Here is a 72,089-nt window from a genome sequence, read left to right as displayed (position 1 = left end):
TACCCTTTTTTCATAGTAAATACATCATTTGTTTCTTAAAAAGTTAATTTCTCAAAAGATATTAATGGAAGAGAGTGAAAGGAAAAATATTCTATAAATGAAAGTTGTAAAATATATTAGGAAATCTATTTTTTTATCAAATTTATCGAGACAGGGGGAATATTAAGCAGCACAGAAACGAAAAAATAGAACATGTAGAGAATTACTTAATAAACATTTAAAATTATGTCAATATTTTTTAATTAAGATTATACCCCCTCCTTCCCAAATTGATAGACTTGTTTTTATTATGAATGTCTCAAATTATAGAATAATTTCCATCTTTTGAAGTTGATTAACTAGATAAACATTTAAGATATCAGTCACGTGCAACTGATATCTTCGGTTCTTCGCAGGTCAGTGGGTTTCATTTGAATGATTAGAACAACTGAAGAATATTGGATTGATATAATGAGCAAATCTTTAATGATTATAACTTTTCCTGTAGTTAAGCAAATCCTTCATATTACGTTCCTTTTTCAATGTACGTAGTTCATTAATATTTACTTCAGACATGCAATTACTTGCTTAATATTTACTTAAAACATGCATGGAGTAATAAGTTTATTTTATTTTATTTGTTTTTTTATTGGAATCAATATGATACTTTATTAATAATCCAAAGAAATTATATTTGTGAGAAATTCAGATAAGTGAAAGAACCACTCCTGATGACCTGAAATGGAACGGGCGTTTTGCGCTAACAAGTGCGCAGCCTGATTCGCAGATCGTCTCACGAACAAAAAAACAACGTTACTAAACTGCTTCGCAATCACCAACAACGGGATCCATATCCGCCAAACTTGGATTCCTAATCTCCAGAACTAACTCCATCGCGTCAAACTCAATGACTAAGTTGCTGCAATCCTTTAGCCAACTTAGAATTTCTCTGACCCCGACTGCTTCCGCCAACCTTGGGGAAATGTTGCCAAAAAATCTGGAAGTTCTAGCTTGAACTATGGCACCAGATTCATCCCTAACGACAATCCCAATTGTCACGACCCAAATTATTGAGCCGAGACCGGCGCTAGGGAATGGGAGTGGTAGCTCCGAAACCCGTAGCAAGCCTAAAACCACTCTAACTTTTTTCGCGGAAACGCAAACACAACTATCCTATAGACATATAATAAGAAAGACACGTTTACAATCATAACATAACATCATCGATACAATCATAGTGGGCATTTCACTTCCGTAACTGGTACGTACTAGCCCATCTATCGATCAATACAAAAACTGACAACCAAAAGATGTCACATCAAACAAACATTAAACACGTACACAACCTATAAGACCTAACTATACTAGGCTAAGACTCGTCACACGTATACTACTGCAGCACCAAGGGGACTTGTACCCAGCACACCAAAGACGGTATGTCTGATCCGACTTATACACCTGAAAAACATCAATGTGAGGGGTCAGTATTTGGGGAAATACTGAGTGAGATAACACATTACTAAGGTATTATAGAAAATAACATCGCATTTAAAACAAAACACATATATACAAACATATTATACTTCAAACATTTGATCCGATCGAAACCCTAATATCTTAGTATGCATAATGAACATTATCACAACATCTAACGATCGATCGATATGAGTCCGGGATAGTTCAACCAGCCGACTCGCAGATACAGGCCCCGGGATAGTTCAACCAGATAGGCTCTGTATCGCATGCACAAACAAGTATGATAGACGACCCATGAAATCTCTATCTATGACTTACCCGGACGCTGGTGATCACACAGCCTATTGACACCCAATAGGTAGCTTGTTTCCCACGGATCATATACTAGTTTTAAAAACTATAGTAATTCGATAAACTATTTAACGATCGATAAAAACAATGCGATAAGCGATATTTCAAACTATATATTAAACGATGCGTTTTAAGTAATAATCCACAAAAGTAAAGTGCCACTCACAACGATCGCTATTCCTTATATCCAAACGTAAGCTCCACACGTCATTCACTCTTTTAACTATTCCAGCTCGTTGATCTCGTACCTCGTTGATGTATCCACTTCCTATTCACATCATACGTACGTTTAATTCATAAACGTAGGCTTAATATCAAAACCCTACGTTATAAAGTTAGGTTAATACAATCGTATCTCTAATACGATTCTTAACTTTAGTAATCTCTTAATCATATGTTTCTTTTAAACGTCCTAGTTTACGTTTTGATATTCAATCGAATCACGATTGATTACACGACTTGAAATTGTCTGAAATCGAGTTTCTGCATCGCGTCAGGGCTCTGGAAGCCAAAATCGTCGATTCCCGCTAACGAGGGACTGCACGCTCGTGCAGCAGTGTATTGCACGTTCGTGCAGTACGCTGCACGATCGTGCAGTTGCTGTGCTGCACGATCGTGTAGCACTAGCTACACGTCCGTGCAGCAGTCTGCACGAACGTGCAGTCTGCTGCACGTTCGTGCAGCCTTTAGCTGCACGATGTGCAGCCCCGGGGTTCATTCCCCGGGCCATTTCCGACGTGCTACGACATACTAAATCGATCCGTAACGCTTAATAACATCAAAAACTCAAGATTCAAGCTTAAAACGTCGAATTCAAACTCAAAATCATTAAAACGGTAAAACCGCTCGAAACCCTAAACCAAAACGTCAAGCTTACCTCGATTTGAAGCTTAAAGATGATAGAGAATCGAATTCTTAATCCAATGGCGCGAGAATCACTCGATTCGGACGAGAAACGGCGAAACGGCGACGGATCGAAGTTATCGCCGATTTTTCCTTCGCTCATCTCCTTTCTTCTCTGATCTTCTTCTTCTTCTTTCTTAATATATGTATTGGCTAAAGGTTCACTTTGATCCCTCATTTCTTTTACTCAAACCATTTTTCTTTTAAACTTTCAATTTTAACCGAACGGTTAATTATTCACTTAAACTCGAATATCTACGTATTATTTATATCCAAATAAATAATACTACTCCAAATATAACTATTCTCGTCGATAATCTTCCGATTGCTATTCTCGAGGCTAAATTGGCTAATTTGCACTTTGGTCCTTGAATTCTTCAAAATTGACAATTTAGCCCAAAATGAATCCGCGTCCAAATTTTAAAAGGTCTCCGATTGACCTGAAACTTTTACCACCAATACTATAAAATATTTCGCGGACCTTGGCGAAACAATTCCATTTTCGGACTTAACTGGTTAAATTACCACTTTAGTCCCTGATCTATAGTTTGTGACTTTTCTTAGCATTTTTCCTTATTTTCTTATTCTAATCCTCAAACATATACGTCTTACTCCATATTATCCTTTTCTTTAATATCCAATATCTTTATCTCTGCAACTCCGGTCCTTCTCTGCCGGACACGTTGCACTAAACGGCACCTGAACTTACAGGGTATTACATTCTTCCCCCCTTATAAAAATTCGTCCTCGAATTTTCATACAACCTTTTTACTTATCTTAAACCCTTAACCTTTTTCATTTGTTCCTTGTTTAACATTCAATACTATATACTTTGTATTCCATCACACGCTTTCTTGACTTGTCGCTCCTATCCTTGTACATCTATCGTCGATATCCTTATTAAATCCGACGTCTTTCTAATATCACACAATATCCACCTCATCTTATCATAAGGGCAATCTTCTATCTTCAAAGCATAAACTATAAATCGATTCCTATACTCAACTATCCTCTTTTCATACTCCTATCATACAATATGAACGTCCTAGTTCACCGTCCAATCATTTTCATTCCGCTATTCACGCACATCTATTATTCACTTCTTCTCTTATATCGTCATTTAAGATCTTTGAAATCCCGTCAAAGAGATACTTACTTTCTAACTTACCACTAATCGGATACATATCACTGTCCAACGTATTCACGGTCTTTGCTATATTCTAGCGCGTTGTTTCGAAACTAAGTTCATATCCTAGAAGCATAACGTCTATGTTTTCGCAACTATACGTATTCGTTCACCTCTTGGTATTGACCGCAGCTTGCTCGCGAGCACTTCACTTCCGTCACAGAGTTCTGGTCTAGGTATACTTACATGAAAACAAAACTCTTTCAAAACTCTTTCGATAAAACGATTCATCTTGAACTTTAAATCAAATTTCATTTTCATTTTAACAAAATTGTGCACTAGGGTGATGACGTCTCTCATCCCCAAAGAGTTGCCACATCTCACCTTTTCGTCCGAACATAATGCATATGATGCATGTCCTATTGATGTATGTACAGATATATGTAGTGATGCACTTCTATCAATGTCGTGGCACTTATCGATGACTATCGCGGGTCTAGGCACAACTATGTTTTCAAAATCGTTTACACAAACAACTTTCAAAAAGTTTTAAACTTCGAGTTTTGTAAGTTCTCTAAACCTTTAAACTCTGTACACGGTAGGTTCTTCCACTTCTGTAACTTCATACTTCTTCTTCATGCACATCTCGACATTTCGATAATTCGATTTCGATACCATCTATACGTCATATACGTATTTCGCAAAGAAACAAACAAGAATTTCACAATCCATCGATCATACTTATCATAGTGAAACAAACAAGAATTTCACAATCCATCGATCATACTTATCATAATGAAACAAACAAGAATTTCACAATCAATCAAAAATTCACAATCAATCAGCTCGATCTTAAAACAAATAATACAAACGACTTGGATCAGACATGGCTCAATTCTATAGCTGCAGTAGTTCCTAGCTTAGTCTAATGACCTAATACCTAGGAACAAACAAACATCAATCACAGACTTGCAGTGGTATCATGGACTAACTGCACTCAAATCATATATTAGCAGAGGTAACTGGACCAACTGCTCTGATACCAACTTTGTAACGACCCAAATTATTGAGCCGAGACCGGCGCTAGGGAATGGGAGTGGTAGCTCCGAAACCCGTAGCAAGCCTAAAACCACTCTAACTTTTTTCGCGGAAACGCAAACACAACTATCCTATAGACATATAATAAGAAAGACACGTTTACAATCATAACATAACATCATCGATACAATCATAGTGGGCATTTCACTTCCGAAACTGGTACGTACTAGCCCATCTATCGATCAATACAAAAACTGACAACCAAAAGATGTCACATCAAACAAACATTAAACACGTACACAACCTATAAGACCTAACTATACTAGGCTAAGACTCGTCACACGTATACTACTGCAGCACCAAGGGGACTTGTACCCAGCACACCAAAGACGGTATGTCTGATCCGACTTATACACCTGAAAAACATCAATGTGAGGGGTCAGTATTTGGGGAAATACTGAGTGAGATAACACATTACTAAGGTATTATAGAAAATAACATCGCATTTAAAACAAAACACATATATACAAACATATTATACTTCAAACATTTGATCCGATCGAAACCCTAATATCTTAGTATGCATAATGAACATTATCACAACATCTAACGATCGATCGATATGAGTCCGGGATAGTTCAACCAGCCGACTCGCAGATACAGGCCCCGGGATAGTTCAACCAGATAGGCTCTGTATCGCATGCACAAACAAGTATGATAGACGACCCATGAAATCTCTATCTATGACTTACCCGGACGCTGGTGATCACACAGCCTATTGACACCCAATAGGTAGCTTGTTTCCCACGGATCATATACTAGTTTTAAAAACTATAGTAATTCGATAAACTATTTAACGATCGATAAAAACAATGCGATAAGCGATATTTCAAACTATATATTAAACGATGCGTTTTAAGTAATAATCCACAAAAGTAAAGTGCCACTCACAACGATCGCTATTCCTTATATCCAAACGTAAGCTCCACACGTCATTCACTCTTTTAACTATTCCAGCTCGTTGATCTCGTACCTCGTTGATGTATCCACTTCCTATTCACATCATACGTACGTTTAATTCATAAACGTAGGCTTAATATCAAAACCCTACGTTATAAAGTTAGGTTAATACAATCGTATCTCTAATACGATTCTTAACTTTAGTAATCTCTTAATCATATGTTTCTTTTAAACGTCCTAGTTTACGTTTTGATATTCAATCGAATCACGATTGATTACACGACTTGAAATTGTCTGAAATCGAGTTTCTGCGTCGCGTCAGGGCTCTGGAAGCCAAAATCGTCGATTCCCGCTAACGAGGGACTGCACGCTCGTGCAGCAGTGTATTGCACGTTCGTGCAGTACGCTGCACGATCGTGCAGTTGCTGTGCTGCACGATCGTGTAGCACTAGCTACACGTTCGTGCAGCAGTCTGCACGAACGTGCAGTCTGCTGCACGTTCGTGCAGCCTTTAGCTGCACGATGTGCAGCCCCGGGGTTCATTCCCCGGGCCATTTCCGACGTGCTACGACATACTAAATCGATCCGTAACGCTTAATAACATCAAAAACTCAAGATTCAAGCTTAAAACGTCGAATTCAAACTCAAAATCATTAAAACGGTAAAACCGCTCGAAACCCTAAACCAAAACGTCAAGCTTACCTCGATTTGAAGCTTAAAGATGATAGAGAATCGAATTCTTAATCCAACGGCGCGAGAATCACTCGATTCGGACGAGAAACGGCGAAGCGGCGACGGATCGAAGTTATCGCCGATTTTTCCTTCGCTCATCTCCTTTCTTCTCTGATCTTCTTCTTCTTCTTTCTTAATATATGTATTGGCTAAAGGTTCACTTTGATCCCTCATTTCTTTTACTCAAACCATTTTTCTTTTAAACTTTCAATTTTAACCGAACGGTTAATTATTCACTTAAACTCGAATATCTACGTATTATTTATATCCAAATAAATAATACTACTCCAAATATAACTATTCTCGTCGATAATCTTCCGATTGCTATTCTCGAGGCTAAATTGGCTAATTTGCACTTTGGTCCTTGAATTCTTCAAAATTGACAATTTAGCCCAAAATGAATCCGCGTCCAAATTTTAAAAGGTCTCCGATTGACCTGAAACTTTTACCACCAATACTATAAAATATTTCGCGGACCTTGGCGAAACAATTCCATTTTCGGACTTAACTGGTTAAATTACCACTTTAGTCCCTGATCTATAGTTTGTGACTTTTCTTAGCATTTTTCCTTATTTTCTTATTCTAATCCTCAAACATATACGTCTTACTCCATATTATCCTTTTCTTTAATATCCAATATCTTTATCTCTGCAACTCCGGTCCTTCTCTGCCGGACACGTTGCACTAAACGGCACCTGAACTTACAGGGTATTACACCAATACCATACCCTCTACCACCGGAAAAGATTGCAGCGTCGACGTTTGCTTTCAACCATCCATGCTTGGGAGGAAACCACCTGATACTACCATCACCTTCTAAAAGGTCAACCGACCTCAACTGCACCTGAGAAAAATGAGCAACCTTCCACGCCATTAACTGAGAACTAGCTGCTGCTAAGATACTCTCCACTGTACCCGGTTTATTTTTCCAAACAACATTATTCCTATTCTGCCATAAGTTCCAGCAAATTAAAGCTATTAAATTCTTCTCATCCTCTCCCGAAAAAGACAGCCACCTCAATGTCCATTCTTGCACTGACCCATCTTCTTCCAGACGCGGGATTTTTACCATTCTTCAACAAGTTGCTGCCAACGGACAGAAATATGACAAATGCATTGCATTATCAATACCTACTGAACAAACTGAGCATTGGTCAAAAATAAAAACTTTCCTGCTGGCCAACGCTTCCGCCGTAGGGAGAAAGCCTTTACACAAGCGCCACAGGAAATTACAAACTTGTAACGGGATTGATAATTTCCAGATCTTGCTCCACAAAATATCGGGCTGATAGTTCTCCTCTCCACAAATTGCTCGATAACAACTCTTTACTGTAAACATCCCTTTTGAGTCATACTTCCAAAACCAGCTATCTTCCACACCTCTGATACTAATAGGAATAACTAGGATCTGATCAACATCTCCACTATCAAACACATCCATAACAAGTCCTACATCCCATTCTTTCCCATCCATCACAAAGAGATTGTCAACTCTTGCATTGCTAAGGCTCTCTGGCATAGGCGTTGTAATGAGGCCACTCTCTTCTCCTGTAACCCAAGGGCTACCCCATATAGTCGTCTTCTTCCCGTTACCGATTCTCACTCCGGCTCCCTTACGCATAACCGGTTGAGTTTCGAAAATGCTCCTCCAAACATAGCTTGGGTTTGACCCCAACTTTGCTTCAGGAAAATTTGAATTAGGAAAATACTTTGCCTTAAACACTTTAACCATTAAATTCTCTTCCACATTGATAAGGCGCCAAGCTTGACGGGCTAGCATAGCGATATTAAATTCTCGAAATTTTTTGAAACCCATACCTCCAAATTTCTTAGGCAAACAAAGCTTATCCCAACTCGCCCAACTAATGCCCTTCTTTTTCATTTGATCTCTACCCCACCAAAACGAGTTTAACATTCTTTCTAACTCCTCACAAAGCCGAAGAGGGATCAAAAAGACGTTCATAACGTAATTAGGCATTTATTGAGCTACCGTTTTAATCAACACTTCCTTACCCCCTATAGACAAATACTTCGAATTCCACCCCCGCACCTTGTTCCACACTCTATCTTTTATAAAACCGAAGATAGCTGATTTGTTTCTTCCCACCAACGATGGGAGACCCAAATATTTCCCACTATTGCTCACTTCCTCCACACCCATAACCGAAGTAACAATCTCTTTGTCCTCTAACGAAACATTTGCACTGAATGTAATGTTTGATTTTTGGACGTTAACCTCTTGGCCTGACAGATTTTCGTACTCGTCTAGAACACCCTTTACTACGTTCATCTCTTCCAAAGTGGCATGGAAGAAAAGAAAGCAGTTGTTCGCGAAGAAAAGGTGACTGATGGACGGGGCTCCTCTAAACACTGTCACCCCATGAATTCTCCCCCGAGCCTCCTCTTGAGCTAGTAAAAGGCTTAATCCCTCCGCACAAATGATAAAAATGTACGGTGATAGAGGATCACCCTGTCTCAGTCCTCTACTCGGGATAATCGGCTCCATGCTCCTACACTCTCCAATACTCATGTATTTTACAGAGGACAAACAATACATAATCAAATTAATCCATTTGGCACAAAAACCCAACCTCTGAAGCATCACTTTTACAAAATACCACCTAACCTTATCGTACGCCTTGCTCACATCGATTTTGAGAGCTGCCATATCCATTTTCCCCCTTTGTTTGCATCTTAAATAATGACCTATCTCATAAGCAATAAGAAAATTATCAGTAATCAGTCTGTTTTCCACAAACGCACTCTGATTCTCAGCTATAATCTTGGGCATCATTTTCTTCATCCTGTTTGCCATTACCTTAGAAATGATTTTGTATGCCACATTACATAATGAAATTGGTCTAAGGTCTGTAACATATCCTGGTTTGTTCGTTTTGGGAATCAAAACTAGTGCTGTATCATTTAAGCCTTCTTTAAACACCCCTTTAACAGAAAAACTACTTGCACAATTTAATTAAATCACCACCAACAACACTCCAATAAGATTTAAAAAATGCAGGATTAAAACCATCGGGCCCTGGGGACTTGTCATTTTGCATACAAAAAGCCGCCTTTCAAACCTCTAAATCCGAAATAGGACTTAAGAAAATCATCATCAACACTAGTCACACGAGAAGATCATGAAACTCCCCAACCAGCCTAATGTACTCTTCATAGCCCACTGCATCAGTTCTCCTTTGAAACAAACTCAGCCTCCTCCGCATTTTCTCTGCTCGAGCTTTAAAATTTGGCCCTTTTTCTCCAGCCCAACCTTTCAATTCTTCTTCTGTAACCTTAAGTTTTTCAAAAAAATCAGCAGCGATATTATTTCTCCAAGCAGCATCAATGACCTCTACACACTCCTTCTTTTCCAACCAGACGTTACTGAACCTGAATTGCTTTTGTACCGGACCCTCAACTACACGGTTTAAGACAAGCAATATAGGCAAGTGATCTGAAGTTGTCACTTCCTGATTGATAACTCCCGCCTCTGAAAACAGATCCATCCACTAATCCGAGAAAAGTGCTCGGTCTAGCCTTTCCTCAACTCTGCCCGCTTCACTACGACCACGAGACCAAGTATACTGATATCCTGGAAACCCAATATCCTTCAACCCACAACTTAAGACTGTCTCACGAAACCCATCAATAAGCCAGTTGGGATGAACAGCTCCACCATGTTTTTCTTCTACTAACAGAATATCATTGAAATCCCCTATGACACACCAAGGGAGAGAGCTACAATCACGTAGATTCTGAATGAGACTCCAAGATTCTCTCCTCCTACTTCTTTCAGGACAACCGTAGAATCCAGTAAGCCTCAAAATCTTCCCATCGATTGACTTAACTTGAAGGTCGATATAATTACTGCAAGAGTCTAGTACAATAACTTCGACTTCATTCTTCCAAAAGAACGACAGCCCTCCTCTTTTACCCACACTGTCGACAGAAAAAGAGTAATCATACCCCATAGCATTTTTTAAAACTTCTATTCGAACTCCAGACACCGTAGTTTCACACAAGAAAATAAAAGAAGGCCCGAGCCTTCTAGCCATATCTCGAAGGAACCGAATTGCACGAGGACTGGCCATTACTCTGCAGTTCCAACCCAAACAAATCATTGTGATGGGCCGACCTTATTAATAAGGCCCGCCGGACTGTAACTGATTGGATCAATAATCATATTTGATTCATGAAAATTTGACCCAATATTTTTACTCCCTCCAAATCCCTCCAAATCTATTCTTTTCCTTTATACTTCAACTTCACCTCATCAACCGCCTCACTCAACAAGCTGACTTTGTTATGTTTTAAAATAGTATGACTAGATCTTCTATCTCCTCCAACCAAAAAATCAGCTAAATTACCAGCCCCAGCCCCCTTATCACCTCGCTTACCATTTTCAAATTCAACAACCGATTTTGAATTTGCAAGAGTAAGATTCTCCTCCAATCCCTCATTCAAATTTGCCACGTCATCGTCTTCTTCGTCGCCATTAACTTTGGTCGACCCAGTATTCCTTAGCCACTTTCCTTCCACCTTGACTGGCAATTTCTTCACATTGTATCTCATATCTGAATCATATGGTAACATCTCCTTCGGGATCAGATTGTCGAAATATTTAGAACAGAATATCTCGGAATGGCCCATGATACCACAGTAAAAACAAAACATTGGAATCCTCTCAAATTGGAAATTAATCCAACTCCAAGAAGCATCACTCCTTTTTAGCCTCATCCTTCTCTTTAAGGGCTTACGAACATCAATACTAACCCTGATACGCATCGAACTACCTTCTCTTGGCTCAATTGAACGACTGTCGTGGCGTACAAACTGCCCCAAGAAATTACCGACTTCAACACCGAGCCTCATAGAGACCAGCCCTAGTGGAATATCCAAAACATGCACCCAAAACTCAGCATTCCATAGCTTAACCTCCTCCACCACTTCCCCAATCACCATTTGGCGACAAATAAATAAGTGAAACTCAAACGTCCATGGCCCGTCATCCAGGACTCTCCTCATATCTATCTCATGAAAAAATTGAAAAAGAAACAAATTAGGAGCAGCCTCTGTAATACAAACACCTCTAACCGGCTTCTAGATGGGTGGTAAAACTCTTTTCACCGCCGCACAATGCACCGCTTTCTCCGTCAAGAACCTCCCCACAAGACACCACTTAAAATCCTCATTGCTTTCTGTATCAACCACTCCTGAGATATCAATACCCCCTTCCTTCTCCTCGCCAATAGGTAACCGAGACTCATAATCCACAACACCATGAAGCTCAGCCATTGAAAGGAAAAAAAAAGAAACCAGTGCCTTCTATAAACAAACTAGAAAGAAGCAGCAACAAAGAACAGCAAAAAAAAAACAAAAGAAACCCTAACTTCACTTCTAGGGTTTATTAACTCTGCATGAAAAGAAAGACTTGTAATTGGTTGAAAGGAACGACCAATCAATAAACCATTAAGTGGGAACAACAATTGTCAAAGAAATAATTTAACCAGGAAAGGACTGCAAACAAAATCGTATCTCTGAACCCAATGATTGGGATGAAAGGAACTCCACTGAAAAACTAAACGTCGTCACTTGTCGCTAAAAGTTAGCACAAGACACTGCACTTGTCGCTAAGGATAGCACAAGACTTTGCCTTATAATAGTTAATCTAACCACCAATTTGTAGGTCTACAAAAACTAAAGGTCTTTTATTTTATCAGTTATTATTAGTTAATTGTAGCTTTTCTTTCCTGGTCTCATGAGCACACATTTCTTACAATATGTCGAAAAGCGCTAACATTTAACAAACCCATGAGGTAATAAAAGTTAAATTATTAATTATACCTTTAAATTTTTCATCTTCATGCATTATTATCAATTCGTTTTGTTTTCAATTCCTTTTTCATTTGCACCAACTTTCTTAAACTATTTATTTTAGATCAATTATTATTCATTAATAGAGCTATATATTTTTTTGTCAGTTACACCAACTTTTTCGTATACTATTTTGTTTTAGTTTTTTGTTGTGATAATAATTGTTTGTTTTTGGGTTTAATTTATATTTTTGTAAGAAGTAATAGGTTCTCAAGAAATAATGTTTTAATAATTGTTCGTATCCATTTTTTATGATGTAAGTTGTAATGATTTTCTGATAATATAAATTGTACATTTTACTCTATAAATAATTAGAATATCTTGTGTATCGCATATTCTTTGACATTTTACATTGTTTTTATTTTATTTTATTTATTTACGCTCAAAGGCTACGGTTCTGAAAAAAGAGAAACAATCGCTACAAAATACAATAAGAATTTTTGAAAAAATCAAGTACCGAATAAGCAAAAGTTGGAGAAGTACATTTATGATAATATGAATTATTATACAACTTGCATTTTGTCGGTCATCATTATGTAGCCCAAAAAAATATAAAAATTATTTCATTTTGATTTGAGTATTTTTTTTAGTTTTTGTTATTCATTTGATTTAACATAAATTGTTACTTTATTGCAACCCAAATAGGAGAGTATTATGTATTTGTTTGCTATATTTATATTCAGACCGGTTCCTCTTTTTTTTTTTATCTCAAATTAGTTTCCTTATAAAGAATAAATTTTAAATTCATTTTACATGAAATGTGATGTTAATTATTTGTACTGTTAATTTATTTTCATATAAATAAATTTATAGTATAATTAAAATTTTAAAATAACAAGTTATGTCTTTTGCACAAGGTCTAATATCTTATAAAAAACTCGACCTCCTAATCCCTTTTTTGATCCTATTCTGACGTTGAAAACCTGTCAATTTTATCCTATTTCGCATTTTATTGTTTCAATTATACCTTAAAATATTAAATTAATGTCTTTTTTATTTGGAAAAAATTCAAAAACGTTCTCCATGTATATCATATATTAATTGTACATTTTTAAAGTTTATTTAGATTTAGTTAAATTAATTAAGAATTTAAATTAGTTTTAATTTGATTATGATTTGTTGTTAGTTTTCAAAAATAAAGAATTTATTTATACTTTTTTGAATGGAAATGAATTTAATTTTACCTTTAAACATGATTAATTGAATGATTTCATCACTTAAGTAAAAACATTGACAGAAATTAAAAAATTGGGGTACAATTAAAATAATGAAATGAAAAATAAGGTAAAATTGACAAATTTTTAACTTCGGGTTGGATCAAAAAGAGGCTAGAAGGTCGGGTTTTTTTTTTTAAACATTAGGCCTTTGCACAATGTAAATTTAAGGAATCTTTTTTAATTATATTTTGCACAAATATTTATCTAGAGAGAGGGTATAATTTTTATTTATAATATTCTTTTCATAAATTACATCTTATATTATTTAACTATTTTTTTAATAAAACAGCATTAAATTATTGAACTGAAATAAATTACATGTTATACTAATACTGGATTATTAAAGATAATAAATTTTATCCGCGCAACGCACGAGCATCGACCTAATATGTTGACATTATTAAATCTTAATTCTTTAAAAACGTTGAAAACATAATCTTATCATTTTGCACTATGCAGCCCTGCAAAGGGAACATGATTGCCAAAATGGATTTGACGAACAAAATGCATAAACAGAAAAAGTTAAAATTTGTTTTATAAAGTTAAGATTTATTTTGCAATAAAGTTGTAACGTTAGGATTTATTTTACCAATACACTTTTTTATTTCTCAAATGTTTTACATTTACGTAACATTTTATTCATAGAAAATGCAATCTCTTGATTTTCTCTCCACTTTTTCTATATGTAGTAATGTATTTAATTATGTTTATTTTTGAAAACTGATTTACTACTATTTTTTCATTATTAACATTATTGTTCTATTTTCTATAACGGATAATGTTAAATAAATCCATAAACTATACCTATTTTTTTTAATTTAATCACGAACTTTAAAACGTCTCAATTGTATGCATAAAGTTTCATTTTTTTCTCAATTTGATGCATATGTTGACGTGGCACTCATTCATTGGTGTGGTTTTGCTGAGGTGGACGTCATTTTTAGCAGCCATATCATCATATTATGACTTCGTGTATCAAATTGAGGAAAAAATGAAACTTCATGCATACAATTGAGACGTTTAAAATTCGTGATTAAATTTAAAAACAGGTATAGTTTATGAATTTTTATAACATTACCCCTTTCTATAAACTACCATTGTCTTCCTCATATGAAAGATATGTATCTACAAATCCTAGAGCAAGAGCCGTTATACATTATTTTTTAAACAAACGAAGTGAATTTTTGAGTGATATAGAAGACCGTACATGACCGATTGACACAGTGCATTGTTCTTCGAAGGTAGCGGTTGTTTTATCATGGGAACGACGTGGTGGTATGACTGCTTGCACCAGAGAGGTAGAAGCGCGAAACGTCTTAAAGAAAGCGATCTAATTCACGATTCAGCCAGTAACATCGTTTGGTAATTTCATTCTTTTTGTATATATATATAGTAAGTAATTTTTTTTATAATAATAAATAGTTTATTTATTTAATTTCTTGATTTAGAATAATATTTAGAAACTACAGGAACAAGACTAAATGGAGTAAAGATTTTACTATTCTCAAAAAAACATTAGCATCCTGATCTAAATTTATTATTTATGACAATTAATTATTCCGGTAAAAATAGATTTTTAAAATAAATTGTTTTTGAAGTTAAGGTGCCATATATGCTAAGAAATGTTTTAACAAAAAGAAGAAGCAACGAAATAAAGAATTATTTACATATAAAATTACTATCTTTACATTAAATTTTAATTTTATTCAACTCAAAAATTATTTTTGGAAAATAGCGTCATTGTCCTTGTATAAAAAATCGATACAAAACTTCTCTAGAGACTTGTCGGTTCAAGTCTCAAAATGTTTTGTATCGCGTTATACTATTCGTCGTCCTATAAACACATATCCTTATGTAGGCCTAATAAGGTGTTTTCCTTTTCTTATGCCTTAATTTACAGAGTCTGTCTAAGCTTACTTACGTTTAAAACTCAACGTTTAAATCACGTTACTTTTTATATATCAAATCATGTCATATTTGTGTACCGGTGTGATGACTTCTCTCATCACAAGAGTTGCAATGACACTCCTCTTTTTCATTCCATACATACACAATACATATAATCCATGTTCTAATAGTGAACATAATATGAATATAATGATACAATTCTATTCGTGCCAATCCGATGCCTTTATGATTCGTGTCAGGGCCAATTATATATTTCAAAACATCTTGTTCCATTAAACACATTTCTTTATATAAAACGGTATTTACGTTAGTTTCTTTCGGCATAAGACTCTGCAAAATTGTTTTTTATAATGATTGATGTTCTATCATTCACAAACTATATACATCTATTACATATGAAAAGATGTAATTCTATTCGTCTGGTTCAGGCGTCGTTTGAAGAACACATCTTAAACTTTTTTATCTGTACTAGATTAGCTCAAGAGGTTTGATCACTGTTGAGCCTCTCGCATTCGAATTTCACGATCTCCACTTCTCCTATATGGTCTATCTGGTTGTATCTAACCAGAAGCCGTCACAACAAAACTTTGTTATTAAGAAAGTGTTCGATTCGCACTACTCGTGGTCCTACTAAATGGAATGCAGGCATTCTCTCGCGTAGTGACCTTGGTGCCTACACTGAAAACATACATCTGTCATAGCTTGACATCTACCCAAGTTTCTTCTATCACATTGTGGACACATGGGATTTGTAAATCTAGAACTTCCTTGTTCCGAATTTAAACTAATAGTTCTAGCCTTCTTGACTACTTTCTCTTGCCTACCCTTCTGATGAGTCCGACCATGTCGTCGTTTGATTCTTTCACTCACTTTCCCAAACGTGTTATGTTTGTAATTCAAGCATTCACTCTTTATCTGACCTGAGTGTGAAGATTTAGAAATCTTGTCGAAATGGATTAATGCACTTTCCATTTGTCTTGCACTATCGACAAGCTGAAAAAATTGGTGCAGACTGCCGTCTATAATAGGGGGCGACTGCCGTCGGTCATTGATTATTTTCAATTGTATTTTTATTATTCAGCATTATTTGTATTATTCTTTTAGCCGGTTCAAACACGAAAATGAAATAAATATTTGTTCGAACATCAAATTGTCATTTTCCAACAAATTTAAACGCCAAATTTATAACCCAAAAATCTACCCTTGTCAAAACATTAGAGAAAACTCTCTCTAATGTTCATAGTTACTTCTACTTGCAATGTCTTTGTTGCATCATAAGAAACATGCAGCGCCACAAGAAGATAATAGATGAGCAGTATCTCTGACCAGATGAAAAATTTGATGAACGATGTTTCGTGAATGGACCATATGATAAACATATTTATAGCCATTGAAGCAGATTGGAAACCATGACATCAATAGTTCTCTCCACATTTTAGGCTTCATTGCTTTCTTTAGAGTAAGCCGTAGTGTTAATGTGAAGAAAAAACAAACTGGTGCAGTTTTTACGAAACCGATCAAACCGTTTTTCAAAACTGACTAGCAAATAGAAAAGCATACGCGATTGAGGATGTTATGATCAGCCCCAACAATACGAGGGGCTTCTTTCGGTCAACATTCGATGTCTCATTAGTAACTGTTTGGTTCATGGTTAAAGAGGGTAGCTAAATGCGAAGTCCAAGACCGGGCCACGCCTGCACTGGAAATAATATACTCAAACAAAATGTTCCCAACAGCAATGAAAGCTACAAAATAACCCGGCTCCACTCTAAGATACAAAAATAAACCTTCGGCTACCGGCAATTTTGTCGCAAATTAACTATAACATAACACTGATAACAATGCAGATATGCCCTATATTAGGTATGAAATTATAACCGCATGGCAAGCATCATTCCGAGCAGCTTCGCCGATAAGTACAATTACCCCTGCACCTATTATAGCTCCAATCCCAAACCAAAAAAATCCAACCAATTCATAGTTTTTTTTCATCTCATTGTGGCTTTAGCCACGATTTCTTGCAACTCGAGATTATCTAGTGAGCATGCCACAACCTGATCCTTGAACCGGGTTTTTATGCTGGAAAATGCATTAATATAGGAGTTCCAGCTCTGGAATGACTCTTTTGGGAAGAAATATTCTTTTCTACAGACACATCCTATGTTTTGAAGGCCACTGCTAACACCAGCAATCCCACTAGTTTCTTACCCTGCAAGGAAAGAACTAATTGTCACGACCCGATTTCCGCCTAGAAACTCGTGCCGAGACCGGCGCTAGGGAATGAGAATGGTTGTTCCGAAACCCGTAGCAAGCCTAGAAAAAACAGTAAAAACTTTTCGCGTTTTGAAAACATAAAAGGTCTCAATCTCTTTTCGCAAGTATTTGAAAACCTTCAGATAAACGTGTAATCAAAACCATGCAATTGCATTTCTGGACTCAGGGTAATACGTGTACACTGCACACACCTTGACACAACCCTATCCGAAAATAATGCCAGCGGTGCAAACCAGTTATCACATAAAGTAACTGGTTTAAGCATGCTAATTAATTAATCACAAAGCTTTTATCAAAACCAGATTTCTTATAAACAACTGGCAAAAGCCCTTTTTAAAAAAAAAAACATGCTTTTGTCCCAAAATGATACTGACAGTAGTTTCGTATCAGAGTTTAAGCATTTACAATTGAACTACTGTTCGGAGCTAGAACTACTCTGCAGCTCTAGAGTGACCTTTATTTAGTTACAACTTCCAGAGAAAGAATTGGAATTCTTGTCACGTTAAATTATCATTTACCTGTGAAAAGGGAAATCAACGGGGGTCAAATATGAGTGAATTCACATAGTTACTCAAGCATATTAATAAAAGCAGAAATCACATGTAAACGCACTTTGTGCAGCCAAATAACCGATCCAAATGAAACCCTAAGAGAAACCCCATTTGGTTAATTGTGATTAATGTCACAGTTCATGCTATCTTGTTTAACACATGATGAAATGTGAACTCACGTTATCACAATCATCTTATCTCTGTGTAAGGTTTGCTGGGCCGTAAATTGAATTACTGGCTCCCCAGGATAACCTGTTAGGTCTAGGCCGCTTTGCAAGCATCTGGCCAAAGAACCCAACTAATATGCAATGCAATGTTTTATTAATACCGGTGATCACACAGTTCTATTGTTGCCCAATAGATAGCACGTTCCAGTGGATCTATATATTGGTTTCAAATCGACTCTATGCAATGGAATTTCAAACACATTTTTTAGTTATAAATGTTTTGGCATCAATATTCAAAAGTAAATATGCGAACTCACAAAACCGTTATCCACAAAACAGGTCTCGGTCACCCTCTACTCTCCTGGTCCGGTAACTTGCTTGCTGGTCGGATCTAGTTAGAAAATAATTATTAAACACAATTGCAATATGAATTCTAACTCTAAAGAATAGACTATACTAACATTACTAGATATATAATACATATCCAGTCTATATTCAATCTTAATCTCAACTCATAATCCTCTAACTATTAATCACTTTAATTAATAGGGAAACTAATTAAAACGTCTCTAAGTTTTAATTAATCGAACTTCCTTAAACATCCAAGTTCTTTTTAGTCCTTATTGAACGTACCGTTCAAAATTATTCAAAACCTATCGGTTCGGAACCCGACGTGCGAAAGCACGTCAGAAACGCGCGCTGGCGCGAGGCCCTGTGCGCCCGCACAGTGTCCCTGTGCGTCCGCACACGTGACTGTGCGTCCGCACAGTGTCCCTGTGCGTCCGCACACGTGACTGTGCGTCCGCACAGTCACTGTGCGACGCACAGTGGCTGTGCCGCACAGCCACGGGAACTCCGTTCCCGGGTCGATTTCCGTCGAGCTAAACCCATTTTTCGATCCAAAACGCATATACAAATACTAATATATCCATTTTAACTATCGGAACGTAAAATCATTACGTATACGTTCGATTCGATACGGTAACCGTTATATATTCGAATATAATCCATTTTCTATATATCCAAATTCAAAATAACGGTTATAACTCCGATTATTAATGGATTACCGAAGAAATTTGAGTTAGAAACGAGAAATTGGATCGAAATCGGCGAACCTACCGTCGATCGCGTCGTCGCCGTTCTCTCTGTGCCTAAACCTAATATTTTAGGTTCTGTGGATAATGAATTCTTTTGAATTCAAATTGATATATATATAGTTTGGCAAAATGTCAAACTAATCCCTAGGTATTCACGCGTTACTTTAACCCAAATTCTTAAATACTCGTCCGTAACTAAAACGGACAACGAACTCCAAATTTTATGAAATTTTAACCACGAATTCCATAATTCGTAATTAGAATAAAAATACGGGACTTATATTTTATCTTTAATAAATCATTACAGATTTATTAGGGCTAAATTAGACCCACTTAATAAAATTTCTATTTCCAAATTCTATAAAATTTTAGGGGTAACTTTCTAAAAATATTTTGTGAATATTGACTCCAAAATATTCACACGGGACTTATAAATTATCCTATTTTAATTTATAAGTATTTCTTAATTCCCGTTAGTTAAAATATAAATATCCAAATTTTATATTTTAACTTCTATAACTATTTTATATTTCCGGAGATACTATAAATTAAATTTATCCTTAAATTTAATTTATGTTCTCCCGGTCCTATAAATTATTCCTTACGTGGAATAATTTAATCCTTTAATTTTACGGGGTATTACATTAATCAAAATGAATTGTGGAAAAAATGACTAATTTGGTTTACAAGAAAAGAACTTATTAGAACAAATGGTGAAAAAGATGATAGAACTTAGAATGCCAATGTAGATGTATAAAAAAGATTGTAACAAATATATACAAAAAAATTGATGATAGAGATTTTTAAGTACCTAAACACTATCAATTTCTAATGGAACGGAATTCTTTTTAATTCTTGCGGATCAATAAAATGTGGAGTTTGACTAATGTAACAATATTTTTATAGCAGGTATAAAAAATATCGGTAGATACATGTATAAAAAAAATCGGTAGATAGAGAGTTAAGAATCTAAACACTATCAATTTCTAATAAAAAGTACAATCAATTTTTAAATAAAAAGAGATTCTCATTGATTCTTACGGATCAATGACTAAAATAATATGTAATAATATTTTTGTAGCTGTTAACTTCCTAATGAAATTCTTTAAACTTCTTTTTCAATCCTAGAGCATACTCCAGTAGTAAATTTTTCATGTGAATAAGATTTTAGATTTAGAAGATCTTTTTTCTGGTGAAATATATTTTAGATTTTTAGATCTTTCAGCTTAAATGATGATAAACAATATATTAATAAAGTTAAAGTTACTGAGAAAAAAACAATAGCAAAGAAATTGTTGTTCTATAGATTTATGTTAACATTGGTTGAAAAATTTGAAAAGTTTAATTTTCTTCCAGTATTTTTTTAAGTTAATTTGTTAAAACCAATAATAATAATAATAATAATAATAATAATAATAATAATAATAATAATAAATCAAGTTATTATTTTACGTAATGATATTCGCCTTAGAATACCACTACAAATGTATAAAAAAAGATTGTACAAAAGTAAAAAAAATGATAATAGATATTTTTAAGTATTTAAATCAATTTCTAATAAAACGAGATTCTTTTTTATTCTTGCATATCAATAAAACGTGGAATTTGACTAATGTAACAATATTGTTTTAACTAAAAAAAATTGTAACAAATGTATAAAAAATATCGATGATAGAGAGTATTAAAATGTAAACACTATTCATTTCTAATAAAAAAAGATTCTCATTGATTCTCGCGGATCTAAAAAATGTAGAGTTTGACTAACGTAATACGTAACAATATTTTTGTAGCACCATCCAATAATCGAAACAAAAAAATCATATTATATATAATAAAAATATATTTGCGTGATAATTATTTATTTTAAATATCAAATCTTATGATTAGTTATCTCTAAAAAAAGTTGTATTATATAAAAGCAATTACTCATCCGATTTTTTTTATACAATTAAGTCGATTATTAATTTGCAATTTCTTTTTACCTATTTTGTTTACTAGATTTTTAAAAATTGAATTCTTTCATATGTCTTCTTTAACTTGTGGTGTAATTCTTTCTTATATGGGGCATCTACCTTCTCTAATAGGAGGCGGTTGTCGTCGGACAATGATTATTTTCGATTGTATTTTTATTATTCAGTATTATTTGTATTATTTTTTCTCTATCACCATCAGCCGTTTTTTTTTTCATTCTCTTCTCTTTATTTTATGATCTCGTTGTTGCCGTTGCTTTTATTTTCATTCATCTTCACTACAATAGTTCGATTTTAAGATATTGCATTATATTGAAAACTAGTTTTTAGGTTATCCTTTTTTCAGTTGACTATCAATTGGTATATATTTGTAGGTTTGATCGAGTTAATTTGCATATATATTATGTCAAAATCCAAAATAATAATAAATAATTCCTATAAAAATAAGTAATAAGAAATTATTAAATAACAGTTTTATTGTTATTACTCACTACCTTAAAACACATATATATATTAAATAACAATTTTATGTTTTTTTGTTAATATTTATTAAAAATATGTACTAAGATATTATTAAAATAAATGCGATTTTTTTTACATTAATTCTATTTAGATGACTAAAAAGAAAATGTAAGATCTCTAAAAAAAATATAACAATTTTATTGATAAACAAAAATAAAAGAATTAAAGTAAATATTGTTTTAGAATACATTTACGCCATCACCACCTTCTCTAACAAAAAAACTCACGTTGAAGAAAAATGAAAGTGTGGAGATTCAATCTCTATATTTTAGAAGTGCAGGGATCTAAAATAAAAAAAAAATATAGGTATTTGAAAATGAGTTATGCCTATCAAATATACGGGTGTAAACGGGCTGAACCGATCTCAAGCTAGGCCAGGCTCGAACTCGAGTGTGTTATACAAGATTGACCTCGAATAAGCCAAAATTTTGAAGTTTGAGCTCGAGCTCGAACAACATTCGAGAAACTCGAGCTCGAACTCGACTCAAATTCAATGACAACACAAATACTTTTCAAAATTATTATATTTGATGTATTTAATTTTTTTACTGTAAAATATACTAATATTTAATCAATTAAAATAGTAAACACTTAAATTTAAAGATTTAAAACAAATATAATAAAAAAATATGTTTTTTTAAAATGTGTATGAGGCTCGTTTAGGTCCTTTTAGGTTCACTAGCCTTTTAATTTATACTCGAGCTCGACTCAGCTTGAAATACTTGCGCTGATTTTGAATTTTTTTTTTCGGATCAATTTCGAGTAACTCGTAAGTAATCCAACTCGTTTACATCCCTAATCAAATAAAACATTAATGATTTCAAGGCTAAATAATGACCTCAATGTTGCCAAAAATGTTAAATTCGTGCCCCTCTCAAGACGGGTTTAAATTGAAAACGTTAGTCATGTAACGTGGAATTTAAATGACCCTCTCACTATCTATGCTGACATAGCAAGAAACAGTCATCTTTCCTCTACCATTAAACATACCCCCTCACTGCAATTCTTTTTTGGTAGAAACAACCAAAAAAGCTCAATTGATAAACAACAACTGAGATTACAACTAAGCTATCCCTGTTACAGCAATCAGGGACAACTAACAAAAGCCCAAGGCAAGAAAGAACAAAGTAGGCTATGTTACAAAATTTTTAGGGTTAGCCAGCAAAAAAGAACCTACACAACCAACTCCTAAAAAGCAACCCTCATAAGAATAACAAACAAGAAAAATAAAAAACCAAGCAAACTGCAGCAAGATCTGTTACAAAAGCCTCAGATCGAATACCACAGCTCAACAAGGCTTCCTTCAAAGACTAAGCTCAGAGACACCAAGCAACATCACCTCAGAAACTGCAGCTCGACCTGTTACAAAAGCCTTAGGTCTAAAGACACTGCTCAGTGACAACATCCCAAAGAAACAAAGCTCAGCACCTGTAATACCCCAAAGTATTTAATTATCTAATTGGACCACGTGTCCAGTCTGGATTTGCCAGAGTGGCAAAATCGGAAAGTTTCCGATAAATAAATTTTAGTAGGTCGGTTTTGGAAAGGATTATATGCGAGGAATTTAATATTATAAGTCAATTCTAAAGTTAGAATTGGAATTAAAAGGAAAAATGTTAAGAAAAGCTCGAAATATAGTATAAGGACCAAAGTGGTAATTTAGCCACTTTGTGTTGAAAACGGAAATTTTAGATTTTGACGGGAAAGTATTAATATCGAGTTTCGTATTATTTATCAGATATAAATAATACGTAAAAATAAAAATTTAAGAGTTTATCGATTTAGTTATGGACTAAATCGTACGAAAGAAAGGTTTAAAAGATAAATGATAATAAATAAAAAGAACAAGTACCAAAGTGGTATATTTTCCAAAATATATATAAAGAAGGTTGGATCAGAGAAGGGAGAAGAATGATCGAGAGAGTTTGAGAGTTAACGAGCGATACCGTCGTTTCGCCGCCGTTTCTCCGTTCGACGTCCTATTCCAGCGATTTTCGCGGCGATTTCTTCAGAATCGAATCCTCTATCGATCCTAAGCTTCATTCCAAGGTAAATATTCGAGAATCTTGGTTAAAAATTGATATATTTGGCTGTTTCGGGATAAGATCGAATTTGGATTGAAATTTAACATTTTTGACGGTTTTTAATATGGATTTTGCGTAAAAATGATGTTGGGTATGTGCGGGAATGTCTCAAGCAAGTCGGAATGGGTTTTTGATCGATTTTATGGAGATTTAGGCTTGCTGTCATGGTCAGCACGACGGCCGCACGACGTGCCAAAAATTAGCACGACGTGCAGCTTGGCACGACGCGCTAATGGTTGGCACGACACGCCAATGGTTGGCACGACGCGCCAACACCAAGACAAGGCTGCCTTGGTCGTTTTCGGCCCAGTTGCTTCATGGGAGTTATACGTATCATATCTTGAGTCCATAAGAGCTTACGGACTCTGAAAATGTGCATTTCGGACATAGAACATGGAGGATATGATTAGGGTTTTGTAATAAATATAACGGGTAATTGGAAATCGATAAGGATGAATTGGGAAAACCTAAATCTATAACCTAGGACGTTAGGTTTACGAGGTTCACGTTTATAATCTAAACGTGTATTTGGTTTGCATATGTACCAGACGTACCGACAAGCTACGAGATAGATGTTTTGGGATTAGCAGTGTTTGATCAGCATATCAAGTGCATTATAGATTGGATAGCGGTCACTATGAGTTGCACTTTACTTTCATGTATTATATATTAAAGTTATTTTATATAGATATATATACTGTTTATACGCATCGCATTACATATAATTGATTGAAATGTTATATGTTTACTTAATTTCTATATACGAGAACTAGTATGCGATCCGAAGAAACTAGCTACCTATTGGGTGTCAATAGGCTGTGTGATCACCAGTATTGAGTCAGTCTAGTGTGTTTGCATTTGAGAAATGATGTGACACAGCTGGGAGCTGATGATGATTATGAAATTTACGATTGGGTATATGATTTTGATACGAGTGAGCACTCGGCTACGGTGTAGTCTGGAGTCCCCGTATCTAGTGGCCGGGCCACCAGAGAGTTGGACTCGCAATTGATATTTACGATTGGGTTGAATGATATATGATTATTCGAGAGATTATTCGCATGCTAAGATATTAGTTTCGTACGGATCAAATACCTGTTTATATGTTTTATATTATTGTCTTCTTAAAATGCGATGTTATATTTTTATATTAATACCGTTAGTAACTTGCAAGCTCACTCAGTATTTCCCCAAATACTGACCCCTCACCATTGTTGTTTTCAGGTTACCAGAGTCGGATCAGACAGACCATCTCCTTTGTGTCGGCAGCCTTTTGGCTTACACAAAGTACGAGTTTGTATAGAGCTGCAGTAGTCAGTAGGTGTCAGTATAAGGTTTATGATTCAATTTCAAACGGTATTTGAAAAGTAAACTCTGATATAATTTTATAAATAAGTTGTTTATAAAGATGACATTTTATCCGTTTGAATTTTGTACCACTTGCCTTGAGAGGAATTGGTGATGATTATGACTAGAAACAGGGCGGTGCTGGATATGAGATATCGCTCGGTAAGACCCTGGTTTATAAGAATTGTGCTGCGAACGTTTTCAGGAAAGGAATGCGATATTTAGATATTTGAATTATATTACTTAAGAAAGATTTCTGAAAACGTATTATATATAATAATATGTTTTATTCGCGAAAAATTTATAGTGGTTTTAGGCTTGCTACGGGTTCCGGAGCTACCACTCCCGTTCCCTAGCGCCGGTCTCGGCTCAATAAATTGGGTTGTGACAGCACCACAGCCACAAGACAACTCTTGGACTAGATCCAGAGAAGTTAAGTTAAACTGCAGCAAGACCAGTTACAAAAACCTTAGGCCAAAGCTAAAGCTCAACCAAGCTAACCAAGAAGAAACAACAACTAAAGCTGCTGGGTTTCTCTAATCACCTCAGCCAGAACTCTGCTATAACTATAATTATTAATTTTGTCCTTAAGGATGTTCCTAATCCTCTTGACAATCATGCCTGGAGTTGCGTTCTCCATATAAAATTTCCAGTTTCTGGCATTCCATATGCAGTGACAACAGCAGCTAGTGTGACTCTCCTGAAGTTAGCTAGAATGTTTTTTCCCTTAGCTTTTTTGTTGTACCAACTCACTAGCCTTCTCCAAGTATCAATACTTTGAGAAATTCTGCAAATTTTCCCTCAGCTTATCCTGTACCTCCTCAGCAAAATTGCACTCATAAAAGAAATGATCAATGCTCTTCTCATTATTGCTACACATCTCGTAGACATTTTCAAGAGTTATGCCCCATCTCTTGAGCTTGTTTTTAGTTTTAAATCTACCCTTAATAGATAATTAAAGAATAAAAAAATGTCTGGGTATGGAATTTTTACCCCAAACAATGTTGCTCCAGGGCAGAATATCACTCTGATTCCTCAACAATCTCCAGGTCATTTCTATGGAAAAATTCCCATTTTGATGACCTTACAGTGGATAAAATCTTCATGCTCTCTACTCACTTCAAAGTTATCTCTAATATACTTCCATGCTTCCTCAGTATCCTCATCTATAAGATCAGGAAGGGCCCAGCCCCCATTCCTCCATAGCTCACCTACTAAGTTTTTTTTTTTTTGGAATGTCAAAGTCTTTCATTTTTATCCTTGAGAACTTTTCAAGTATAGAGCACCCATAAATCCAAGGGTCTTTCCAGAACTCGGTATTAACTCCATCTCCCAGTCTGAATTCAGTCACTTTCTTAGCCTCATGTCTACTATTCAGAATGCCATTCCATATCCAGCTAGCCCTATCATTACTCCTTATACCCCACATACTGCTTCTTTTGATTTTGTTGGCTTTCACCAATTGGACCCAAAGGGAGTTAGGATTATTGAATATGTGCCATATGTGCTTCATAACTGCAGCTTTATTCCAAGAATTTATGTCTTTCACCCCAAGCCATCCTTCCTTCTTGAATTTACAGATTTCACTCCAAGCCACCATGGCATTGTATCTACCTTCCTCTTTTCCTGACCATAAGAACCTTGAACATATTCTTTCAATGTCTCTAACCATACTTTTAGGCAAAATCAAAATATAACCCAAAATATATGCATGCTCATCAAAACTGAATTGATTAACTGAATTCTCCCAGCATAGAAGATCATTTTGCTAGTCCGGTTATGGATCCTGTTAGTGATCTTCTTAACAATATCTTTGCAATCATTTTTAGAGAGTGTGGTAGTAATCAAAGGGATTCCTACGTATTTAAGAGGAAAAGTCCCCTCCTTGAACAACATAGACCTCAAAATCCCATTCTTCATAGTAATATCTACGTTACAACAGAAAATTTAGCTCTTATTGATATTCACTTGTAACCCAAAACCTATCTTTAAAATTATCAAGCTTGTTCATAAGATAAGACATAGTCTTCATATCTCCATAACAAAACAGAAGCAGATCATTAGCAAAAATAAGATGGTTAATTTTCAGCTTCTTACATCTATTGTGGAATTTGAAATCATTATTAGTATAAGAAAGGTCTCTAGAAAGGTAATCCATACATAAAACAAACAGGAGGGGAGACATAGGGTCCTATTGTCTATGCCCTTTTTTAGAGAAGAGTTTATCCCGAGCTGTACCATTCCAGCAGGTAGTATAACTCGGGGTTCTAACACAATCCATAACCAGAGCAATAAATTTCGAAGGGAAGAGGCCAATAAGCATTTTTTCAATGAAATCCCATGCTATAGAGTCATGTGCTTTTTTAAGGTCTAATTTTAGTAAGCATCTAGGGGTTCCAGTGTTCCTATGATAATTTTCACAAATTCATGACCTAGCATGATGTTGTGGGCAATAGACCTTTTAGGGACAAAGGCTGACTGGTTAGTAGGAATCAAGTGCATAAGAATAAGACTAAATCTGGAAGAAATCAACTTAGTTGCTATCTTGTAAAGCACATTGCAACACGCTATAGGCCTAAAATCTACAAGGCTATCAACATTCATCTTTTTTGGCACTATAGTAGTAGAAGTAGCATTTGTCTGTTTAAGAATCTTACTAGCAGAAGCCTCCTAGGTGGCTTTTGTAATGTCACTTTTAATGGCACTTCAAGTACTTTTGAAGAAGAAACTGTTGTAGCCATCTGGTCCTGCAAATTTATCAAAGCCAATGGAAAAAACTGCTTCTTTCACTTCTTCTTCAGTAAAAATCCTGGTTAAATTATCCCCCTGCTTAACACCACATAGTTAATATGCTTTCTCTGCCCCTCATTGTCGTTGAACAAGTGACTGATGTATTTGGTAATTTCTTTGTGGATTTCCTCTTCAGTGTTTATTAGCTCTCCATTCTCCAGTCTCAGAACAGCTATAATGTTATTAGCTCTCCTCTACTTGATAAAATTATAGAAATATCTAGTATTAGAATCTCCCAATTTCATCCAGTCAATTCTAGACTTTTGCTTGAAGAAACTCTCTTCACTATTAAGCAGGAATCTCAGGTGGATGGTCATGGCTTTTTCCTCACTGATTAAATAGTGGTTTAGAGGATCCAACTGCAGATTTTTTGAAGCTTTTCCGCTGTATCTCTCTGATTTGAAACTCTAAGGAAAATGTCAGAAAAGCATTTCTTATTCAGCTCATTGAGCCTAAATTTTATGGCTTGCAACTTTCTAATAATTTTGTACATAGCATATCCCTCATAATCTTTCCTCCATTCTTCCTCAACAATTTCTCTAAATTCAGGATGTTTCATCCAAAGGTTGAAAAACATAAAGGTCTTCCTCCTAGTATTTCTTCTATTTGCGTATACATCACAATGAGATTGTGATCAGATATCCCACAAGGTAAAGCTTCAAAGTAAGAATTCTGGAAATGGTCATTAAACTTTCCACTTAACAAACTCTATCCAATCTACTCCATTTTCTGTTATTATCCATCTGATGGTTGTTCCAAGTGTACAGACACCCTATACTTCTCATTTCAGATATCCCAATGGTAGAAAGACAATTGACCACTTCTCCAGCATGATCAGCATCCAGCAAATTTCCCCCAACTCTATCTTCATTCTTCATAATGACATTAAAATCTCCTTGAATAAACCAATGTTTATCAACTGTTCTAAATAGCTCAATCAATTTATTCCACAACCTAACTCTATCATTTATGTCATTAGCTCCATAAATCAGAGTCCACGACATATTAATCTCACCCATCTCAATTCTACAATGAATTAATTGGTCCATAATATCAATAATATGAACTTTCACCTTTTCATCATTATGAACAATCCACATCCTACCATTATCACTATAATTATAGTTATCAATTAACCTCCAACCATATAACTTTAAATTTTTTTAGACTTTATGTTTATTGCAAGCTCTAATCCTAGTCTCAAGTAATCCAACAACTATAATCTTCTTAGAGCAAATTACTCTAAGATCCCTGAGTTATAGCATAATTAACAGTATGATATACCTTGTTTCAAAAGTCTACTTAATGGTCCCTCAGTTTTAATTTCGTTAACCAATTAGGTCCCTAATCTCGACACTTATTTTCAAACGATTTGGTACCCCACCTTTAGTTTTGTGAACGATTCGGTCCCTTTTAATTTTATTAAACGATTTCGTCCCTCACTTTTAAACGATTTAGTAACTGAGTTTCAATCCGTTAAACGATTTGCACCCTCAAATTAACAGAAGGATCTCTCAGTTAATAAAATTAAAAATGAGGGACCATTAATTAGACTTTTAAAACAAGATGTACCAAACTGTTAATTATGCTATACCTCAGAGGCCTCTAAGTAATTTGTTCTTCTTCTTACTACCAAGCAGTTTATACTCCTCTGCTTGTTTTAAGGGGTCATTCAGCCCCCTTATATTCCAGCTAAGAGAAATCATTTTCCTCTTATCAGAGGCTTTATCATCCTCTTAGTAGGGATCTTATCAATATTAAAAGAGCAAATTATTTAGAGGTCCCTGAGGTATAGCATAATTAACAGTTTGGTACTCCTTGTTTTAAAAGTCTACTTAATGGTACCTCAGTTTTAAATCCGTTAACTGAAAGATCCTTCTATTAATTTGAGGGACTAAATCGTTTAACAGATTGAAACTCGGATACTAAATCGTTCAGAAGTGAAGGACCAAATCGTTTAATAAAATTAAAAGTAAAGGTGGGGTACCAAATCGTTTGAAAATAAGTGTCGAAATTAACGGAGGGATCTAATAGTTAACAGAATTAAAACTGAGGGACCATTAAGTAGACTTTTGAAAGAATGAATACCAAACTGTTAATTATGGTATACCTCGGGGAACTTATCGTAATTTTTTCATATTAAAAGAATAGTTATTGAAATTACCTCCTCATTTATCTCTTCTTTTTTGGATTACTTCACTAGTTTTCTCTTTGGCTTTGTGTTTCTGCTTCTCTCATCTTGGGGTCTAGCAGGGTTCTGAATACCAGTCTCCTCTTCAGTGGTATCTTCAATTACTTCGTCTCTGATAACTTCTGTGAAAATCAAAAAATCGAATATCTCTAAACCCAAGCATCATCTTCAATGGCCAAAGTACAAACAATGCAAAAGTTGACGTGGAAAACGGTACTGTTTTGACAAATATATTTTGTGGTGATGCTGTGGTTTAAATTTTTATATTCACTTATCAAAGTTTTGTCAATGAAAATAAAACTCTTGTCAAACCATTAAATATAATTTTGATCCGCTGTAGAGAATAGAAAACCATATAAATTAGAACTAGAATCCTAATTTATAATAATGAAGGCGTGATTTAGTCAAATTAGAATAATTATGTATGAACTAGTATCAATTGTGTGAGTACAATTTCGTATTAGTTGACTTTTAGTTGGCGTGACGAATGAATGAGCTAAGAAATGCAATTATCTGAATTTGCATACTGCTAAAGTCTCAATTATTTTGTTAGATGTTAGTTATTGAAGTGGGGTTTGAATCGACGATCTCATGATGCACTTGGAGACGTCTTAGCCCGAGGCTAGGCCCTCACTGCATTGTTAAAGGTCATTCTTTTTGTTATGATGTTAAAGTTCAACTCTTTTTGTCATGGTGTTGTTGAATGGTAGGATTGTGTTAGTTTATTTATTTTGTTTTGGTGTTTTTGAGTCTCTTTAAAAGGAAAATGACAAACACCTAGAAAGAATTATGTCATTGATATATCATATACCAATGTAGCCACCATGTTTGATATAAAGCTTGTTTGACCATGATGGATTCCGGTTTTGATGAAAGTAGCACCCTTCTTTAGACTCAATATCCTTCATTTTTGGTTAAATTTAACCATCTCTGTTGTTAGTAGGAGTAAACTTGAAAAACATTTCTTTCAGTTCTTTGGATAAAGAGTAATCGTAAATAATAGTCGGTTTCGTGATTACAAAGATTACCTAAGGATGTAAGGCAACATTTGTGATTGTAATGATCAGCTAGTTACTGCTGCAACATCATCATCATTATCTTCCTTTATGATCTTCTCGGTTGGCAGGATTTAACTCTCATGCTTGTGTTTTAGCAGGCTAAACAAGTTGTTGGAAACAAGTAAGTGGAGATTTCAACATCATTTGTTTGGCTACTACCTTGACGAGGCTTTGTCAACGTAAGAAAAATCTTGAGATGCAAAGATGTTAGGCAACATTGGGCAATCATTGTATATATAGTTTTTGATCATTTGAATATTGGGGTCATTTTCCAGTACTTGTTTCAAGTAACTGAAATGTTTGGATTATCTAGTTCTTGTTTATATCTTATCTGGGAGTTTAATATGTCTTGTTAATGTTTTCTTATCGTTTTCTCCTTTTCTCGGTTGATGACTTCGGGAGTTTAAAGATGTATGTTCTTCCTATTAAAAACAATTTCTTGATGGAAGTAAAGGATGAAACTTAGTTGGAAAATGAACTAGTTAATATCCTCGTCTTACTTATTCATTTCTATTTTTGTTTCAAGCAGCCTTAAATTATAGTCATATGGCTGCTTCTTCCTCTGCATCTCGCTCTGCCAAGCAATGGAAGTATGAAGTTTTCTTGACCTTCAGAAGTAAAGGCGCTAGCGATTATTTTACCAGCCATCTTTATTCTTTTTTGCGTTGTAAATGGATAAATACCTATGGTGATGACAAACTTTACGGAGGAGGAGAAGAGATAACATTAGAGCATTTGGAAGTGATTAAAGAGTCAAAGATTGCTGTAATTGTTTTCTCGAAAGACTTTGCTTCTTCAACATTACGCTTGGATGAAGTGGTTAAGATAATTGAATGTAGTGAAACTTATGGAAAGATAGTCGTGCCGGTATTTGTGAATTCCTTTTTAAATTTTGGCTTGTGAATTACAATTTCCTGTTGGTTCATTATCTATACATGTTATTGAAAGTTGATTATCTGCATTATACATGCTTTAAAGGGTGCTTACTCTTATATTCGGCAGGTCAGAGTTATGGCTTGTTGATGATATTGTAGAAGATATTATAAAAAAACTGAGCCAGTGTCCATATGATTCAGAGTGCTTGGTGGGAATGAATTCTCGCATTGATGAAATCATAAAACTATTGTCCAATGAGTCAAAATATGTCCGCATTTTGTGAATTTGGGGAATGTGTGGCATAGGTAAAACAACCCTTGCCAAAGCTGTTTTCAAGAGGATAGCATGTCGATTTAAAAGCTGTTGGTTTCTTGAAAATGTCAAGGATGCTTATCAAAGAGATGGCGATTATTAAATATTAAAGGAATTTCTTTCTCAAATTTCAGGGGAAAAAGGTGTTGGCATCAGCCTTTCTAATATTCTGCGCTCTCCTGCTGTCAAAAGAAAGATCAATAAAAAGGTTCTAATTGTTGTGGATGATGTGAATAGAACACAACAATTTAAATTTTTTGAAAACAATCGTTGTTTCTTTGGCAAAGGAAGCAGAATCGTTGTAACCACTAGAGACAAACAAATGATTTTGAGCAGTGTCGATGACATATACGAAGTTAATGAATTATATTTCTTTGAGGCCCGAACACTTTTAAGGCAGAATGTCTTTAAGAAAACCTCTCCAATAGAAGATTATCGGCATCTATTATCTCGGTTTCTTAAATTTGCTAAAAACAATCCCTTGGCTCTAAAAGTCTTAGGCTCCTTTTTATCTGACAAGAACCAAAAAGAATGGAAACGTGTTCTGGATGACCTGGAAAGGCTTCCTATTAGAGGTGTTCAGGATGTCTTGAAAATTAGTTTTTATAGCTTCGACGACGACGAAAAGGATATCTTTCTCTACATTGCCTGTTTTTTTAGAGGACATAGTAGAAAAGAGGTGACAAGAATTCTTAATTGTTGCGGCTTGAATGTAGATATTGGATTATGTGTTCTCATGGATAAATCTCTTATAGCTGTTTTTGGTAAGATAGAAATGTATGAATTGCTGCAAGAAATGGGAAAGGAAATTTTTCTCCAAGAATCTAGAGAGCCATGCAAAAGGAGTAGATTATGGGATCATGAAGAAATTGTTAGTGTGCTCACAAATAGTCAAGTAAGGTTTAAGCTCATTTTAACTATTCTTTATAGTATTATTCATTTTGAAATTTGGTTGAAGTATTACTATCAAAATGTTAAATAATATGATATGACATTCTGTTATGCATGTTTTCCGTTCGCAGGGAACTGATGCAATTGAAGCGATATTCCTGGACTTGTCCAAAATTAAAGCCATTGACTTAAATCCAGATGTTTTTAAGGGAATACCTCATCTAAAATACTGTCATTTTCCTATGGGTCTGAAACAGAAACAGGTGATAAGGTGCACTTTCTCAAGGCCTGCAAAGCTTCCCCAACGAGCTGCGATATTTGTACTGGCACGGATACTCGTTGGAAACTCTTGTTAGTAGTATGTGCCGTAGGCCATTTGATCATGTATATTTGTAGAACTAATCCCAATGGCAAAGATATATATGTTCTAATTGAACTAAGTGTCTCATCAACTAAGTGTTCATTTATTACGTATTCCCAAGAGAGGATTTATCACTCCGGATGAACGGAGAAAAGATTCTATGCTATCTCAAATTATTCTTGATGGATGATAAAACCTGCGCGGGTGTATATGACTTACTTAGAAAGTTGTTTCTAGTGGAAGTCATATTTATCAAGAATAAGAACTGAGATGAGGTCATATGATTAAGACAAACAGTGTTTGACTTAACCGTGACACTAGTCGAGATCGGAATCTTAGATGAAGGGAATTTTGAGTGTACGGTAATTATGAACATTGGTTCATAAAGAATGCATCGAAACATTCATATCTATTTGGGGGTCGTGATATGTTGCTAGACGTCACTCACGATCTACGAGAATTAATAATTAATGGGATTTAATTATTTAATATAAGAAAGGCGTTTCTTATGACTCTCGTTGCCATATAGATGTGAACCTAGTTAGTCACACACAATAGGGTGTGCAACCGATTGAGTTTACGAGAGATCGATTTCATATAGATACTAGCATATCTCGGAAATTAATCTAAGATGAAAAACAAGTATAAATTAGGGACTAATTTGTAAGAGTTATAAATTAGTAGGCACCTAATTGTATTTTATCCAAGTTAATGTGATGATGTCATGTGATGATGTCATGTGATGATGTCATGTGATGATGTCATGTGATGATGTCATGTGATGATGTCACGATGATGTCATGTGATAATGTCACGATGATGTCATGTGATGATGTCACGATGATGTCATGTGATGATGTCACGATGATGTCATGTGATGATTTCACGATGATGTCATATGATGATGTCACGTGATGATGTCATGTATGTTTCTGTGTGTGACACCTAGTATCCGACGTGTCAGAAGGTGGCAACACCTATGCTTGATGTGTGACACCTAGCATGTGATGTGTCAGATGGTGGCAACACCTATGCTTGGTGTGTGACACCTAGCATGTGAGGTGTCGAATGGTGGCAACACCTTTACTTGGTGTGTGACACCTAGCATGTGAGGTGTTGCATTCTTAAGCAAAGCTCTACCCTATAAATAGAGGTTGCTTTTGCTCATTCTAACCACACCACACTTAAGAGACCATATTTGAAGGAGTTCAAGTAGTCATCAATCACAGAAAAGCTTGGAGAAAGTTTTTCATACATCCCAGCAAAGATGTAATCAAGGCGAGCGTTTGAGCCTAGGGTTGCTCAGCAAGAGAAACTCTTGCAGATTACTTCAAGGTGAGGATTCAATCGGACGCATACTCGTGTGGACGAGCTTGAGGTCGCCGTACTATCAGGACTACAAGAATCGTTGGAGAATCGACATAGGTATTCTTCTTACGGTTTCTAGATGCGTGCTTTAATTACTAGATGATACGAAGATCCATTTGTTATTGATATGATCAATTTCTAGATCCGAATTGTTGGAATTCCAATTTTGAATTGAAATATATGATTCGGATAAAAAGGGGAAGTGTTTGGATTTGTTTCGTAACGTTTGTAAACGTTTTGCATAAATAACAAAAAAGGTGAAATGTTTGGATTTCTTTAGTAACCTTTTGAACGTTTGGCTTAAATCGCCTAAATGGGGACACGTTTGGATTTGTTTCGTAACGTTTGTAAACATTTGGCTTAAATTGCTAAAAAGGTGAAAAGCTGGTATTGTTTCGTAACGTTTGTAAATGTTTGTCTTAAAATTCTAAAAAAGAAGAAACATTTGGATTTGTTTCGAAACGTTTGTAAACTTTTGGCTTAAATTGCTAAAAAGGTGAGACGTTTGGATTTGTTTCGCAACGTTTGTAAATGTTTGGCTTAAATTGCTAAAAAGGTGAAACGCTTGGATTTGTTTGGTAATGTTTGTAAACGTTTGGCTTAAATTGCTACAAAGATGACACGTTTGGATTTGTTTCGTAACGTTTGTAAACGTTTGGCTTGTATTGCTAAAAAGGTGAGACGTTTGGATTTATTTCATAACGTTTGTACATGTTTTGCTTAAATCGCTAGAAAGGTGAAATGTTTGGATTTCTTTTGTAACGTTTGTAAACATTTGGCTTAAATTGCTACAAAGGTGAAACGCTTGGATTTGTTTCGTAACGTTTATAAACTTTTAGGTTAAATTGCAAAAAAGGTGAAACGCTTGGATTTGTTTCATAACGTTTGTAAACGTGTGGCTTAAATCGCTGAAAATGTGAAACGTTTGGACTTATTTCGTAACATTTTAAACGTTTGGTTTTGTTTTGTAACGTTTGTAAACGTTTGGCTTAAATCGCTAAAAAGATGAAACATTTGGATTTGTTTCGTAATGTTTATAAACGTTTGGCTTAAATCGATAGAAATGCAAAAAGTTTGGATTTGTTTCGCAATGTTTATAAACGTTTGGCTTAAATTGCTAAAAAGGTGAGACGTTTGGTTTTGTTTTGTAACGTTTGTAAACGTTTGGCTTATATCGCTAAAAAGGTGAAACGTTTGGATTTGTTTCGCAACGTTGGTAAACATTTGACTTAAATCGCTAAAAAGGTGAAACGTTTGGATTTGTTTCGTAACGTCTGGCTTAAATTGCTAAAAAGGTGAAACGTTTGGATTTGTTTCGTAATGTTTGTAAACGTTTGGCTTAAATTGCTAAAAATGTGAAACGTTTGGATTTGTTTCGTAATATTTTAAACGTTTGGCTTTGTTTCCTAATGTTTGTAAACGTTTGGCTTTAATCGCTAAAAAGGAGAAACGTTTGGATTTGTTTTGTAACGTTTGTTAAGGTTTGGCTTAAATTGCTAAAAAGGTGAAACGCTTGGATTTGTTTCGTAACGTTTGTAAATGTTTGTCTTAATATTCAAAAAAGAAGAAACATTTGGAATTGTTTCGAAACTATTGTTAACTTTCGGCTTAAAGTGCTAAAAAGGTGAGACGTTTGGATTTGTTTCGTAACATTTGTAAATGTTTGGCTTAAATTGCTAAAAAGTTGAAACACTTGGATTTATTTCGTAACGTTTGTAAATGTTTGGCTTAAAATTCTAAAAAGGAGAAACATTTGGATTTGTTTCGAAACGTTTGTGTACATTTGGCTTATATTGCTAAAAAGGTGAGACGTTTGGATTTATTTCGTAAAGTTTGTACATGTTTTGCTTAAATCGCTAGAAAGGTGGAACGTTTGGATTTGTCTTGTAACGTTTGTAAACATTTGGCTTAAATTGCTACAAAAGTGAAACGCTTGGATTTGTTTTGTAAAGTTTGTAAACTTTTGGCTTAAATTGAAAAAAGGTGAAACGCTTGGATTTGTTTCATAACGTTTGTACACGTTTGGCTTAAATCGCTAAAAATGTGAAACGTTTGGATTTATTTCGTAACATTTTAAACGTTTGGTTTGATTTCGTAACGTTTGTCAACGTTCGGCTTAAATCGCTAAAAAGGTGAAACATTTGGATTTGTTTTGTAATGTTTATAAACTTTTGGCTTAAATCGATAGAAAGGCGAAACGTTTGGATTTGTTTCGCAATGTTTGTAAACGTTTGGCTTAAATCGATAGAAAGGCGAAACGTTTGGATTTGTTTCGCAATGTTTGTAAACGTTTGGCTTAAATCGCTAAAACGGTGAAACGTTTGAATTTTTTTCATAACATTTGTAAACGTTTTGCATAAATCGCTAAAAAGGTGAAATGTTTGGATTTGTTTCGTAACATTTTAATCGTTTGGCTTGAATCGCTAAAATGGGGAAACGTTTGGATTTGTTTCGTAATGTTTGTAAACGTTTAACTTAAATTGCTAAAAAGGTGAAATGTTTGGTTTTGTTTCGTAACGTTTGTAAACGTTCGGCTTAAGTCACTAAAAAGATGAAACATTTGGATTTCTTTCTTAACCTATATAAACATTTGGCTTAAATCGCTATAAAGGTGAGACGTTTGGATTTGTTTCGTAGCGTTTGTACACGTTTGGCTTAAATCGCTAAAAAGATGAAACGTTTAAATTTGTTTCGTACCGTTTGTAAACATTTGGCTTAAATCGCTAGAAAGGTGAAACGTTTGGATTTGTTTCGTAACGATTGTAAACGTTTGGCTTAAATTGCTAAAAATTTGAAACATTTGGATTTGTTTCGTAACGTTTTAAACGTTTGGTTTTGTTTCGTAACGTTTGTAAACGTTTGGCTTAAATCGCTAAAAAGGTGAAAAGTTTGGATTTGTTTCGTAATGTTTGTAAACGTTTTGTTAGTAGTATGTGCCGTAGGGCCATTTTGTATTTATACTTGTATAAACAAATCCCATTTTCAATGATATATATGTTTTATTTGAACTAAGTGCCTCATCAACTAAGTGTTTATTTATTGCATATTGTCCTTATCACATTGTGATAGAATCTATTCTTAAGGTGTTGAGAATATGAGTGACAAAATTCTATTATACAAGTGATTTAAATAACTGTTCACGATCGATGGGGTCCTACGAATAAGGGCATCACATTATTCCAGAAAGATTGTCACCTCTGTTTATTCTCCTGATTAGTAAAGAGTTACTAATTATAGGAAGCAGTGAGTCTCATACTACCTGATGGGGATCAGAATAAACATATGGATACTCAAAGGGTTTGAGTGAGTCGAACAATTGACGCTAGATGACTTATACAGGGTATTTCATCAAAGTCAATTTAATGTCATCTATTTCATGATTGTACATATGTTCTTTGACTTGCGGCGACACTATCTTGTATATAGGTGATTAGAGTTTGATACTCCTAATCCCTAGATCTTTCATGAGCTAGGGTCGCGGGATGTGTTGGCTCTAGTTAGTTGTATATGGAGATAGGGGTTTAACCAAGAGAGGATTTATATGCTATCTCAATTTGTTCTTGATGGATGATAAAACCTGCACAGGTGTGTATATGACTTACTTAGAAAGTTGTTTCTAGTGGAAGTCATACTTATCAAGAATAAGAACTGAGATGAGGTCATATCATCAAGATAAATAGTGTTTGACTTAACCGTGACACTAGTCGAGATCAGAATCTTAGATGAAGGGAATTTTGAGTATACGGTAATTATGAACATTGGTTCATAAAGAATGCATTGAAACATACATATCTATTTGGGGGTCGTGATATGTTGCTAGACGTCACTCACTGTAATACCCCAAACTACTTAAGTATTTAATTGGACCACGTGTCCAGTGTTAAGTCACCAGAGTGGCGATATCGGAAAGATTTCCGAGAAATTAAGATAAATATTAAATTTTAGCAGGACGGATTCGAAAGGATTATTGCGAGAGATTTAACATTATATTTCAGTTCTAAAGTTGGAATTGGAATTAGAAAAGAAAAATGTTAAGAAAATCGCAAAATAAAGTATAGGGACTAAAATGGTAATTTAGCCATATAAATTCTGAAGTGAAAATTATTTCGCCAAGGTCCGCGAAATGTTTTATAGTATATGTGGTAAAGGTTTCGGGTCAATCGGAGACCTTTTAAAATTTGGACGCGGATACGTTTTGGACTAAATTGCAACTTTTGAAAAGTTCAAGGACCAAAGTGCAAACTAGCCAATTAATCTCGAGAATAGTAATTAAAAGATTATGGATGGGAAAATATTACTATTGAGATTCGTATTGTTTATTGGATATAAATAATACGTATACGTTATGATAAAAGTGTTAATTAGTTAAGTGAGGGATTAAATTGAACAAAAGAAAAGTTTAAAGGACGAATTGTATTAATTAAAGAGAACAATGATCAAAGAGGAATTTTAACCATAATATACATAGGAAGTGATATGAATCAGATGAAGAAAGAATCCTCCAGAAGCTTTCATCCTTTCTTCGATCGTTACCGTCGTTTGCTCGCCGTTTCGCCGTTCGGCGTCCGTTTCGGACGATTTTCGCGGCAAACTCTTCGGAATTGGAAGCTCTATCAATATTAAGCTTCAAATCAAGGTAAGATTTAAATTTTGGATGTTAAAAATCGGAATTTATGGGCTGTTTTGAGAAAAATTGCTACGTTTGAATCGTAACACCTAAAGCATGTCGGTTTTCATCGTTTTTGTAAGGATTCTTGGTAGGTTTTGTGTTAAGATGATTTGGGTATGTGTTGGTATGAGTTTTGGATGTTTTGGGGCCTCGGAAATGGTCCAGAGACGTCAAAAACGTCATGGGCACGACGTGCACCACCAGAGGTGCACGACGTGCACCAGTAGGGGTGCACGACGTGCACAAGGAAGGGCACAACGTGCCCTTCATGAAAAATGAGGGGCACGACGTGCCAAGCTAGCACGACGTGCCCTACTTCGATCGTGACCTCCGGGGAACCTCCGGGAGCGAAAAATAGCTTCCGAAAGCATGAAATAGACATGGAACTTAATGTTTTGAGCTAGGATTTTGGAATAAACATATTAAGCAAGGATTAATTGATTAGTTGAACACCACTAATGGTATTAACTAAGCGTAAGAATGAGATTTGGTAATAGATATCAAGAAAGATACGCTTAGAACGCGACGGCTTATGTTTTGCGCTTTTGGTCATGTTTGGTGGTTAGAATAATCGTTAGAATAGATTCTTTAAGTATACGTTTTAACGATAGAATCCTATGATAGATGTGACGGGCTATCGAGCTATGAGTATGACGAACCAAGGAGCTCGACAGAGATTGACGGGCCAGTCTCTTGGAGCTTACGTTCGGATATAAGGAATAGCGGTCACTGTGAGTGGCAAATTACTTTCGCGTATTATTATTATTATAAAAGTTATTTTCATATATTATGAATGTTTTTATCAATACATCGCATTTATATGATTTGTTTGTATGGGACTTTGTTATGTTTGATTGCTTTGATACATCAACCTTGTGGTGATGTTTATGGTCTGCATGATATATTAGATTGATTTGTGTGAGTTGAATCAGATACATCGGTTTGCTTTGCTATCGATGTCAGACATATCAGATACATCGGTTGGCTTCGCTATCGATGTCAGACGTATGAGATACATCGGTTGGCTTCGCTATCGATGTCAGGCATATAGGATACATCGGTTGGCTTTGCTATCGATGTCAGGCATGCAGGATACATCGGTTGGCTTCGCTATCGATGTCAAGAGGATGAGGTTAAGTACGATAGTTATGAAATGAAAAGCCATGAATTATATTCTGAGTATGCGATGTTGTAAATTTAATAATACCGTTAATAATTTGCATACTCACTCAGTATTTTCCCAAATACTGACCCCTCACTCTGATGTTTGTAGGTAGTAGAAGTCGGATCAGACAAACCATATTCATTGTGCCAGAAGTCGTTGGACTTGCACAAGTATGAGGTCCTGGAGCTGCAGTAGTCAATAGGAGTCAGTAGCAGATTTGTGAATTGACTTCAAATGATTCATTTTAATATAAACTCTGATATGATATTTTAATATCTATAATTATATTATTTAAAAGAGTTTTCTGAAAATGTTTTATATACGGTCTGATCCTTATTTATCATCGTACTGGGATCTTCATCCCGTTATCTGTTATCCTCTTTGGTTTCGTTATTTCACTCCTCGCATACTCTTTACTCATTTTATAATCATTGACTTACATTCTTTTCTTAAACGAGATGTTCTGTTCTTAAAACTTGTAGTCTCTTCTTGTCTTTGCCATCTTGTCTTTTACTTCATCTCGCACTCCGTGCTATCATCTTTTAAAGATTGTTAGTCTTATATTATGTCTGTTTACATCACAGTTGCCTGTGCATTATCGCTTAATGTCCTACAGAAAAGAGATATTTAATCTCTTCGTGAACCTTCCTGGTTCAGGCGCAGCTGTTATGTATACGGTCTTCGTTCTGGGAGATCAATGATTGTTGATGTAGTGGAGTTTTACTCCAATCTATTCAATATATCCTGTTTACTCATTCCCAATGAGAATCCTTGATTCTTTTATCTTTTGTCGTCATATATTGTCTTTAACAGTGTTGTCACTGTAATCATCTTTATTCATCACATACTTCTTTCGCTAATTCATTCTCTTACTTGTCCAATTTCTCTCCGCATTTTTGCAAAGTTCCTTCTTTATACTTATCATGAACGTAACCATTCTTCACGATTTTCATGACATACTGATCCTTATGATAACTATGATATTCATATTCTTATTACTATGGTTGGCACTTTATACCCTATTTTCTTAATCTTCTTTGGTGTTCCTTCCTCCTTTTTGTGAATATCTCACTATCTGCTTCGTCATGATCTAGGCTCTTCTTTCTTTTGTCGCTTCTTCGACATCCAAAGATGCTTTTAGCATTCATCGTTGTAATCCAACTATTCTCCATTCTAGTTTGGTTACCAATTTCCAAACTATTTCTCTTTTCTACTTCGTGATTTGAGGTTCACTCCTTCTTTCAGTATCCACCACATTGATCCTTAATGGAAAATTATAGTTTTCTTCATCTGAATCTTCTTGATCAAATACGTATCATCTTATCGTATTTATTCTATCATCATGGCCATCTATAAAGCCGATCATATGCTGATATTACCTCTATTGTATCTCATATTTCTGATATTTCTTGTTTCAACACTCTTAACGTTGATCATCAATTGAATGATGTGCCACTGTCTATTTGTCTAAATTATCGACGTAGTGCGCTCTCGATGACTCACATACTGTACTGTTGTACCTTTACTAACATCTTAACTGTCAGTGATTTCGATCATATGTCTCTGTCCTCTTTATCCTTCTTTGTTTCTATTTATACGCGACTACATAGAGTTCCATTTCTTTAAGCTCCTTGTCAATTCTCCACATGACTTTTCTCTTTCCTTTTCCTCGATTATTCTTATCGAGTTCCTTGCGTTATACGCAGGTTATCCATACTTGTCTTAACTCTAATTACCTTAACTGATTTCTTATTATCCATAATCTACTTTTGTATCCTTATACTTTATCATACACGTCCTTTACCTTTGACATTCCCTCGACCATACGCAGAAAGTCAGTGGAATACAGTCCCACTGGTAGCATTCCTTGTGATAAGGATCACATTTGCCTCTTAACCTGATTCAGAGACACTTGTGCCTGACCACGAGCTATCTCTGCATCCTTCCTCAGATTGCGATAATTCCGTACACTGAACTGGAAATGCTCACTCCAGTACTCCTCGACATCAGACTAGTCTGACAACTTTTTTTTTTTTTTCCTTCCCAAAGTCCCCTTCATGAGGGTCTTTTTCTAGGAATTGATCAAATAAGTTTGATCATGTCTAACACATCTTAATCCTCTAAGGATTCTAATCACTCTTCTATATCAATCACATTATACACTTTACTCTTTACTTGATCTAATTTGAATTTTAAGGTTTAGCACTCCACAAGCATCCATTACATTTGTACCTTTCACAACCTACTATTCCGTTTCGTAATCAAAACCTAGAGGTGGAAATTTCAACCCTTAATCCACCGATTACGGTTCTTGTTGCTTATCGAGATCGCTCTTTCTTATTGTATACTTCAATCATTCATTTACATCATACCTCCTGATCTCATTACTTTGATCTTTCCGATTATCCTTAATCGGAGCTAATGGTAGAAAGAATTCCCCAAGTCGGGTCACAAACTTAGTTCGTATTATTTGGTCTATCACTGCTCCAATTGCTTGTCGAAACTGATCATAGGTTGAACCTCTCATCGACATCTTAATCGTCATTACTGTTTATTCTTCATTCGCTCGGTGTGTACGAGCATCTCACTTTACTTCTCCTAAAGGATCTAGCATACCGCTTGATCTGTCAAACTCTTTTAATCTAAACTTATGTGTACCACTATCAACCTCTATATGTGTTCCTTTCTTCACGTCAATACTGTCTTTATATCCATCGTCCTATTATTGGTACACAATTCCTTATATCAGTTGCTTTTACAGCTAACTGATTCATAACGACGTTGGATTACTGCGGCACTCCCGATGCCTGTATATTCCCACTTTATCTTGCTAGGTTCCCATTAACCTTCATCTCGTTTCTGGCCTCTACTGGCCAGTTGGACTAGGTTGCATTCACTTTTGTTACCTCGATCTTCTTCTCGCGCCTCATATACTTGCTGTGCAACAGCACGCGTTCGCGCAGTTCTTTGTTCATAGTATAGCGATTATATAAAGGAATACTGATAAATTCCTTAAAATACAATACCTACTAATCATCACGACTAATCGCTGTCCACGTACGTTGGACTTTAAGAACATCTCCTTCCTTTCGGCCTTCTATGATCACGTCTCTTATTGCAAGTCTTCTTAGTGTTCTAACTCATCGTAGACTTAGCAAATTATCAAAACATATACTCACGTTGTATATGTTACACTCATATTACTATCGTAACTATAAGCATCTATGTTGACCAGATTCAAGAAAATCAGTGTTCCCTAGATTTCCTTGATTTCATATTATAACTTAAGTCTTGCGAGCATTCCGCTCACATGGACTTAATTAAACATCAAGAGTATTAAAACATAACATACATATTCTATACGTTGTTAATCGGATATGCTTTACTATCCGAACATATTTACTATTCTAATCGTATGTTAGTCTGTTTAATCAAGGCTAAGTTCATATCCTAGAAGCATAACTTCCATATTCTCGCAATTATACGTATTCGACCTTCTCGTGGTCTTGATTGCAGCTTGCTCGTGAGCACTTCACTTCCGTCACAGAGTTCTGGTCTAGGTATACTTACATAAAAACAAAACTTCTTGAAAACTCTTTCAAATAAAACGACTCATTTGAAAATTTCATTTAAATCTTCGCAAAATTGTGCACTAGGGTGATGACGTCTCTCATCCCCAAAGAGTTGCCACATCTCACCTCTTCGTCTGAACATAATGCATATGATGCATGTCCTATTAATGCATGTATTGATGTATGTAGTGATGCATTGCTATCAATGTCGTGGCAATCATGTATTTCTGTATCGGGGGTCTAGGCACAATTATGCTTTCAGAATCGTTAAACAAATAAGTTTTAAAAGTTATAAACTTCGAATTTTGTAAGTTCTCTAGACCTTTAAACTCTGTCTCCGGCAAGTTTCTCCCACTTTTGTAACTTTGCATTCCTTCTTCACACTCCTCCTAAAATTTCGATCGATCGAATTTAATAGCATCTCTCACTTTATCTGATGCTAAACACACATATATATGACATCAAATCAATAATCATATCAATTATATTCTATTTATAGGAAGTAATACCTCTCCTAAAAACTTCATTTCAAAAGGCATATCATGTATGTCTGTCTCATCGAAACAACATATACGTATATACCTCGTATATACGTGTCACAAGAAGCAAACAAGCATTTCACAAATCATTTTATCGTGCTTATCACAAAGCAAATCATACTAACGACTTGGATCAGACAAACCTCAACTCTATAGCTGCAGTAGTTCCTAGGTTACTTAACCGACAAACGCATCTTAGCAGAGGTAACTGGACCAACTGCTCTGATACCACAATTGTCACGACCCAACGGCGCTAGGGAATGGGAGTGGTAGCTCCGAAACCCGTAGCAAGCCTAAAACCACTAATAATTTTTTTCATTTAAAACATAATACTGTATATAAAACATTTTCAGAAAACTCTTTTAAATAATATAATTATAGATATTAAAATATCATATCAGAGTTTATATTAAAATGAATCATTTGAAGTCAACTCACAAATCTGCTACTGACTCCTATTGACTACTGCAGCTCCAGGACCTCATACTTGTGCAAGTCCAACGACTTCTGGCACAATGAATATGGTTTGTCTGATCCGACTTCTACTACCTGCAAACATCAGAGTGAGGGGTCAGTATTTGGGAAAATACTGAGTGAGTATGCAAATTATTAACGGTATTATTAAATTTACAACATCGCATACTCAGAATATAATTCATGGCTTTTCATTTCATAACTATCGTACTTAACCTCATCCTCTTGACATCGATAGCGAAGCCAACCGATGTATCCTGCATGCCTGACATCGATAGCAAAGCCAACCGATGTATCCTATATGCATGACATCGATAGCGAAGCCAACCGATGTATCTCATACGTCTGACATCGATAGCGAAGCCAACCGATGTATCTGATATGTCTGACATCGATAGCAAAGCCAACCGATGTATCTGATTCAACTCACACAAATCAATCTAATATATCATGCAGACCATAAACATCACCACAAGGTTGATGTATCAAAGCAATCAAACATAACAAAGTCCCATACAAACAAATCATATAAATGCGATGTATTGATAACAACATTCATAATATATGAAAATAACTTTTATAATAATAATAATACGCGAAAGTAATTTGCCACTCACAGTGACCGCTATTCCTTATATCCGAATGTAAGCTCCAAGAGACTGGCCCGTCAATCTCTGCCGAGCTCCTTGGTTCGTCATACTCATAGCTCGATAGCCCGTCACATCTATCATAGGATTCTATCGTTAAAACGTATACTTAAAGAATCTATTCTAACGATTATTCTAACCACCAAACATGACCAAAAGCGCAAAACATAAGCCGTCGCGTTCTAAGCGTATCTTTCTTGATATCTATTACTAAATCTCATTCTTACGCTTAGTTAATACCATTAGTGGTGTTCAACTAATCAATTAATCCTTGCTTAATATGTTTATTCCAAAATCCTAGCTCAAAACATTAAGTTCCATGTCTATTTCATGCTTTCAGAAGCTATTTTTCGCTCCCGGAGGTTCCCCGGAGGTCACGATCGAAGTAGGGCACGTCGTGCTAGCTTGGCACGTCGTGCCCCTCATTTTTCATGAAGGGCACGTCGTGCCCTTCCTTGTGCACGTCGTGCACCCCTACTGGTGCACGTCGTGCACCCTTGTGGTGCACTTCGTGCACCTCTGGTGGTGCACGTCGTGCACTCTTGTGGTGCACGTCGTGCCCATGACGTTTTTGACGTCTCTGGACCATTTCCGAGGCCCCAAAACATCCAAAACTCATACCAACACATACCCAAATCATCTTAACACAAAACCTACCAAGAATCCTTACAAAAACGATGAAAACCGACATGCTTTAGGTGTTACGATTCAAACGTAGCAATTTTTCTCAAAACAGCCCATGAATTCCGATTTTTAACATCCAAAATTTAAATCTTACCTTGATTTGAAGCTTAAGATTGATAGAGCTTCCAATTCCGAAGAGTTTGCCACGAAAATCGTCCGAAACGGACGCCGAACGGCGAAACGGCGAGCGAACGACGATAACGATCGAAGAAAGGATGAAAGCTTCTGGAGGATTCTTTCTTCATCTGATTCATATCACTTCCTATGTATATTATGGTTAAAATTTCTCTTTGATCATTGTTCTCATTAATTAATACAATTCGTCCTTTAAACTTTTCTTTTGTTCAATTTAATCCCTCACTTAACTAATTAACACTTTTATCATAACGTATACGTATTATTTATATCCAATAAACAATACGAATCTCAATAGTAATATTTTCCCGTCCATAATCTTTTAATTACTATTCTCGAGATTAATTGGCTAGTTTGCACTTTGGTCCTTGAACTTTTCAAAAGTTGCAATTTAGTCCAAAACGTATCCGCGTCCAAATTTTAAAAGGTCTCTGATTGACCCGATACCTTTACCACATATACTATAAAACATTTCGCGGACCTTGGCGAAATAATTTTCACTTCAGAATTTATATGGCTAAATTACCATTTTAGTCCCTATACTTTATTTTGCGATTTTCTTAACATTTTTCTTTTCTAATTCCAATTCCAACTTTAGAACTGAAATATACTGTTAAATCTCTCGCAATAATCCTTTCGAATCCGTCCTGCTAAAATTTAATATTTATCTTAATTTCTCGGAAATCTTTCCGATATCGCCACTCTGGTGACTTAACACTGGACACGTGGTCCAATTAAATACTTAAGTAGTTTGGGGTAAGGAATCATCATTTCAATTTCTGTACTTCTTGTACTTTGGTGTTGGTTGTAATACCCCAAACTACTTAAGTATTTAATTGGACCACATGTCCAGTGTTAAGTCACTAGAGTGGCGATATCAGAAAGATTTCCGAGAAATTAAGATAAATATTAAATTTTAGCAGGACGGATTCGAAAGGATTATTGCGAGAGATTTAACATTATATTTCAGTTCTAAAGTTGGAATTGGAATTAGAAAAGAAAAATGTTAAGAAAATCGCAAAATAAAGTATAGGGACTAAAATGGTAATTTAGCCATATAAATTCTGAAGTGAAAATTATTTCGCCAAGGTCCGCGAAATGTTTTATAGTATATGTGGTAAAGGTATCGGGTCAATCGGAGACCTTTTAAAATTTGGACGCGGATACGTTTTGGACTAAATTGCAACTTTTGAAAAGTTCAAGGACCAAAGTGCAAACTAGCCAATTAATCTCGAGAATAGTAATTAAAAGATTATGGACGGGAAAATATTACTATTAGATTCGTATTGTTTATTGGATATAAATAATACGTATACGTTATGATAAAAGTGTTAATTAGTTAAGTGAGGGATTAAATTGAACAAAAGAAAAGTTTAAAGGACGAATTGTATTAATTAATGAGAACAATGATCAAAGAGGAATTTTAACCATAATATACATAGGAAGTGATATGAATCAGATGAAGAAAGAATCCTCCAGAAGCTTTCATCCTTTCTTCGATCGTTACCGTCGTTCGCTCGCCGTTTCGCCGTTCAGCGTCCGTTTCGGACGATTTTCGCGGCAAACTCTTCGGAATTGGAAGCTCTATCATTCTTAAGCTTCAAATCAAGGTAAGATTTAAATTTTGGATGTTAAAAATCGGAATTCATGGGCTGTTTTGAGAAAAATTGCTACGTTTGAATCGTAACACCTAAAGCATGTCGGTTTTCATCGTTTTTGTAAGGATTCTTGGTAGGTTTTGTGTTAAGATGATTTGGGTGTGTGTTGGTATGAGTTTTGGATGTTTTGGGGCCTCGGAAATGGTCCAGAGACGTCAAAAACGTCATGGGCACGACGTGCACCACAAGAGTGCACGACGTGCACCACAAGGGTGCACGACGTGCACCAGTAGGGGTGCACGACGTGCACAAGGAAGGGCACGACGTGCCCTTCATGAAAAATGAGGGGCACGACGTGCCAAGCTAGCACGACGTGCCCTACTTCGATCATGACCTCCGGGGAACCTCCGGGAGCGAAAAATAGCTTCCGAAAGCATGAAATAGACATGGAACTTAATGTTTTGAGCTAGGATTTTGGAATAAACATATTAAGCAAGGATTAATTGATTAGTTGAACACCACTAATGGTATTAACTAAGCGTAAGAATGAGATTTGGTAATAGATATCAAGAAAGATACGCTTAGAACGCGACGGCTTATGTTTTGCGCTTTTGGTCATGTTTGGTGGTTAGAATAATCGTTAGAATAGATTCTTTAAGTATACGTTTTAACGATAGAATCCTATGATAGATGTGACGGGCTATCGAGCTATGAGTATGACGAACCAAGGAGCTCGGCAGAGATTGACGGGCCAGTCTCTTGGAGCTTACGTTCGGATATAAGGAATAGCGGTCACTGTGAGTGGCAAATTACTTTCGCGTATTATTATTATAAAAGTTATTTTCATATATTATGAATGTTGTTATCAATACATCGCATTTATATGATTTGTTTGTATGGGACTTTGTTATGTTTGATTGCTTTGATACATCAACCTTGTGGTGATGTTTATGGTCTACATGATATATTAGATAGATTTGTGTGAGTTGAATCAGATACATCGGTTGGCTTTGCTATCGATGTCAGACATATCAGATACATCGGTTGGCTTCGCTATCGATGTCAGACGTATGAGATACATCGGTTGGCTTCGCTATCGATGTCAGGCATATAGGATACATCGGTTGGCTTTGCTATCGATGTCAGGCATGCAGGATACATCGGTTGGCTTCGCTATCGATGTCAAGAGGATGAGGTTAAGTACGATAGTTATGAAATGAAAAGCCATGAATTATATTCTAAGTATGCGATGTTGTAAATTTAATAATACCGTTAATAATTTGCATACTCACTCAGTATTTTCCCAAATACTGACCCCTCACTCTGATGTTTGCAGGTAGTAGAAGTCGGATCAGACAAACCATATTCATTGTGCCAGAAGTCGTTGGACTTGCACAAGTATGAGGTCCTGGAGCTGCAGTAGTCAATAGGAGTCAGTAGCAGATTTGTGAATTGACTTCAAATGATTCATTTTAATATAAACTCTGATATGATATTTTAATATCTATAATTATATTATTTAAAAGAGTTTTCTGAAAATGTTTTATATACAGTATTGTGTTTTAAATGCGAAAAATTATTAGTGGTTTTAGGCTTGCTACGGGTTTCGGAGCTACCACTCCCATTCCCTAGCGCCGGTCTCGGCTCAATAAATTGGGTCGTGACACTCACGATCTACGAGAATTAATAATTAATGGGATTCAATTATTTAATATAAGAAAGGCGTTTCTTATAACTTTCGCTGCCATATAGATGTGAACCTAGTTAGTCACACACAATAGGGTGTGCAACCGATTGAGTTTACGAGAGATCGATTCCATATAGATACTAGCATATCTCGGAAATTAATCTAAGATGAAAAAACAAATACAATTACGGACTAATTTGTAAGAGTTATAAATTAGTAGGCACCTAATTGTATTTTATTCAAGTTAATATGAGGATGTCATGTGATGTCACGATGATATCATGCGATGATGTCACGATGATGTCATTTGATAATGTCACGTGATGATGTCATGTATGTCTCTGTGTGTGACACCTAGCATCCGACGTATCAGAATGGTGGCAACACCTATGCTTGATGTGTGACACCTAGCATGTGATGTGTCAGATGGTTGCAACACCTATTCTTGGTGTATGATACCTAGCATGTGAGGTGTCGATTGGTGGAAACACCTTTGCTTGGTGAGTGACACCTAGCATGTGAGGTGTTGCATTCTTAAGCAAAGCTCTACCCTATAAATAGAGGTTGCCTTTGCTCATTTTACACACACCACACTTAAGAGAGCATATCTGAAGTAGTTCAAGTAGTAATCAATCACAGAAAAGCTTGGAGAAAGCTTTTCATACATCCCAGCAAAGACGTAATCGAAGCGAGAGTTTGAGCTTAGGGTTGCTTGGTAAGAGAAACTCTTGCATATTACTTTAAGGCAAGGATTCAATCGGACGCATACTCGTGTGGACGAGCTTGAGGTCGTCGTACTATCAGGACTACAAGAACGTTTGGAGAATCGACATAGGTATTCTTCTTACGGTGTCTAGATGCATGCTTTAATTACTAGATGATACGACGATCCATTTGTTATTGATATGATCAATTTCTGGATCCAAACTGTTGGAATTCCAATTTTGAATTGAAATATACGATTCGGACCATCACGTCCCGCTGCACCAACACGTTTGGCTTAAATCTCAAGAAAGGTGAAACATTTGGATTTGCTTCGTAACGTTTGTAAATGTTTGGCTTAAATTGCTAAAAAGGTGAAACGCTTGGATTTGTTTCGTAACATTTGTAAACGTTTGGCTTAAATTGCTAAAAAAAGAGAAACGCTTGGATTTGTTTCGTAAAGTTTTAAACGTTTGGTTTTGTATCATAACTTTTGTAAACGTTTGGCTTAAATCGCTAAAAATGGGAAACGTTTGGATTTGTTTCGGAACGTTTGTAAACGTTTGGCTTAAATCCCTAGAAAGGTGAAACGTTTGGATTTGTTTCGTAACATTTGTAATGTTTGGCTTAAATTGCAAAAAAGGTAAAACGTTTGGATTTGTTTTGTAACGTTAGTAAACGTTTTGGCTTAAATTTCTAAAAATGAGAAACGTTTCGATTTGTTTTGGAACGTTCAAAACATTTGGTTTGTTTTGTAACGTTTGTAAACGTTTGGCTTAAATCGCTAAAAAGGTGAAACGTTTAGATCTGTTTGGTAACGTTTGTAAACGTTTGGCTTAAATAGCTAGAAAGGGGAAACGTTTGGATTTGTTTCATAACGTTTGTAAACGTTTGGCTTAAATTGCTAAAAAGGTGAAACGTTTGGATTTGTTTCGTAACATTTGTAAACGGTTTGCATAAATTGCTAAAAAGGTGAAATGTTTGGATTTGTTTTGAAACATTTTAAAGGTTTGGCTTAAATCGCTAAATAAGGGAAACGTTTGGATTTATTTCGTAACGTTTGTAAACGTTTGGCTTAAATTGCTAAAAACGTGAAATGTTTGGTTTTGTTTCATAACGTTTGTAAACGTTCGGTTTAAATCAATAAAAGGATGAAGCATTTGGTTTTGTTTCGTAACGTTTCTAAATGTTTGGCTTAAAATTCTAAAAAGGAGAAACATTTGGATTTGTTTCGAAATGTTTGTACACGTTTGGCTTAAATCGCTAAAAAGGTGAAACTTATGGATTTTTTTCATAATGTTTGTAAATGTTTGGCTTCAAATACTAAAAAGGGGAAACATTTGGATTTGTTTCTTAACGTTTGTAAACGCTTTGCATAAATCGCTAAAACGGTGAAATGTTTGGATTTGTTTCGTAACGTTTTAAACGTTTGGCTTAAATCGCTAAAATGGAGAAGCATTTGGATTTTTCGTAACATTTGTAAACGTTAGGCTTAAATTGCTAAAAAGGTGAAATGTTTGGTTTTTTTTCGTAACGTTTATATAGGTTCGGCTGAAATCGCAAAAAAGATGAAACATTTGGGTTTGTTTCGTAACATTTGTAAACTTTTGGCTTAAATTGCTAAAAAGGTGAAACGATTGGATTTGTTTCGTAACGTTTGTAAACGTTTGGCTTTAATTGCTAAAAAGATGAAACAATTGGTTTTGTTTCGTAACGTTTGTAAAGGTTTGGCCTAAATCAATAAAAATGTGAAACGTTTGGATTTGTTTCGTAACGTTTTAATCGTTTTGTTTTGTTTCGTAATGTTTGTAAATGTTTGGCTTAAATCGCTAAAAAGGCGAAACGTTTGGATTTGTTTCGCAGCGTTTAAATTTTTGGCTTAAATTCCAAAAAAGGCGAAATGTTTGGATTTGTTTTGTAACATTTTGTAAACGTTTGGCTTAAATCGCTAAAAAGGTGAAACGTTTTGATTTGTTTGGTAACATTTTGTAAACGTTTGGCTTAAATTGCTAAAAAGGTGAAACGTTTGGATTTGTTTCGTAACATTTGTAAACGTTTGGCTTAAATTGCTAAAAAGGTGAAACGTTTGGATCTGTTTTGAATCATTTTAAACGTTTGGCTTAAATTTCTAAATAGGGGAAATGTTTGGATCTGTTTTGAAACATTTTAGACGTTTGGCTTAAATCGCTAAATAGGGGAAACATTTGGCTTAAATCACTAAATAGGGGAAACGTTTGGATTTGTTTCGTAACGTTTGTAAACGTTTGGCTAAAATTGCTAAAAACGTAAAATGTTTGGTTTTGTTTCATAACGTTTGTAAACGTTCGGTTTAAATCAATAAAAGGATGAAACGTTTGGTTTTGTTTAGTAACGTTTATAAATATTTGGCTTAAAATTCTAAAAAGGAGAAACATTTGGATTTGTTTCGAAATGTTTGTACACGTTTAGCTTAAATCGCTAAAAAGGTGAAACTTTTGGATTTTTTTCATAACGTTTGTAAACGTTTGGCTTAAATCCCTAAAATGGGGAAACATTTGTAAACGTTTGGCTTAAATTGCTAAAAACACGTTTGGCTTAAATCGCTAATAGGGTGACACGTTTAGATTTGTTTCGAAACGTGTGTAAATGTTTGGCTTATATTGGTAAAAAGGTGAAACGTTTGGATTTGTTTCGTAACGTTTGTAAACGTTTGGCTTAAATTGTTAAAAAGGTGAAACACTTGGATTTGTGTCGTAACCTTTGTAAACGTTTGGCTTAAATTGCTGAAAAGGTGAAACGTTTGGATTTGTGTCGTAACGATTGTAAACGTTAGGCTTAAATTTCTAAAAAGGTGAAATGTTTGGTTTTGTTTCGTAACGTTTGTAAAGGTTCGGCTGAAATCGCAAAAAAGATGAAACATTTGGATTTGTTTCGTAACGTTTGTAAACTTTTGGCTTAAATTGCTAAAAAGGTGAAACGATTGGATTTGTTTCGTAACGTTTGTAAACGTTTGGCTTTAATTGCTAAAAAGATGAAACAATTGGTTTTGTTTCGTAACGTTTGTAAAGGTTTGGCTTAAATCAATAAAAATGTGAAACGTTTGGATTTGTTTCGTAACGTTTTAATCGTTTGGTTTTGTTTCGTAATGTTTGTAAACGTTTGGCTTAAATCGCTAAAAAGGCGAAACGTTTGGATTTGTTTCGCAACATTTGTAAATTTTTGGCTTAAATTCCAAAAAAGGCGAAATGTTTGGATTTGTTTCGTAACATTTTGTAAACGTTTGGCTTAAATCGCTAAAAAGGTGAAACGTTTGGATTTGCTTGGTAACATTTTGTAAACGTTTGGCTTAAATTGCTAAAAAGGGGAAACGTTTAGATTTGTTTCGTAACATTTGTAAACGTGTGGCTTAAATTGCTAAAAAGGTGAAACGTTTGGATCTGTTTTGAATCATTTTAAACGTTTGGCTTAAATTGCTAAATAGGGGAAATGTTTGGATCTGTTTTGAAACATTTTAAACGTTTGGCTTAAATCGCTAAATAGGGGAAACGTTTGGCTTAAATCACTAAATAGGGGAAACGTTTGGATTTGTTTCGTAACGTTTGTAAACGTTTGGCTTAAATTGCTAAAAACGTGAAATGTTTGGTTTTGTTTCATAACGTTCGGTTTAAATCAATAAAAGGATGAAACGTTTGGTTTTGTTTCGTAACGTTTCTAAATGTTTGGCTTAAAATTCTAAAAAGGAGAAACATTTGGATTTGTTTCGAAATGTTTGTACACGTTTGGCTTAAATCGCTAAAAAGGTGAAACTTTTGGATTTTTTTCATAACGTTTGTAAACGTTTGGCTTCAATTGCTAAAAAGGGGAAACATTTGGATTTGTTTCGTAACGTTTGTAAACGCTTTGCATAAATCGCTAAAACGTTGAAATATTTGGATTTGTTTCGTAACGTTTTAAACGTTTGGCTTATATCGCTAAAATGGAGAAGCGTTTGGATTTTTTGTAACATTTGTAAACGTTAGGCTTAAATTGCTAAAAAGGTGAAATGTTTGGTTTTGTTTCGTAACGTTTGTAAAGGTTCGGCTGAAATCGCTAAAAAGATGAAACATTTGGGTTTGTTTCGTAACATTTGTAAACTTTTGGCTTAAATTGCTAAAAAGGTGAAACGACTGGATTTGTTTCGTAACGTTTGTAAACGTTTGGCTTTAATTGCTAAAAAGATGAAACGATTGGTTTGTTTCGTAATGTTTGTAAAGGTTTGGCTTGAATCAATAAAAATATCAATTGGATTGGTTTCGTAACGTTTTAATCGTTTGGTTTTGTTCGTAATGTTTGTAAACGTTTGGCTTAAGTCGCTAAAAAGGCGAAACATTTGGATTTGTTTCGCAACGTTTGTAAATTGTTGGCTTAAATTCCAAAAAAGGCGAAATGTTTGGATTTGTTTCATAACATTTTGTAAACATTTGGCTTAAATCGCTAAAAAGGTGAAACTTTTGGATCTGTTTCGTAACGTTTGTAAATATTTGGCTTAAATTGCTAAAATGGTTAAACGCTTGGATTTGTTTCGTAATATTTATAAATGTTTGGCTTAATATTCTAAAAAGAAGAAACATTTTTATTTATTTTGAAACGTTTGTAAACTTTTGACTTAAATTGCTAAAAAGGTGAGACGTTTGGATTTGTTTCGTATCGTTTGTAAACGTTTGGCTTAAATCGCTAAAAAGGGGAAACGTTTGGATTTGTTTTATAACGTTTGGCTTAAATCGCTAGAAAGGGGAAACATTTGGATTCGTTTCATAACATTTGTAAACGTCTGGCTTAAATTGCTAAAATGGTGAAACGCTTTTATTTGTTTCGTAACTTTTGTAAACCTTTGGCTTAAATTGCTAAAAAGGTGAAACGCTTTGATTTGTTTCGTAACCTTTGTAAATGTTTGGCTTAACTCGCTAAAAAGGTGAAACGTTTGAATTTTGTTTTCATAACATTTGTAAACGTTTTGCACAACTCGCTAAAAAGGTGAAATCTTAGGATTTGTTTAGTAACGTTTAAATCATTTGGCTTAAATCACTAAAATAGGGAAACGTTTGGATTTGATTCGTAACGTTTGGATTTAATTCGTAACATTTGTAATCGTTTAGCTTAAATTGCTAAAAAGGTGAAATGTTTGGTTTTATTTCGTAACGTTTGTAAACGTTCGGCTTAAATCGCTAAAAAGATAAAACGTTTAGATTTTTTTTGGAACCTTAATAAACGTTTGGCTTAAATCGCTAAAAAGGTCAGATGTTTGGATTTGTTTCGTAACGTTTGTACACGTTTGGCTTAAATCGCTAAAAAGGTGAAACGTTTAGATTTTTTTGTAACGTTTGTAAACGTTTGGCTTAAATCGCTAGAAAGGTGAAGCGTTTGGATTTGTTTCGTAACGATTGTAAACATTTGACTTAAATTCCTAAAAATGGGAAACGTTTCAATTTGTTTCGTGACGTTTTAAACGTTTGGTTTTGTTTCGTAACGTTTGTAAACGTTTGGCTTAAATCGCTAAAAAAGCGAAACGTTTGGATTTGTTTCGTAACGTTTGTAAACGTTTGGCTTAAATCGCAAGAAAGGTCAAACATTTGGATTTGTTTCGTAACATATGTAAACGTTTGCCTTAAATTGCTAAAAGGTGAAACGCTTAGATTTGTTTCGTAATGTTTTAAATGTTTTGTTTTGTTTCGTAAGGTTTGTAAACGTTTGGCTTAAATTGCTAGAAAGGTGAAACATTTGGATTTGTTTCGTAACGTTTGGCTTAAATTACAAAAAAGATGAAACGTTTGGATTTGTTTCGTAATGTTTGATAACGTTTGGCTTAAATTGCTAAAATGAGAAACGTTTGGTTTGTTTTGTAACGTTTTAAACGTTTGGTTTGTTTTGTAACGTTTGTAAACGTTTGGCTTAAATCGCTAAAAAGATGAAACGTTTGGATTTGTTCGTAATGTTTGTAAACATTTGGCTTAAATTGCTAAACAGGTAAAACGTTTGGATTTGTTTCGTAACGTTTGTAAACGGTTTGCATAAATTGCTAAAAAGGTGAAATGTTTGGATTTGTTTCGTAATGTTTTTAACGTTTGGCTAAATTGCTAAAATGGGGAAACGTTTGGATTTGTTTCGTAACGTTTGTAAACGTTCGTCTTAAATTGCTAAAAACGTGTTGGTTTTGTTTCGTAACGTTTGTAAACGTTCGGCTTAAATCGCTAAAAAGATGAAACGTTTGGTTTTGTTTTGTAACGTTTGTAAATGTTTGGCTTAAAATTCTAATAAGGAGAAACATTGGATTTGTTTCGAAACGTTTATACACGTTTGGCTTAAATCGCTAAAAAAGTGAAAGGTTTGGATTTGTTTCGTTACCTTTGTGAAGAAACATTTTGATTTGTTTCATAACCTTTGTAAACGTTTGGATTAAATCGCTAAAAACGTGAAACTTTTGGATTTGTTTCGTAACATTTGCACACGTTTGGCTTAAATCGTTAAAAAGGTGAAACTTTTGGATTTTTTTCATAACGTTTGTAAACGTTTGGCTTCAATTCTAAAAAGGGAAAATGTTTTGCATAAATCGCTAAAACGGTGAAATATTTGGATTTGTTTCGTAACGTTTGTAAAGGTTTGGGATAAATTTAATAAAAATGTGAAACGTTTGGATTTGTTTCGTAACGTTCTAATCGTTTGGTTTAGTTTCGTAATGTTTGTAAACGTTTGGCTTAAATCGCTAAAAAGGCAAAAGGTTTGGATTTAATTCGTTACGTTTGTAAACGTTTGTCTTAAATTCCTGAAAAGGCGACATTTTTGGACGTGTTTCATAACATTTTGTAAACGTTTGACTTAAATCGCTAAAAAGGTGAAATGTTTGGATTTGTTTCGTAACATTGTTAATGTTTGGCTTACATCGCTAAAAAGGTGAAAAGTTTGGATTTATTTTGTAATGTTTGTAAACGTTTGGGTTAAATTGTTAAAAATGAAACGTTTGGATTTTTTTGTTACGTTTGGGAACGTTTAGCTTAAATCGCGAAAAAGGTGAAAAGTTTGGATTTGTTTCGTAACGTTTGTAAACGTTTGGCTTAAATTGCTAAAAAGGTGAAACTCTTAGATTTGTTTCGTAACGTTTGTAAACGTTTAACTTAAATTGCTAAAAAGGTGAAACGCTTGGATTTGTTTCGCAATGTTTGTAAACGTTTGGTTTAAATTGCTAAAAAGGAGGCATGTTTAGATTTGTTTCGTAACATTTGTAAACGTTTGGCTTTAATCGCTAAAAAGGTGAGACGTTTGTATGTGTTTCGTAACGTTTCTACATGTTTGGCTTAAATCGCTAAAAAGGTGAAACGTTTGAATATGTTTTCAAACCTTTGTAAATATTTGGCTTAAATCGCTAAAAAAGTGAAACGTTTGGATTTGTTTCGTAACGTTAGTAAACTTTTGGCTTAAATTGCTAAAAAGTTAAAACACTTTGATTTGTTTCGTAACGTTTGTAAACGTTTGGCTTAAATTGCTAAAAAGGTGAAACGCTTGGATTTGTATCGTAACGTTTGGCTTAAATTGCTAAAAAGGTGAAACTTTTGGATTTGTTTCATAACCTTAGTAACCATTTGGTTTAAATAGCTAAAAAGGTGAAACGTTTGGATTTGTTTTGTAATGTTTGTACACGTTTTGCTTAATTCTCAAAAAAGGTGAAACATTTGTATTTTTTTCGTATTGTTTGTAAAAGTTTGGCTTCAATTGATAATAAGGTGAAACGTTTGAATTTGTTTCGTAACGTTTGTAAACGTTTGGCTAAAACCGCTAAAAGAGTGAAGCGTTTGGATTTTATTTCGTAACGTTTGTAAACGTTCGGCTTAAATTGCTAAAAAGGTGAAACGCTTGGTTTTGTTTCGTAACATTTGTAAACGTTTGGCTTAATTTGCTATAAAGGTGAAACGCTTGGATTTGTTTCGTAATTTTTGTAAACGTTTCGCTTAAATCGTTAAAAAGGTGAAACATTTGGATTTGTTTCATATCCTTTGTTACGTTTGGCTAAAATCGCTAAAAAGGTAAAACGTTTGGATTTGTTTCGTAACGTTTGAACACATTTGGCTTAAATCGCTAAAAAGATGAAACGTTTTGAATATTTTCGTAACGTTTGTAAACGTTTGGTTTCAATTGCTAAACTGGCGAAACGTTGGGATTTATTTCGTAACGTTTGTAAACGTTTGGCATAAATAGCTAAAACGGTGAAATGTTTAGATTTGTTTCGTAACGTTTTAAATGTTTGGCTTAAATCGCTAAAATGGGGAAAGATTTGAATTTGTTTTGTAACGTTCGAAAACGTTCGGCTTAAATCGCTAAAAAGATGAAACATTTGGATTTGTTTCGTAATGTTTGTAAATGTTTGGCTTAAATTGCTAAAAAGGTGAAACGCTTGAATTTCTTTCTTAGCATTTGTAAAGGTTTGGCATAAATTGCTAAAAAGGTGAAACACTTGGTTTTATTTTATAACGTTTGTAAAGGTTTGGCTTAAATCGCTAAAAATGTGAAACGTTTAGATTTGTTTCGTAACATTTTAACGGTTGGTTTTATTTCGTAACGTTTGTAAACGTTTGGCATAAATCGCTAAAAAGGTGAAACGTTTGGATTAATTATGTAACGCTTGTAAACATTTTGCTTAAATTGCTAAAAAGGAGAAACGTTTGGATTTGTTTCGTAACATTTTGTAAACGTTTGGCTAAAATCGCTAAAAAGGTGAAACGTTTGGATTTGTTTCGTAATATTTGTAAACGTTTGGCATAAATCGCTAAAAAGTGAAAAGTTTGGATTTGTTTCGTAACGTTTGTAAGCGTTTGGATTAAATTGCTAAAAAGGTGAAACGCTTGAATTTGTTTCGTAACCTTTGTAAACGTTTGGCTTAAATCACTAAAAAGGTTAAACGTTTGGATTTGCTTCGCAAAGTTTGTACACGTTTGCCTTAAATCACTAAAAAGGTGAAATGTTTGGATTTGTTTTGTAACATTTGTAAATGTTTGGCTTAAATCGCTAAAAAAGTGAAACGGTTGGATTTGTTTCGTAACGTTTGTAAACGTTTGGCATAAATTGCTAAAAAAGTGAAACGCTTGGATTTGTTTCGTAACGTTTGTAAACATTTGTCTTAAATTTCTAAAAAGGTGAAATGCTTGGATTTGTTTCGTAACATTTGTAAACGTTTGGTTTAAATTGCTAAAAAGGTGAAACATTTAGATTTGTTTCTTAACCTTTGTAAACGTTTAGCATAAATTGCGAAAAAGATGAAACGTTTGGATTTCTTTCGTAACAATTGTACAAGTTCTGCTTAAATCGCTAAAAAGGTGAAACATTTGGATTTTTTTCGTAACGTTTGAAAACGTTTGGCTTCAATCGATAAAAAGGTGAAACGTTTGGATTTGTTCTGTAAAGTTTTAAACGTTTGTCTTAAATCGCTAAAATGGGGAAACGTTTGTAAACGTTTCGCTTAATTTGCTAAAAAGGTGAAATGTTTGGATTTGTTTCGTAAAGTCTTAAATGTTTGGCTTAAATGGCTAAAATGGGGAAACGTTTGTAAACGTTTGGATTAATTTGCTAAAAAGGTGAAATGTTTTGTTTTGTTTTGTAAAGTTTGTAAACATTCGGCGTATATCGCTAAAAAGATAAAACGTTTGGATTTGTTTCGTAACGTTTGTAAATGTTTGACTTAAATTGCTAAATAGGTGAAACTCTTGGATTTGTTTCGTAACGTTTGTAAACTTTTGCTTAAATTGCTAAAAAGGTGAAACACTTGGTTTTATTTCTAAACGTTTGTAAGGGTGTGGCTGAAATCGCTAAAAATATAAAATGTTTGGATTTGTTTCGTAACGTTTGTAAACTTTTTCTTAAATTGCTAAAAAGGTGAAACACTTGGTTTTATTTCTAAACGTTTGTAAGGGTGTGGCTGAAATCGCTAAAAATATAAAATGTTTGGATTTGTTTCGTAACGTTTTAAACGTTTGGTGTTGTTTTGTATCGTTTAGCTTAAATCGCTAAAAAGGTGAAACGTTTGGATTTGTTTCGTAACGTTTGTAAACGTTTGGCTTAAATCGCTAAAAAGGTGAAACGTTTGGTTTTGATTTGTAATGTTTGTAAACGTTTGGCTTAAATCTCTAAAAAGATGAAACATTTGGATTTTCTTCTTAATGTTTGTAAACGTTTGGCTTAATTTGCTAAAAAGGTGAAATGATTGGTTTTGTTTCGTAACGTTTGTAAACGTTCGTCTTAAATCGCTAAAAATATGAAACGTTTGGATGTGTTTCGTAACGTTTGTAAACGTTTGTTGCTAAAAAGGTGAAATGCTTGGATTTGTTTCGTAACGTTTGTAAATGTTTGGCTTCAATTACTAAAAAGATGTAACGCTTGAATTTGTTTCGGAACATTAGTAAACGTTTGTCTTAAATTGCTAAAAAGGTGAAGCGCTTGGATTTGTTTCGTAACGTTTGTGTACGTTTGGGCTTAAATTGCTAAAAAGGCGAAACGTTTAGATTTGTTTCGTAACGTTTTTAAATGTTTGCCTTAATTCGCTAAAAAGGTGAAACGTTTAGATTTGTTTCGTAACGTTTGTAAACTTTTTGCTTAAATCGCTAAAAAGGTGAAACATTTAGATTTGGATTTGTTTCGTAACGTTTGTAAACGTTTGGCTTAAATTGATAAAAAAAGGTAAAAAGTTTGGATTTGTTTTATAACATTTGTAAACGTTTGGCATAAATCGCTAAAAAGGTGAAACGTTTGAAATTTCATAACGTTTGAAATTTCATAACGTTTGGCTTAAATCGCTAAAAAGGTGAAACGCTTGCATTTGTTTCGTAACATTTGTAAAAGTTTGGCTTAAATTGATAAAAAGGTGAAACGTTTGGATTTGTTTCGTATAATTTTAAACGTTTGATTTTCTTTCGTAACCTTTTAAACGATCGGCTTAAATTGCTAAAATTGTGAAACGTTTGTATTTGTATCGTAACGTTTGTAAACGTTTGGCTTAAATTGCTAAAAAAGGGAAATGTTTTGCTTAAATCGTTAAAAAGGTGAAACGTTTGGATTTGTTTCGTAAAGTTTGTAAACATTTGGCTTAAATTGCTAAAAAAAGTGAAACGTTGTGATTTGCTTCGTAACCTTTGTAAACGTTTGGCTTAAATAGCTAAAAAGGTGAAACTTTTGGTTTTGTTTCATAACCTTTGTAAATGTTTGGCTTAAATCGCTCAAAAGGTGAAACGTTTGGGTCTGTTTCGTATCGTTTGTAAACGTTTTGATTAAATTGCTAAAAAGGTGACACGTTTGAATTTGTTTCGTAACCTTTGTAAACGTTTGGCTTAAATCGCTAAAAAGAAGAAACATTTGGATTTGTTTTGTAACGTTTGTGAACTTTTGGCTTAAATCGCTAAAAATGTGAAATGTTTGGATTTGTTTCTGAACATTTGTAAACCTGTGGCTTAAATCGCTTAAAAGGTGAAACGTTTGGATTTGTTCCGTAACGTTTGAAGACGTTTGGCTTAAATTGCAAAAAAGGTGAAACGTTTGGTTTTGTTTCGTAACGTTTGCAAACGTTCGGCTTAAATCACTAAAAAGGTGAAACGTTAGGATTTGTTTTGTAACGTTTGTAAACGTTTGGCTTAAATCACTAAAATAGTGAAACGTTTAGATTTGTTTCGTAACGTTTGTAAACGTTTGGCTTAAATTGCTATAAACGTGAAACAGTTGAATTTGTTTCGTAGTATTTTAAACGTTTGGTTTAAATTGCTAAAATGGTGAAAGGCTTGGATTTGTTTCGTAATGTTTGTAAACGTTTGGCTTAAATTGCTAAAAAGTTGAAACGCTTGGATTTGTTTCGTAAAGTTTTTAAACGTTTGGCTTAAATCACTAAAAAGGTGAAACGTTTAAATTTGTTTCGTAACGTTTGTAAACGTTTGGCTTAAATTGCTTAAAAGGTGAAACGTTTGGTTTTGTTTCGTAACTTTTTAAACGTTCGGCTATAATCGCTAAAAAGATGAAATGGTTGGGTTTGTTTCGTAACGTTTTGAACGTTTGGATTTGTTTCAAAACGTTTGGATTTGTTTCGTAAAGTTTGTAAACGTTTGGCTTCAATCACTAAAAGGTGAAACGTTTGGATTTGTTTTGTAATGTTTGTACAAGTTTGACTTAAATCAATAAAAAAGGAAAATGTTTGGATTTGTTTCAAAATGTTTATAAACGTTTGGATTTGTTTTGTAACGTTTGTAAACGTTTGGATTTGTTTCGCAACGTTTTAAAAGTTTGGTTTTGTTTTTCTAACGCTTGTAAACGTTTGGCTTAAATCGCTAAAAAAGTGAAACATTTGGTTTTGTTTCGTAACGTTTGTAAACGTTTGGCTTAAATTGCTAAAAAGGTGAAACGCTTGGATTTGTTTCATAACTTTTGTAAACGTTTGGCTTAAATCGCTAAAAAGGTGAAACATTTGGATGTGTTTCGCAACATTTGTAAACGTTTGGCTTAAATCGCTAAAAAGGTGAAACGTTTGAATTTGTTTCGTAACTTTTCTAAACGTTTGGCTTAAATTGCTAAAACGGTGAAACACTTGGATTTGTTTCGTAATGTATGTAAACTTTGGCTTAAATTGCTAAAAAGGTGAAACACTTGGATTTGTTTCGTAACGTTAATAGACTTTTGGCTTAAATTTCTAAAAAGGGGAAACATTTTGATTTGTTTAATAACCTTTGTAAACATTTGGCTTAAATCGCTAAAAAGGTTAGACGTTTGGCTTTGTTTTGTAACGTTTGTACAGGTTTGGCTTAAATCGCTAAAAAGGTGTAACGTTTGGATTTTGTTTGTTTGTAAACGTTTGGCTTCAATTGCTAAAAAGGTGAAACGTTTGGATTTGTTTCGTAACGTTTGGAAACGTTTGGCATAAATCGCTAAAAAGGTGAAAAGCTTGGATTGTTTCATAACGTTTGTAAACGTTTAGCTTAAATTGCTAAAATGGTTAAAAGCTTGGATTGGTTTCATAGCATTTGTTAACACATAACTTAAATTGCTAAAAACGTGAAACGCTTGGTTTTGTTCGTAACGTTTGTAAATGTTTGGCTTAAATCGCTAAAAATGTGAAACGTTTGGATTTGTTTATTAGTGCTTTAATTGTTTAGCTTTGTTTCATAACGTTTGTAAACGTTTGGCTTAAATCACTAAAAAGGGCAAACGTTTGGATTTGTTTCGTAACGTTTGTAAAGGTTTGGCCTAAATTGCTAAAAAGGCGAAACGTTTCGATTTGTTTCGTAACATTTTGTAAACGTTTGGCCTTAAATTGCTAAAAAGGTGAAACGCTTGGATTTGTTTCGTAACGTTTGTAAACGTTTGGCTTAAATTGCTAAAAAGGTGAAACGTTTGGTTTTGTTTCTAAACGTTTGAAAGGGTGTGGCTTAAATCGCTAAAAATGTGAAATGTTTGTATTTGTTTCGTAACGTTTTAAACGTTTCGTGTTGTTTTGTATCGTTTGGCTTATATCGCTAAAAAGGTGCAACGTTTGAATTTGTTTCGTAACGTTTGTAAACGTTTGGCTTAAATAGCTAAAAAGGTGAAACGTTTGGTTTTGATTTGTAATGTTTGTAAACGTTTGGCTTAAATAGCTAAATAGGTGAAACATTTGGATTTGCTTCGTAATCATTGTAAACGTTTGGCTTAATTTGCTAAAAAGGTGAAATGTTTGGTTTTGTTTCGTAACGTTTGTGAACGTTCGGCTTAAATCGATAAAAAGATGAAACGTTTGGATTTGTTTCATAACGTTTGTAAACGTGTGGCTTAAATCGCTTAAAAGGTGAAACGTTTGGATTTGTTCCGTAACGTTTGAAGACGTTTGGCTTAAATTGCAAAAAAGGTGAAACGTTTGGTTTTGTTTCGTAACGTTTGCAAACGGTCGGCTTAAATCACTAAAAAGGTGAAACGTTAGGATTTGTTTTGTAACCTTTGTAAACGTTTGGCTTAAATCACTAAAATAGTGAAACGTTTAGATTTGTTTCGTAACGTTTGTAAACGTTTGGCTTAAATTGCTATAAATGTGAAACAGTTGAATTTGTTTCGTAGTATTTTAAATGTTTGGTTTAAATTGCTAAAAAGGTGAAAGGCTTGGATTTGTTTCGTAATGTTTGTAAACGTTTGGCTTAAATTGCTAAAAAGTTGAAACGCTTGGATTTGTTTCGTAACGTTTTTAAACGTTTGGCTTAAATCGCTAAAGAGGTGAAACGTTTAAATTTGTTTCCTAACGTTTGTAAACGTTTGGCTTAAATTGCTAAAAAGGTGAAACGCTTGGATTTGTTTCATAACTTTTGTAAACGTTTGGCTTAAATCGCTAAAAAGGTGAAACATTTGGATTTGTTTCACAACATTTGTAAACGTTTGGCTTAAATCGCTAAAAAGGTGAAACGTTTGAATTTGTTTCGTAACTTTTCTAAACGTTTGGCTTAAATTGCTAAAAAGGTGAAACACTTGGATTTGTTTCGTAATGTATGTAAACTTTGGCTTAAATTGCTAAAAAGGTGAAACACTTGGATTTGTTTCGTAACGTTAATAGATTTTTAGCTTAAATTTCTAAAAAGGGGAAACATTTTGATTTGTTTAATAACCTTTGTAAACATTTGGCTTAAATCGCTAAAAAGGTTAGACGTTTGGATTTGTTTTGTAACGTTTGTACAGGTTTGGCTTAAATCGCTAAAAAGATGTAACTTTTGGATTTTGTTTGTTTGTAAACGTTTGGCTTCAATTGCTAAAAAGGTGAAACGTTTGGATTTGTTTCGTAACGTTTGGAAAGGTTTGGCATAAATTGCTAAAAAGGTGAAAAGCTTGGATTGTTTCATAACGTTTGTAAACGTTTAGCTTAAATTGCTAAAATGGTGAAAAGCTTGGATTGGATTCGTAGCATTTGTTAACAAGGTGAATCCAAATGTTTTCTTAAATCGCTAAAAAGGTGAATCATTTGGATTTGTTTCGTAACGTTTTCAACTTTTGGATTTGTTTCGAAACGTTTGGCTTAAATTGCTAAAAAGACTGACACATTTGGATTTGTTTCCTAACCTTTGTAAAAGTTTCGCTTAAATCGCTAAAAAGGTAAAACATTTAGGTTTGTTTTATGACCTTTGAAAAAGCTTGGCTTAAATCGCTAAAAAGGTGAAACGTTTAGATCCGTTTCGTAACGTTTGTAAACTTTTTGCTTAAATTGCTAAAAAGGTGACACGTTTGGATTTGTTTCATAACGTTTGTAAACGTTTAGCTTAAATCGCTAAAAAGGTGAAACGCTTGCATTTGTTTCGTAACGTTTGTAAACTTTGGCTTAAATTGCTAAAAAGGTGAAACACTTGGATTTGTTTCGTAACGTCAATAGACTTTTGGCTTAAATTTCTAAAAAGGGGAAACATTTTGATTTGTTTAATAACCTTTGTAAACATTTGGCTTGAATCGCTAAAAAGGTTAGACGTTTTAAACGTTTGGATTGGTTTCGTAACATTTGGCTTAAATCACTAAAAAGGGCAAACGTTTGGATTGGTTTCGTAACATTTGTAAAGGTTTGGCCTAAATTGCTAAAAAGGCGAAACGTTTGGAATTGTTTCGTAACATTTTGTAAACGTTTGGCCTTAAATTGCTAAAAAGGTGAAACGCTTGGATTTGTTTCATAACGTTTGTAAACGTTTGGCTTAAATTGCTAAAAAGGTGAAACGTTTGGTTTTGTTTCTAAACGTCTGAAAGGGTGTGGCTTAAATCGCTAAAAATGTGAAATGTTTGTATATGTTTCGTAACGTTTTAAACGTTTCGTGTTGTTTTATATCGTTTGGCTTATATCGCTAAAAAGGTGCAACGTTTGAATTTGCTTCGTAACGTTTGTAAACGTTTGGCTTAAATAGCTAAAAAGGTGAAACGTTTGGTTTTGATTTGTAATGTTTGTAAACGTTTTGATTAAATTGCTAAAAAGGTGACACGTTTGAATTTGTTTCGTAACCTTTGTAAACGTTTGGCTTAAATCGCTAAAAAGAAGAAACATTTGGATTTGTTTCGTAACGTTTGTGAACTTTTGGCTTAAATCGCTAAAAATGTGAAATGTTTGGATTTGTTTCTGAACATTTGTAAACCTGTGGCTTAAATCGCTTAAAAGGTGAAACGTTTGGATTTGTTCCGTAACGTTTGAAGACGTTTGGCTTAAATTGCAAAAAAGGTGAAACGTTTGGCTTTGTTTCGTAACGTTTGCAAACGTTCGGCTTAAATCACTAAAAAGGTGAAACGTTAGGATTTGTTTTGTAACGTTTGTAAACGTTTGGCTTAAATCACTAAAATAGTGAAACATTTAGATTTGTTTCGTAACGTTTGTAAACGTTTGGCTTAAATTGCTATAAACGTGAAACAGTTGAATTTGTTTCGTAGTATTTTAAACGTTTGGTTTAAATTGCTAAAAAGGTGAAAGACTTGGATTTGTTTCGTAATGTTTGTAAACGTTTGGCTTAAATTGCTAAAAAGTTGAAACGCTTGGATTTGTTTCGTAACGTTTTTAAACGTTTGGCTTAAATCGCTAAAAAGGTGAAACATTTAAATTTGTTTCGTAACGTTTGTAAACGTTTGGCTTAAATTGCTTAAAAGGTGAAACGTTTGGTTTTGTTTCGTAACTTTTTAAACGTTCGGCTATAATCTCTAAAAAGATGAAATGGTTGGGTTTGTTTCATAACGTTTTGAACGTTTGGATTTGTTTCAAAACGTTTGGATTTGTTTCGTAAAGTTTGTAAACGTTTGGCTTCAATCACTAAAAGGTGAAACGTTTGGATTTGTTTTGTAATGTTTGTACAAGTTTGACTTAAATCAATAAAAAAGGAAAATGTTTGGATTTGTTTCAAAATGTTTATAAACGTTTGGATTTGTTTTGTAACGTTTGTAAACGTTTGGATTTGTTTCGTAACGTTTTAAAAGTTTGGTTTTGTTTTTCTAACGCTTGTAAACGTTTGGCTTAAATCGCTAAAAAAGTGAAACATTTGGTTTTGTTTCGTAACGTTTGTAAACGTTTGGCTTAAATAGCTAAAAAGGTGAAACGCTTGGATTTGTTTCATAACTTTTGTAAACGTTTGGCTTAAATCGCTAAAAAGGTGAAACATTTGGATTTGTTTCGCAACATTTGTAAACGTTTGGCTTAAATCGCTAAAAAGGTGAAACGTTTGAATTTGTTTCGTAACTTTTCTAAACGTTTGGCTTAAATTGCTAAAAAGGTGAAACACTTGGATTTGTTTCGTAATGTATGTAAACTTTGGCTTAAATTGCTAAAAAGGTGAAACACTTGGATTTGTTTCGTAACGTTAATAGACTTTTGGCTTAAATTTCTAAAAAGGGGAAACATTTTGATTTGTTTAATAACCTTTGTAAACATTTGGCTTAAATCGCTAAAAAGGTTAGACGTTTGGCTTTGTTTTGTAACGTTTGTACAGGTTTGGCTTAAATTGCTAAATAGGTGTAACGTTTGGATTTTGTTTGTTTGTAAACGTTTGGCTTCAATTGCTAAAAAGGTGAAACGTTTGGATTTGTTTCGTAACGTTTGGAAACGTTTGGCATAAATCGCTAAAAAGGTGAAAAGCTTGGATTGTTTCATAACGTTTGTAAACGTTTAGCTTAAATTGCTAAAATGGTTAAAAGCTTGGATTGGTTTCATAGCATTTGTTAACACATAACTTAAATTGCTAAAAACGTGAAACGCTTGGTTTTGTTCGTAACGTTTGTAAATGTTTGGCTTAAATCGCTAAAAATGTGAAACGTTTGGATTTGTTTATTAGTGCTTTAATTGTTTAGCTTTGTTTCATAACGTTTGTAAACGTTTGGCTTAAATCACTAAAAAGGGCAAACGTTTGGATTTGTTTCGTAACGTTTGTAAAGGTTTGGCCTAAATTGCTAAAAAGGCGAAACGTTTGGAATTGTTTCGTAACATTTTGTAAACGTTTGGCCTTAAATTGCTAAAAAGGTGAAACGCTTGGATTTGTTTCGTAACGTTTGTAAACGTTTGGCTTAAATTGCTAAAAAGGTGAAACGTATGGTTTTGTTTCTAAACGTTTGAAAGGGTGTGGCTTAAATCGCTAAAAATGTGAAATGTTTGTATTTGTTTCGTAACGTTTTAAACGTTTCGTGTTGTTTTGTATCGTTTGGCTTATATCGCTAAAAAGGTGCAACGTTTGAATTTGTTTCGTAACGTTTGTAAACGTTTGGCTTAAATAGCTAAAAAGGTGAAACGTTTGGTTTTGATTTGTAATGTTTGTAAACGTTTGGCTTAAATAGCTAAATAGGTGAAACATTTGGATTTGCTTCGTAATCATTGGAAACGTTTGGCTTAATTTGCTAAAAAGGTGAAATGTTTGGTTTTGTTTCGTAACGTTTGTGAACGTTCGGCTTAAATCGATAAAAAGATGAAACGTTTGGATTTGTTTCATAACGTTTGTAAACGTGTGGCTTAAATCGCTTAAAAGGTGAAACGTTTGGATTTGTTCCGTAACGTTTGAAGACGTTTGGCTTAAATTGCAAAAAAGGTGAAACGTTTGGTTTTGTTTCGTAACGTTTGCAAACGGTCGGCTTAAATCACTAAAAAGGTGAAACGTTAGGATTTGTTTTGTAACCTTTGTAAACGTTTGGCTTAAATCACTAAAATAGTGAAACGTTTAGATTTGTTTCGTAACGTTTGTAAACGTTTGGCTTAAATTGCTATAAATGTGAAACAGTTGAATTTGTTTCGTAGTATTTTAAATGTTTGGTTTAAATTGCTAAAAAGGTGAAAGGCTTGGATTTGTTTCGTAATGTTTGTAAACGTTTGGCTTAAATTGCTAAAAAGTTGAAACGCTTGGATTTGTTTCGTAACGTTTTTAAACGTTTGGCTTAAATCTCTAAAGAGGCGAAACGTTTAAATTTGTTTCCTAACGTTTGTAAACGTTTGGCTTAAATTGCTAAAAAGGTGAAACGCTTGGATTTGTTTCATAACTTTTGTAAACGTTTGGCTTAAATCGCTAAAAAGGTGAAACATTTGGATTTGTTTCGCAACATTTGTAAACGTTTGGCTTAAATCGCTAAAAACGTGAAACGTTTGAATTTGTTTCGTAACTTTTCTAAACGTTTGGCTTAAATTGCTAAAAAGGTGAAACACTTGGATTTGTTTCGTAATGTATGTAAACTTTGGCTTAAATTGCTAAAAAGGTGAAACACTTGGATTTGTTTCGTAACGTTAATAGACTTTTGGCTTAAATTTCTAAAAAGGGGAAACATTTTGATTTGTTTAATAACCTTTGTAAACATTTGGCTTAAATCGCTAAAAAGGTTAGACGTTTGGATTTGTTTTGTAACGTTTGTACAGGTTTGGCTTAAATCGCTAAAAAGATGTAACGTTTGGATTTTGTTTGTTTGTAAACGTTTGGCTTCAATTGCTAAAAAGGTGAAACGTTTGGATTTGTTTCGTAACGTTTGGAAAGGTTTGGCATAAATTGCTAAAAAGGTGAAAAGCTTGGATTGTTTCATAACGTTTGTAAACGTTTAGCTTAAATTGCTAAAATGGTGAAAAGCTTGGATTGGATTCGTAGCATTTGTTAACAAGGTGAATCCAAATGTTTTCTTAAATCGCTAAAAAGGTGAATCATTTGGATTTGTTTCGTAACGTTTTCAACTTTTGGATTTTTTTCGAAACGTTTGGCTTAAATTGCTAAAAAGACTGACACATTTGGATTTGTTTCCTAACCTTTGTAAAAGTCTCGCTTAAATCGCTAAAAAGGTAAAACATTTAGGTTTTTTTTATGACCTTTGAAAAAGCTTGGCTTAAATCGCTAAAAAGGTGAAACGTTTAGATCCGTTTCGTAACGTTTGTAAACTTTTTGCTTAAATTGCTAAAAAGGTGACACGTTTGGATTTGTTTCATAACGTTTGTAAACGTTTAGCTTAAATCGCTAAAAAGGTGAAACGCTTGCATTTGTTTCGTAACGTTTGTAAACTTTGGCTTAAATTGCTAAAAAGGTGAAACACTTGGATTTGTTTCGTAACGTCAATAGACTTTTGGCTTAAATTTCTAAAAAGGGGAAACATTTTGATTTGTTTAATAACCTTTGTAAACATTTGGCTTAAATTGCTAAAAAGGTTAGACGTTTTAAACGTTTGGATTGGTTTCGTAACATTTGGCTTAAATCACTAAAAAGGGCAAACGTTTGGATTGGTTTCGTAACATTTGTAAAGGTTTGGCCTAAATTGCTAAAAAGGCGAAACGTTTGGAATTGTTTCGTAACATTTTGTAAACGTTTGGCCTTAAATTGCTAAAAAGGTGAAACGCTTGGATTTGTTTCATAACGTTTGTAAACGTTTGGCTTAAATTGCTAAAAAGGTGAAACGTTTGATTTTGTTTCTAAACGTCTGAAAGGGTGTGGCTTAAATCGCTAAAAATGTGAAATGTTTGTATTTGTTTCGTAACGTTTTAAACGTTTCGTGTTGTTTTATATCGTTTGGCTTATATCGCTAAAAAGGTGCAACGTTTGAATTTGTTTCGTAACGTTTGTAAACGATTGGCTTAAATAGCTAAAAAGGTGAAACGTTTGGTTTTGATTTGTAATGTTTGTAAACGTTTGGCTTAAATCGCTAAAAAGGTGAAACATTTGGATTTGTTTCATAATAATTGTAAACGTCTGGCTTAATTTGCTAAAAAGGTGAAATGTTTGGTTTTGTTTCGTAACGTTTGTGAACGTTCGGCTTAAAACGATAAAAAGATGAAACGTTTGGATTTGTTTCATAACGTTTGTAAACGTTTAGCTTAAATTGCTAAAATGGTGAAAAG

At 34.4% G+C, this 72,089-nt stretch overlaps 2 protein-coding genes across 2 annotated transcripts; one reads left to right on the top strand and one right to left on the bottom strand.

Moving 5' to 3' along the window:
- Nucleotides 1-795: 795 nt before the first annotated feature.
- Nucleotides 796-7,637, bottom strand: LOC126668430 (uncharacterized). The gene is made up of 2 exons (XM_050361633.1): nt 7,261-7,637; nt 796-1,015 (listed from the first exon to the last, which is right to left on the bottom strand). Exons 1-2 carry the CDS (start codon nt 7,635-7,637, stop codon nt 796-798), a joined length of 597 nt encoding a protein of 198 aa, XP_050217590.1.
- Nucleotides 7,638-32,161: 24,524 nt separating this feature from the next.
- Nucleotides 32,162-41,958, top strand: LOC126668429 (TMV resistance protein N-like). Its single transcript, XM_056104651.1, has 6 exons — nt 32,162-32,514; nt 32,618-32,676; nt 32,797-32,853; nt 32,938-33,698; nt 33,826-33,957; nt 41,740-41,958. Exons 1-6 carry the CDS (start codon nt 32,162-32,164, stop codon nt 41,956-41,958), a joined length of 1,581 nt encoding a protein of 526 aa, XP_055960626.1.
- The last annotated feature ends 30,131 nt before the right edge of the window (nt 41,959-72,089 follow it).

The sequence above is a fragment of the Mercurialis annua genome, linkage group LG2 (genome assembly GCF_937616625.2).
Source record: "Mercurialis annua linkage group LG2, ddMerAnnu1.2, whole genome shotgun sequence".
NCBI classification, from domain to species: domain Eukaryota; kingdom Viridiplantae; phylum Streptophyta; class Magnoliopsida; order Malpighiales; family Euphorbiaceae; genus Mercurialis; species Mercurialis annua.
Note: the sequence above shows the minus strand (reverse complement) of the source record. Positions and strands in the feature narration are given on the sequence as shown.

Coding starts and splice junctions, on each gene's coding strand:
- LOC126668429 (XM_056104651.1), top strand. CDS start 32,162: ATGGCTGCTTCTTCCTCTGCATCTCGCTCTGCCAAGCAATGGAAGTAT. Junction 32,677..32,796: donor TATAAAAAAACTGAGCCAGT/GTCCATATGATT, acceptor TGTGTGGCATAG/GTAAAACAACCCTTGCCAAA. Junction 32,854..32,937: donor AGCATGTCGATTTAAAAGCT/GTTGGTTTCTTG, acceptor CTCAAATTTCAG/GGGAAAAAGGTGTTGGCATC.
- LOC126668430 (XM_050361633.1), bottom strand. CDS start 7,637: ATGGTAAAAATCCCGCGTCTGGAAGAAGATGGGTCAGTGCAAGAATGG. Junction 1,016..7,260: donor GTAATACCCTGTAAGTTCAG/GTGCCGTTTAGT, acceptor GATTGTCGTTAG/GGATGAATCTGGTGCCATAG.